Source organism: Procambarus clarkii, chromosome 4 (assembly GCF_040958095.1).
Source record: "Procambarus clarkii isolate CNS0578487 chromosome 4, FALCON_Pclarkii_2.0, whole genome shotgun sequence".
Classification (NCBI taxonomy): domain Eukaryota; kingdom Metazoa; phylum Arthropoda; class Malacostraca; order Decapoda; family Cambaridae; genus Procambarus; species Procambarus clarkii.
Genome location: NC_091153.1, coordinates 8,712,854 through 8,784,942, shown reverse-complemented (window position 1 = coordinate 8,784,942; position 72,089 = coordinate 8,712,854). Strand labels below are relative to the sequence as shown.

General features: G+C 38.4%; 1 protein-coding gene and 1 long non-coding RNA gene across 2 annotated transcripts; both read left to right on the top strand.

Annotated features, from left to right (window-relative positions):
* Nucleotides 1–3,333: 3,333 nt before the first annotated feature.
* Nucleotides 3,334–11,434, top strand: LOC123748765 (uncharacterized). The gene is made up of 2 exons (XR_006771811.2): nucleotides 3,334–3,413; nucleotides 11,215–11,434. It is a non-coding gene; the product is annotated as an uncharacterized lncRNA (long non-coding RNA).
* A 12,416-nt stretch (nucleotides 11,435–23,850) lies between these two features.
* On the top strand, nucleotides 23,851–44,932 carry LOC138370590 (uncharacterized protein DKFZp434B061-like). Its single transcript, XM_069335031.1, has 6 exons — nucleotides 23,851–24,044; nucleotides 25,716–25,789; nucleotides 26,783–26,952; nucleotides 33,079–33,229; nucleotides 34,939–35,174; nucleotides 44,489–44,932. Exons 1-6 carry the CDS (start codon nucleotides 23,851–23,853, stop codon nucleotides 44,930–44,932), a joined length of 1,269 nt encoding a protein of 422 aa, XP_069191132.1.
* Nucleotides 44,933–72,089: the final 27,157 nt, after the last annotated feature.

Below are 72,089 nucleotides of genomic sequence, written 5' to 3'. Positions count from 1 at the left end.
ATCACATGGAACCTATTTCAAATGGCACTACCAGACTTGACACTCTCCATAGTTCTAACAGGGAAAATCTACAATTAACTAAGCACGAATACATCGAGAAGTTGTTTACACAATGAGATATATTTATATATTTGTTAATAAAATAGAGCCTTTCTTGAGTAAATAGAACGAAAAGTGAAATTAAGGATGAGAAAGAAACATGTTAACTTGAATATAATGCCAAGGATATTATATTCAAGTTATAAGAATATAATGTCAAGGATATTATATTCTTATGTCCTTGATTTCTTTTATCTCTCTAAAACACAACACAAACATTTCTTTTCCTCGTCCCAGACGTGTTCTGTCACTGTTGCAGGTGGCCAGAGAAAAAAATTCAATTATCTGACTAATTAAGAATTGATGCTCAACCCCGAATGAGATTATTTCTTTGAAGAACGAGGTGCTCTTAATCAGTCCAATGAAAAGATTAATTAATCTTAGGAAAGGTTTAAATAATTACTCATATAGTAGAGGTAATTAGACAAATATTCGTACTTTTTCATGGAGGATTAAATAAGTTACAGATTCCAGTGTCTCATTAAGCGGTTGCATCAGTTGAAAAAATCCTATGAATATTAATAATGTTGAAAAGTTACAATATATTATATTTTTGTTATAAAAAAAGTTGTTAATACCATTAAAAATCTGGTGTTCTGCCTTCTCTTGCATAATGTTATAATCAACCGATGGAATGGTTGCTGCTTGGATATTATCAATACAAAATTGTGCTTCACACAGTTCACCATAGCCCTTCTCATCCTCCATGGCCATTCTCATCCTCCATAGCCCTTCTCATTCCCATAGACCTTCTTCTGTTACAAGCATTACTAGTATTAGTACCTCGTGACGTCATAGTGATATAAATTGATAAAAGTGTACCGTCTTACTATCATTTAATCACTGTGTTCTCTACTTTTTCCAACCTTTCATATTTCTTGGGTCTTGCATTTCTGAAAGGGAAAACTTTTCTGTTGTTCCGCAGATTTTCTGGCTGCAGTTTTCAACCTGATCTAGAGGTACAGTTCACTGAGGTTATTCTGCCATTGCAATGTCTGGTCGTTCATCTCTGTATTGTATTCTACCAGCCTCGAGGTCTTCAAACCGGTCGAACATCATACTATATTACCCAAACATCCATAATGTAATCAAACATCATGACATCATGCTCTATTAACCCCCTCCACAAGGTGGTCGAACATCATATTCTATTACCCTAACACCCACAAGATAACCCAATATCATATTGCGAAAGCCTCACATCCAAATAATAGCCAAGTGTTGCATAGACAGTAGTCACGTGTTCCAAAGAAACGTTAATAGTTCATCGTTTCAAGGCGCGCTTCGTTAAAGAAAATCTCCAATAATTGTTTACTGATAGTGACTGGGCAGTAAATAGTTATAGCAGAGATAATACATAAGCTACAAGAACATGGAGCCACATCACGTGAAGCAAACTGAATCGTTACGAGCTCTGCGATATTCCCGAACGGTGACGGGAACAGACATCGCTACCTTAATCTATATCTGGATTAAGTTTTGAAATATTATTCACATTCAAGAAAATAATGAAGAATTGCTCCACTGCCTTAATCACATATGTATATTATTTGAATAGACATAAAAATACATTCATGACATTATTCAATAAATTCTTAGGGCTAGTTTGAAGAAAATTTAACTGTTGATGACTGTAATATTTTGCCACTCTTCGACCTAACTGGGAGGGTCCAGTAATTAGTTTTAAATCAAGAAAAAGCAACAGACAAATAGAAATTTTAACAAATAAAAATAATTATTAAAATTCCTGAGATTTTTCTTTAAAAAGTAACCATCTTTTATTTCGTTGAAAACATTAGAAGCACTTCACAAATCATTTACTAACAAAAAATTAAGCGAATATTTAATAAAATATAGTTGTAGTTAGTATTAAATCTGTTTTATAAAATTAATGTCACCTATTTCAGCATTAAAAAAGTGGCAAAAATTCGTAATTTCCTATGAATCAAAAATTAAGAATCTTCAGATTACGTAAAAATTCCACCCATTTTAAATTGACACAGCAAAATTTTCATCAAATCTCCCACCGATTGCTACTGAATATAGAATGAATAAAGACTGGAAGAATGGAATCAACAAGTGCTCAGGCAGGGAGACCTCCGGGCTGGAGGCGTGTGAGAAAGAGATCCTTAAGGATTACTGAAGGACCATGCAGCGTGGCTCCGTCTGCACCAACAGTCGACAGCCGACACACACACACACGCAGCTTATCCCTGGCCGCTGCCTAACTCAACCTGTACTCTGGTACGTGTCTTCCCTAGAGTACTTTGTCAGGATGATACACTCTGTGTGTGTGTGTGTGTGTGTGTGTGTGTGTGTGTGTGTGTGTGTGTGTGTGTGTGTGTGTGTGTGTGTGTGTGTGTGTGTGTGTGTGTGTGTGTGTGTTTGTTGTCTTGAGTCTGGACGATAACTGGTCAGTGTGTGTTGTGTTGTCTGGTGTCAGGACGATAACTTGACTGTGTGTGTGTGTTATCTTGTCATATGTCAAGATGATAAGTTGTCTGTGTATGTTACCTTGTCATGTGTAAAGACGACAACGTGTCTGTTTATTGTCTTCTCTCGAATAAATGTGTCAGAAAGATAACTTAGTCTCTGTGCGTTATCTTGTCTCGTATACTATAAAAACATGATAACTTCCTGTTACTTGTAGATCACAATAAACGAACGAACTTGAATATAACTCATAAAATTTACTGTGTTTCGCATCATGGGCGACCTAGTTAATACTGTTTTGGAAACTGGATTGTTGATTTAGGGAACAAATTGAAAGTTAATGTAACGAAAGATGTGTTAACGCTGAAATAATTCAAGCTTAGGATATGTATCCCTTAACATATGCATATATGTATATATTAGATATACATATATGGTAAAAAAAAATTAAATTAGATCCATCAAGCATGAGCGTCCTCTGATAATATTCTTATGTTCTGGTCGAAGATTTTACCTCAACAAATATAGTAAAAATCCTTAACGATTGGAATATTATTTTGCAATAATTATTATCCGTAATTCATTGACATTTATTATTTATGTATCCGAAGATTTCAGGAGAGCAGGAGAACAATTTTAATCACATAAATTTGTTTAAATAGTAAGTAAAATCTTTGTTGTTAATTAAAAAAATACAAACATGCTTGATAAAGAATAATAATAATTAGTTTAATTTAAAAGATTTTATTGAAACATGTATTTTATTTTATTTTTATAGTGTTTTCTTTAATCTGACAGAACAATGAGTTCCAGACCTATCGACGGCAGAGTAGAGCCGAGGGCGTTGGGGGCGGCATCCATCAGAGAAATCCAAGAGTCTAGTGAGTACAGGAACTAAGGACATTGTTGCAGTATTGTGCCAATTGGCTCTCAGACCCTGGTCGATCCTGTTAACTTATGTTCCTGAAGGAGGTGGGAGAAGAACTCATCCAGCACACCAGCTGGATGAGTTCACTCCAAATCTATGTGGGTAAACTCATATTCACCCCATAAATGTGGGATGAATATGAGTTTATGTGAATATTAACCTATTCACCCCAAATATATGAATATCTGCTGGGGTAAAGTAAATATCACTATCTTGAACAACTGCGGTAAGTTGATATTAGGTTTTGGACAGTGAACAGTGTGAGAGCTGCAGTGTTACTCTATGTTCGTTATAGAATCTTTCAGAGATAATCTATCAGTAAAGATATTAAATAATCCACACCAACCTACATGGGGGCTTCATTTTAAAAAGGTAAAACAAAATTAAACAAAATTTCTAAACAATGAACATACCAAATATTTATAAAGGAAATTTTAAGTTAAAACCAACATGGGAAACCCTTCATTGTACAACACAAGACTCTACAAAAGCCACACACGGCCCGGGTGTAGATACAGGGTACGTGTGAGAGGAGCATTTACATGCAAAAACCCCTAAGACTTAACCACAGACACTTTGCAACACCCTGACCAGACATCTTGCTGTCTCTTCAAGACAACGTTATTCCGCTCACCTGGAGCCGTAGTGAGGGAAGCTCGGTACTAACCATCTGGAGCCCTGAAGATTTGGTCGTGGGCGAGTCCACAGTAGCTACGCAGACCAAGCTATGCAGATTTCAGTCTGTCTGGAATATATTTCAGCCAGCTGTTGAAGACGACTAGACTGAAGCAGCAAGATAATCAAGAGTTGGATTTTCAAGATTTTTTCTATTACAGGTTGACAGCTTCATACTTTGCCAACAACGTAGCGAAGCTATGGCTGAATGGGCTATTAAACAAACCATTTTTTGATACAGAAAATGTATGAATCCACATATACGTACATAAAATCAAACATATTCTCAATACACAAACCCCAAGGGGTACAGTAGCAGTAGTCCTGTGGTCTACGTTATCGCGTCACACGCGAGGGGACCCGAGTTAAATTTTCTGGCAAGACGAAAACGATTGAGCAGCGTTTCCTCTCGCCTGAGGCCTCTGTTGACCTAGAACGAAGCATGTTCCAGGGAATTAGATATATACTGTGAACTGTATCCTCTGGATGAGTGTGTGAGTGTGTGTGTGTGTGTGTGTGTTTGTGTGTGTGTGTGTGTGTGTGAGTGTGAGTGTGTACTCACCTAGTTGTGTCTGCGTGTGTGTTTGTGTGTGTGTGTGTGTGTGTGAGTGTGAGTGTGTACTCACCTAGTTGTGTCTGCAGGATCGAGCATTGACGTGTGTTATTGGGATATTGGTGTGTGTGTGTGTGTGTGTGTGTGTGTGTGTGTGTGTGTGTGTGTGTGTGTGTGTGTGTGTGTGTGTGTGTGTGTGTGTGTGTGTGTGATGTATAATAAATGTTACAAATAAAATAGGTTTTGAGTCATTACACAGGATAACTGACTGTTGGAAAGGCGAGCATTAGACGCCGTCAAGTCTGTCGTTCATGCACAAATGGATGAATAATATTTTGTGAATAAAATCATACATATAAACTCACACAAATACTATGGCTCAAGTTATTAAGTATAGCAAAAGAAAATCCAGCCGAGTTTTGCTGAATATATAATTATGCAAAGGAGGAGAATATTGAAGAATTTCTGAGAAGATAGACTGAAGTCAAAATATATGCTCAGTAAAAGCAGTAAATAGAGAGAAAAACGAATGAAAAACTAAATTCCTGTAAACCAGCCAGCAATATATAGAGCCAGGAAAAAGTTATGAGAATGGGGACATTAAAATGCAAGTAAATAACACCATATGAGCTTCCACCCTAGACAGTATCTCACATTACATAGAAAACACTAACTCTTTTCCAGCGAAAGTACTCGTTACGGTGCACTGGAAATACTAATTGTCGTCACAGTAAAAAGAAAATTGTTCACGTCACACTAAGTTTCTAGTTTAATTTACAGTTAAAATTTTACCTGATGTCGCTAAAAATACTCAGAGCGTGCAAATATTAATTAACGTCAAACAAGATCGCGAAACAATTTAGTCTCAACATTTTCTCCACGTTATATAACGTTAATGTGATATCAATGTGCACACCTGTTATGTCCATTTGTATTATGTAATCATCCCTTATCCTCTTCTTTATTCCTCCTCTTCTTTACTCCTCCTCTTTCCAGATAATGTAAATTAAGCTCTCTTAGTGAGTCTTCATAAAAAAGTTCCAAATATCCAGGAACAACTTTGTCATCTTTCTCTACATACCTTTATGAAAATTTGGGATATTGGTAAAAAATTATAACTGATTAGAGGTTTAATTATAAACGCACAATTATTTATCGTAGTATTCCATGTTCATTATTTAGACCGTTTAAACAATGATTTCTTAATAAGAATTTTAACTAATCATGACTCCTTGATCATTTTTTAATCAGGTTTGGTATATTTAACGTTAGGCTAACGTCTTGTGGCATTACCCAAAATTTATGGAATTTAACCTCTACATTTAACAGCATTAATCAGAAACTGAAAATCATTCGTCACCTTCAAATGTCTATCTAAACGTCCTTCTCTGAATATATAATTTAAATCATACTGAAGTTACTACATCAAATTTGCTAATGTTGTTGTTAATAAATGGCTTTTATATATATATATATATATATATATATATATATATATATATATATATATATATATATATATATATATATATATATATATATATATATATATATATATATTAGTATATTTTGGTAGCAGTCTTTCCTGTAGACATATATTATTAAATATGACCGAAAAAGTAAGATTAATAATTCTAACACGAATTTTCTCAATCTTTCGTACATTAAGCTTCACTGTTGGAGGTAAATCAAAAATCACTTCTCCAAAATTCATTTTTATTTCTAGTCTGACGCGACACGGGCGCGTTTCGTAAAACTTATTACATTTTCAAAGACTTCACAAATACACAACTGATTAGAACTTGCGTTTCCCTCATTTTATATCTACATTTGAGTGAGGTGGGAAGGGTGATGTGGCATTACATTTGGGTGAGGTGGGAAGGATGATGTGGCATTAACACAAGACAGAACACTAGAGGATATTAATAGGGTATTAAAAGTATCAACACAAGACAGAACAGAAACAATGGGTATTGAATAGAAGTGTTTGTAGAAAGCCTATTGGTCCATATTTCTTGATGCTTCTATATTGGAGCGGAGTCTTGAGGTGGGTAGAATATAGTTGTGCAATAATTGGCTGTTTATTGCTGGTGTTGACTTCTTGATGTGTAGTGCCTCGCAAACGTCAAGCCGCCTGCTATCGCTGTATCTATCGATGATTTCTGTGTTGTTTACTAGGATTTCTCTGGCGATGGTTTGGTTATGGGAAGAGATTATATGTTCCTTAATGGAGCCCTGTTGTTTATGCATCGTTAAACGCCTAGAAAGAGATGTTGTTGTCTTGCCTATATACTGGGTTTTTTGGAGCTTACAGTCCCCAAGTGGGCATTTGAAGGCATAGACGACGTTAGTCTCTTTTAAAGCGTTCTGTTTCGTGTCTGGAGAGTTTCTCATGAGTAGGCTGGCCGTTTTTCTGGTTTTATAGTAAATCGTCAGTTGTATCCTCTGATTTTTGTCTGTAGGGATAACGTTTCTATTAACAATATCTTTCAGGACCCTTTCCTCTGTTTTATGAGCTGTGGAAAAGAAGTTCCTGTAAAATAGTCTAATAGGGGGTATAGGTGTTGTGTTAGTTGTCTCTTCGGAGGTTGCATGGCTTTTCACTTTCCTTCTTATGATGTCTTCGATGAAACCATTGGAGAAGCCGTTATTGACTAGGACCTGCCTTACCCTACAGAGTTCTTCGTCGACTTGCTTCCATTCTGAGCTGTGGCTGAGAGCACGGTCAACGTATGCGTTAACAACACTCCTCTTGTACCTGTCAGGGCAGTCGCTGTTGGCATTTAGGCACATTCCTATGCCTATGAAACAAACATAGGAATGTGCCTAAATGCCAACAGCGACTGCCCTGACAGGTACAAGAGGAGTGTTGTTAACGCATACGTCGACCGTGCTCTCAGCCACAGCTCAGAATGGAAGCAAGTCGACGAAGAACTCTGTAGGGTAAGGCAGGTCCTAGTCAATAACGGCTTCTCCAATGGTTTCATCGAAGACATCATAAGAAGGAAAGTGAAAAGCCATGCAACCTCCGAAGAGACAACTAACACAACACCTATACCCCCTATTAGACTATTTTACAGGAACTTCTTTTCCACAGCTCATAAAACAGAGGAAAGGGTCCTGAAAGATATTGTTAATAGAAACGTTATCCCTACAGACAAAAATCAGAGGATACAACTGACGATTTACTATAAAACCAGAAAAACGGCCAGCCTACTCATGAGAAACTCTCCAGACACGAAACAGAACGCTTTAAAAGAGACTAACGTCGTCTATGCCTTCAAATGCCCACTTGGGGACTGTAAGCTCCAAAAAACCCAGTATATAGGCAAGACAACAACATCTCTTTCTAGGCGTTTAACGATGCATAAACAACAGGGCTCCATTAAGGAACATATAATCTCTTCCCATAACCAAACCATCGCCAGAGAAATCCTAGTAAACAACACAGAAATCATCGATAGATACAGCGATAGCAGGCGGCTTGACGTTTGCGAGGCACTACACATCAAGAAGTCAACACCAGCAATCAACAGCCAATTATTGCACAACTATATTCTACCCACCTCAAGACTCCGCTCCAATATAGAAGCATCAAGAAATATGGACCAATAGGCTTTCTACAAACACTTCTATTCAATACCCATTGTTTCTGTTCTGTCTTGTGTTGATACTTTTAATACCCTATTAATATCCTCTAGTGTTCTGTCTTGTGTTAATGCCACATCATCCTTCCCACCTCACTCAAATGTAGATATAAAATGAGGGAAACGCAAGTTCTAATCAGTTGTGTATTTGTGAAGTCTTTGAAAATGTAATAAGTTTTACGAAACGCGCCCGTGTCGCGTCAGACTAGAAATAAAAATGAATTTTGGAGAAGTGATTTTTGATTTACCTCCAACAGTGAAGCGTAATGTACGAAAGATTGAGAAAATTCGTGTTAGAATTATTAATCTTACTTTTTCGGTCATATTTAATAATATATATATATATATATATATATATATATATATATATATATATATATATATATATATATATATATATATATATATATATATATCGTTTATATATATATATATATCGTTTATATATACTAAAAATACCTGAGTTCTCAGGACAATTGCTAGCGAAGCTACACGTGTATCAGTTCCCTGACCAGACGTTATTTACTTTGAAACTTAATGCTGTTGAGAAACCTCCTCCATGTGTCCTAAAAATAAAATATAAACAAAAAACATTTCCTGGCTGACTTATGATCTTGACTCTGGTAATGTTTTGCTAAGGACTCGGTCATCCTCGTCTTATATTATCAGGTTGTAATGTTCTCAGATGTTCAATATCTTGTGCTTGTGATAGGCCTTGCTGTTGCAGAGATTGACTTCACTATAAACTGCACATACAGTGCTCTCCATATGTTGCAGGAAGACTGATGTGTGATCATGGTTTCTCTCGTCATATAGGGGTCAAACTTTCTCTTTTAATGTTAAAGAAGACTTCCTCTGTTATTGTTGAGTCAGACTTTCTAATTAATAATAAAGAAGCAGATCATCTTTAAGCTTATAATTTTCAAGCAGATAATTTTTATGCAGGTCGTCTGAAAACAGATAATTTTTTTGCAGATCATCTGATTATTGTTTCAGATGTGTCATCACTGAACCAGATGATTCAATCGGCTGACTGGAAAGTTTCGAGGCTTGTGAAATGCTCATTGACAGGTTTTGGTAATCAGAATAAAAGAGCCGAGCTGGAAAATTTATGGAATATATTACGAACCAGGCGGGCTTAAAGTAGTGATATTTTGATAGTTTATGATACTCTCTAGTTGTGAAGGATTTAGCAGCTGTTAAATTTTGTTGTCAAATCAAAGCTTGTAACGTTGCAGTAATTTTGATATATGTAGAGAAGTGAATAATTTCCTAAATAACCTGTTAGGGCAGAGAATTAGAGATCGTTGTCAACACCTCACTGCTTGTTCTTCCCACGTGAGCAAACATGAGAAGAGGAGAGAGGAAAGAGGAGAGAGAGGAGAGAGGAGAGAGAGAGAGAGAGGGGAGGAGAGAGAGAGAGAGAGAGAGAGGGGGGGGGGGGGGGTGCGGAATGGTATTTGCTGCTAATGACCTTGTAAACTCTAAAATATTTTCCACCTTGTTTAACGTATCAAGGCGTGCTTCAGATGCCATTACTAAAGTGCACATTAGTAACCTGATGTGTTTTCTCCTCTGGGAATAGTAATTTAGGATTTAATAAAAGTTAGATGAAATGGAAGTTTTGTTAGTGTTCATTGTTACTATTGGTACTTCGGATTTGTTATTAAAACGCTTGTCATATTTAACAAAACAAAACAATATTTGGCCACATATTCATGCTTTCTTTTCCTTTTTTTGTTATTAACTGGGGGACTCAATATACATGCTTCACAATATACATGCTTCCTAAATACATGCTTCACAATATACATGCTTCACAATATACATGCTTCACAATATTCATGCTTCACAATATACATGCTTCACAATATACATGCTTCCTAAATACATGCTTCACAATATACATGCTTCACAATATACATGCTTCACAATATTCATGCTTCACAATATACATGCTTCACAATATACATGCTTCACAATATACATGCTTCACAATATACATGCTTCACAATATACATGCTTCACAATATACATGCTTCACAATATTCATGCTTCACAATATACATGCTTCACAATATACATGCTTCACAATATACATGCTTCACAATATACATGCTTCAATGCACTCTGTACTGTTGTATCATTAATATCCCCCATACCCTGTCTCTGAAAAACTACCAGGCGGAAAAAAATCAATGAGTTACTCACTGCAGTAAGCAACTGAGAATCGTCCATTAAAAAGTAAGTCAAATATTAGCGTCAGTCTCTTATAACAAGTTGTGCAAAAAAAACGTGGTTGTGTTCTTGTAATATTTTACTGATATGACTCTGAGCTATATATAGATCTGCCTCTCCGGGTGTTATTGTGTGTTACATTATTTATGGGAGTAATTGTGTTCTCTCTGGTAATAACTCTGATTCCACCATCAGTATTTCCTATTTCTTCTTCGTTAGTGTTTTAATTTTGAGACTTTCAGATGAGCTATTGTTTACATTTCTACGGCACTGTTTTTTCGACAATTTTTGATAAACGTTGGTCTTATTGTAACAGGACGGAAATCTGAATCTGAAATGGTAACATTTCATGTGTGAATATATTTATAATTCCTCTCATTCGCTCGTCTGGAAAGATGATATGCAACTCAATGTCAAGACTGACACATGTAGCCGACCCAAGCTGCTCTTCCTGGGAGATGGGGGAGATGATAATTGGTTGAGAGACGCACGTAAGAGCATATTTTTTACTCAAACTGGAGCTGGGAGTTTACAGTGAAAACACAAGTAAAAAGGTTCTTCTTCTTCTTTTTCTTATTCGTCTTCATCTCAAGATGGAGATGGAAGCTTGTGGGTAAACATAAGCAGATACCTCTTTACAGGTGCAGGAGATGTGTGGCATGTGGGAGGAAGCAAGCAGGACGTAAGAGTGGACTTCCTTTTTCAGGCAGGAATGAGGGAGACAAAAAACATACTGAGAAAGATTTCTTACTAATCGAGCAGGAGTGAGACATTAAGAGACGCACATAAGGCCTCCAACTCTACCAGGAATGTGGGAGATCAGGTATTAAATAAAGATTCAAATTTGATATTTTTACTGAATTCTACTTTTGTTTAAATTTATCATTATTCCATGTAACAGGCAAGAGAGCAAGAAGTATAAATATATAGTTGACATATAGAGAGAAAGTATATGAATATATGAACACACACATAAACATAGGAAAAAGACAGATAAACAGGTAAGGAAGCAATTGGAGAGAAGTTAAGGGTGATAGAGCTAAAACGCCGCAACTACACAGTCGCAGACAGACAATCAAAGGGAAAATTAAATTACATATAGAGAAAAAACACAAAGAAACCTAGACAGCATAACATAAGTAAAATAGTGTAACAAAAAGTAACAAAGAATAACTTAGACAAACACAGCGACATAAAGAAACGTGGAGTAACACAAAAACAGAGACAGAGTAACGCAGAAAGATCTAATAAAAAGAAAACGAGCAACACAGACAGACATAAACAAAGCCTGAGTGAGAGAGACAGACGGGGCCAAAAAAAAGAGTAACAAAGAAATCTTCAGAAACCCAAAGATAAACAAAACCGGAGAGATTTAACCCCAAAGATAGAAATAAAAACACTAGCAGTATAAGTGATACATATTATCCACTATATATTGCCTTGTTAATTGTTCGTGTATATATCAGGAACTGGAGCTCAGTATATTAGATGTTTATTGAATATTTTTCATTAATAAGAGGTGAAATGTGAAGCAAAACACAAACATGATTCTCCTCTTCTTTCTCCTTCTCCTCCTCTTCTTCTTCTTCTCTTACTCTTACCATATTTACACCCCGTCATCTTCCATGTTTCCTTGCCTTAAAGTCCTCTTCTGCCTCACCACCTCCCTCTTCCCCCTTCACCATCCCTGCCAGTCTCAACACCTCCCTCACCTATATATAAACTCCCCCTAAACTATAACCAAGACATGATTAGTACTGCCTTTATATAAAGTGTCGCCTGGCTTCCTATACTTCGCTGGATCATACTTCAAATGTACGTTATATTAATTCCAATTATTATTATTATTATTATTATTATTATTATTATTATTATTATTATTATTATTATTATTATTATTATTATTATTATTGTTAAATGTAAGGAAATCACTAACGTGATTTATCAATGAAATAATTGCAGTAATGCTGGAGAATTGAACCACGGACTTGGTATAGTTAATGGCGTTCTCCATCACGTTCCAGCATCAAACACACAAGGAAATCACTCTGACGTGATATATGAACGAGAATTTCGTGGTCCAGAGGTAAAGTGCGCTGTGTGGGAGTACTAGAGGCTAGGGTCTGAGTCCTCCGTGATGGTTCAAATGATTTTCTCATCTCTAGTATAATTTTTACACTGTAGGAAAGTCCATGTGTGACAGTAGAGAGTAAGTGCAATGTAATTGTCAGCTCTGCTCCTCACCCTTAAGCCCTTTCATCACTTTCATTGTCCATAATGATTTGTATTCCTCGAAACCACTTCTTCAATGACACCCTAATTGCTATCAACCCTCTTCTTCGTCTTATTCTATGTAATCTCGTCTTGCCCCCTTCAACCTCTTCTAGTACACGAAAATAGTCTATGGCAGGAGTTTCAGTCTGCTTCCCCCTCTCGCTTCCTTCCTTACCTAGTGCACATCACTTTCTCATTCTTCCTATTAACAAAGTCTGTTTCTCTTTCTCTCGATCATCTCCTAATCTACCTCTCTTCCTCTCCCTTATATACTAAAGGAGATGGAATTTCCAACAGGCGCCGGGAGAATTAGTTAAATATTTAAGGATGGTGATGTAATTATCAGGAGAGAGCATTAATTATTAGGAGAAAGCACTATGTTTTATGTTCTTATGTTCTTATGTTTAGATTTAGGAAAGACTTGGGTAAATACTGGTTCAGTAACAAGGTTGGACATGTATATGAGTGGGATTGGGTGGTTATAAATAGGAGCTGCCTCGTATGGGCTAATAGGCCTTCTGCAATTGCCTTTGTTCTTAGGTTCTTATGTTCACTAATTATAAAGAGAAAGCAATACGAGTATACAGCGCTTCAGTGGTATGTAAGGACGGAATGACATATCGGTTTACTATTCAGTATTTCCCACCAGCGCACCCTGGGTTTGACAGAAATAGGGTTGGACGTACCGCTGTAATTTACCATCATGGAGTAAGTATTGAAGAACTCATAACTGAGAGAATGCTGCTTAAATTATGTAGCCAAGAGAAGACATTCTCACACAACTACACACACACACACACACACACATACACACATACCCCTGCCGGGGTTTGATCCCAGTGAGTAGCATAAACAAATGGGCAGACTTTCTTTTACCCTGGAGCATCTGTTCACCTAGCAGTAAATAGGTACCTGAGAGTTAGACAGCTGCTTTGGGCTGCTTCCTCGGGAGTGTGTGTGTGTGTGTGTGTGTGTGTGTGTGTGTGTGTGTGTGTGTGTGTGTGTGTGTGTGTGTGTGTGTGTGTGTGTGTGTGTGTGTGTGTGCGTGTGTGCAAGCGTGTATTAAAGAGAAATATATGTAGCAGATATGAAAGAGGAAAAATAGATTGGTTAGAAAGGCGGGGTCCAAGAGCTAAATAGCTCGATTCTGCAGACGCAAATAGTAAATACAAATAGTAAATACACACACACACACCACAGTATAAGGTGGAAGAGGAGCAGTGAATAACAATAAAAAAAAGGAAAAGAAAAAGTGACAATTACAGTGACAGAAGTTTTGAGTGATGGGGAGAATACCTGCGAGGGAAGATAATGTTATCCACTTGCCTCTTCCTTCTTCTTCTCCTTCATCTCTTCCCTTTTCTATCTTTAACATTATTACACTTCGTCTTCTTCCTCTGAGTAATTTTCATCTTTTGTAATCCATTTTTTCTTTCTGTTCATCATTATTTGCCTGTTTCTTCTACACTTTCTCTCTCTCTCTCTCTCTCTCACTCTCTCTCTCTCTCTCTCTCTCTCTCTCTCTCTCTCTCTCTCTCTCTCTCTCTCTCTCTCTCTCTCTCTCTCTCTCTCTCTCTCTCTCTCTCTCTCTCCTGTTCGCAAGCACTTCTCTTCTCATTTCAGTTTTTCTTTCATATATCCCAGCTCTTTCTTCTATCTAATTATTCTTATCTTTCCTGCTTCTTCCTTCTCTGTTACATATTCAATGCCCTTCTGATTTTTCTCTTCAGCCATAGTCTGTTATCTCCACCGACCGATCCTACATTTTTGCATTATCGTCATGCCCCCTATTCCTCATTCCTCCTTCTCTACCATTTTACTATTATATCCCAAGTACCATCTGGCTCTTCAGTACCCTCTGGCTCTTTTGGCTCTTCAGTACTCTATGGCTCTTTTGGCTCTTCAGTACCCTATGGCTCTTTACTGTCTGCCGGCTTCTCTTCATTATATCAAACAAGCCACAGCCCATCTCCTGACCATGTTCTACTGCTCCCTCGCTCCCACCTGACTTCTCTTCCACTTCCATATGCAACCTTTACAGGGACTCAATCTTCTTTTCTACACTTTCAGTGCCTTCCACCAAGAACTTTAAACACCTGCTAAACCCGTTTATCCATGCACAAAGTTATCACTTGCTCCACTAAGAAAACTTGTACTATCTTTTAACCCACTATGCCACCAATTTTAAAAAGTTTTCCTTATTGCTTGACTCCCATTCATCACTTATCCTCAGCCACTATTCTTCACCGTTATATATACATCATCTGTTTCTATTACACCCATTCTTTACAAGTTTCTTTTCCCCTTCAGTTGTTCCACATCCTCTTTTCTTCTTCTCCCTCTTCTCTTTCAAAGAATTAACCACCCAGCAAAAACCCCTTTCCAATAAATGCCACCATCTGTATCTATTTCCTCCTCTCTCCAACTCCTATCCTACCAAGCCGTCCGTCCCTCCTAGCCACCTCTCCCCCCACGCTACCCTTTCCCCTAGGCATCTCTCCTGCTAGCCATCCCATCTCTAAACCACCCATCCCCTTCTCCCCTACCTTCTCTTCCGTGATCTCCCCTTCCCACTAAGTGAGCTCCCTTCCCTCTACCATCTCCCCGAGGGAGGTCCTCTTGAACCTCCAGAGCTCGACTTTACAGAGAAAACGAAAATCAATAAGAAACAAAGGAATGCAGATAAAGACGTTTGTTTTAAACGGAGGAAACTGTGAAAAATATATGAATGTCTTAGGGAAGTGAAACTGGAGGGTGGTGTATGCAGCAAGGAATGATACGATATACAACCCAAAGAGGTGGAAAAATACACCATTATGACGGTCCGAGTGGACTTATTTGTATGTATTCTATAAATTGGTGAATAAATATTTTCAAGGTCACTTATAGAGAATATGTGTACATAAACGAAACACTTGCAGCCCCATTTCAATTGTCTTGCACACGAGGTAGTCCTGGAATATATGTGGAGTCTACGGTTGATGCTAGATGGTATGGAAGGAGACAATTTTGGGTGGAGGAGTCGAGGATGAATAGCCAATAGTGGGTGGAGGAGCCCAGAGGTGTAGAGGGGACGAGAGTGAGTGGAGGAGCCGAGTGTGGGTGGAGGTAACGAGGCTGATGCAGGAGACATAGGTGGGTGGTGGAGCTGAGAGGTGGAACAACAAAGTCGAACTAGCGACTGTGTATGGTGACTATTCCACCACCTCCGAAGGGAGTCAAGATACGTCCTTCCACAGAAACAACTAAGAACGTTTATCAAACAATTAACAAAGCAAACTAAAAAAAACAGTCACATAACGTACACATTACTTTTGCACTGTATTTAAGAGTTTTAAGAGTAATACAAAATTATCATATTAACCTTAGTTGAGGTAAAATGTATCGGTTCTAGACCCGAGATGGAGTTACGCCCCTTCCAACTCTGAAGGAAGATACCCTCAACTCAATATCAAAGTTGCAGTTTTTTCGCAAGTCTGACCTTGATTAACATGTAATCTAAGCCATCTGCAATGTACCTTACTCTGACAGTCATTGCTTAACTCCATTCACTTTACCAGATCCTCTTAAAGTGTGCCATCAATCAAATCAAGGAACGTTAATAATAATCAAGAAGACCTAAATGTTAACTGTGATGAGACTGATGAGGATCATTACAAAATGATATAGCAATTTTAAGGTCCTTCACTTTCCCCTCTACGACCCTAGTGAGATGAGGTCTGCCATAAAGAGTGGGGGCTTCGTTAGGGAAGGATTTAGGTGTGGCAAGAGGCTAAATCATGCGGTATCTTGTAGGCAATACGGGGGAAGGGGGGGGGGGGATGTCATATGAAAAAGAACTTAATGGAAGAGACAAGTAATTGGAAAAATATACACAACGAGGTAAATGACATCATCAAGAGAAACCTCGTCTCAGCTCAGTGCCCAGCGGAGAGAAAACCACGTATCCTAGGAGACCAAAACACGGATTTCCCCGCACTTCGCCCTGATGGCATCACCATATACTCATGGAAGGAGGGTAGACAGTTGGTGTGGGACTACACATGTGTATCCACCCTGGCTGACACCTATATACACCTCGGAGCTGATCAAGCAGGTGAGGCGGCCAACCACAGGGAAATAGCAAAATCAGCCAAATACAGGCGATTGGAAGATCAATACACCTTTGTTCCCATAGCGTCTGAGACGCATGGACCCTGGCGCAAGAGTGCCTTGGGATTTCTCAAGGAATTGGGCTCCAAGATCATTGACGTCACCAGATACTCAAGAGCTGCCAGTTTTTTGTTTCAGCGCCTCTGCGTGGCGATCCAGAGGGGAAACGCCTACTGTATCCTCGGTTCCTGTCCGGAAGCAGAGGAGCATCAAGAGATCCATAACATTTAAGCACTCACTCTTTGTATCAACCAAAGTATACCCTGTAACCTTTAAATATATAATAAAGCAAAACAAAATCAAAAGGAAGGGGGTGGTAGGAGAAAAGCACACAGAAACTGTACTGGAGGGAACCTAAACATTCCCTCTAATGAGTTATGTGTGGTTTCCTCCGAGGCTAAGGGTCCCCCTTCTTCCAGCCAGAGGTGGTACTCCCTTCCCTTTTTTCTAATATATTTATATATATATATATATATATATATATATATATATATATATATATATATATATATATATATATATATATATATATATATATATATATGTCGTACCTAGTAGCCAGAACGCACTTCTCAGCCTACTATGCAAGGCCCGATTTGCCTAATAAGCCAAGTTTTCATGAATTAATGTTTTTTCGACTACCTAACCTACCTAACCTAACCTAACCTAACTTTTTCGGCTACCTAACCGAACCTAACCTATAACGATAGGTTAGGTTAGGTTAGGTAGGGTTGGTTAGGTTCGGTCATATATCTACATTAATTTTAACACCAATAAAAACAAATTGACCTCATACATAATGAAATGGGTAGCTTTATCATTTCATAAGTAAAAAATTTAAGAAAATATATTAATTCAGGAAAAATTGGCTTATTAGGCAAATCGGGCCTTGCATAGTAGGCTGAGAAGTGCGTTCTGGCTACTAGGTACGACATATACATATATACATATATTATAGGGGTACCACCTCAGGTGCAATTGTAGGGACCCACAGCCTCGAGGAAAAAAATAAAGAGTATTCAGAGAAAGCCTTGTGGATTCTCACTGAACACTTTTATCTTTTCTTCTCCTGCCACCCATATTCTTTTTTATTAATTTAGTTTTATTATATTTTATTGCATGGCTACAGTTTACAGAGAACACACACACATATATAACAATATAATAATCAGTGGTCGAAGACCTCGTCCAGCTCTTCGGGGGTCGGGTGCGTGCCCAGGATATAGGACGCATTTCCCCTCTGAACTGCGACACTGAGACGCTGGAACAGGAAACTGACCGCTCTTGAGTCTTTAGTTTTTCTTAACGAGTTCTTCACCCACCTCCTTTAGGAACTTAAGTTCACATTCACGTCAGACGCCCAGAGTCTCAGAGCCTATCGGCACGAACCTGTAACAACGTTTTAGGTCTCTGTTCTTATTAGTTTTCTGGGTCTTCCTGAAGGTGGCTGCCCCGCCTCCCTCAATTGTGCTCTAAGGTAGATAGGTATCAGCAAGTGTAGACACACACGATTAGTCTCATACGACCTGTTTACCTTCCCTCCATGACGTCAGGGTGACTCCATCGAGGCGTTTTTGACTGTTGTCAGGTCTGCACAACTGAGGTTCCCTTTGTGCTGGACACCCAGCTGTAGCCTCGGAGAAGAAAATAAAGAGTATTCCGAGAAGGCCTTGTGGATTTTCAATCAACACATTCATATTTACTTCCCCTACTACCTATATTTTTTGTGTGAACACTTTCAATGAAAACTTTCATATTTCCTTCTCCTACTACCTTTATTTTTTGTGTACATAGGTAGATAGATAGATAGATAGACAGATAGATCACAGTCTATCACAATCTCCCTCACACACTCTTGCACACATGCAACTTTTTTCCATTGCTCAAAACATTCAAAGTTTCAACACTTCTCTTAGGAGAGTTGCCTCTATATAACTTCGTCATCCCATATTTCATAGTTTCCCTCACACCAAAATCCTCGATATTATCCTGAATTATTTTTTAAACACGTTCATGCTTTCAGGATTATTCCAATCTCTCACACGAGTCTTTCCTGAGGCACGACATTATCTGTCGTTCTTCCACTCACTGTGATTTGCTGCCAAGGCATCAGGTCCAAATGTTCCTTGAGTTTTCTTCATATTGTGATTATATTCCTTGTGCGGTGTCTGCATCCTCTCCCGACTAGCCACTAGCGTTTTCATGTCTGGTGTTGTGTTCCACGTTATTGTGTCCTGTTAATATTTCCCATTTTTTAACGAGATGCGTGTATGATAATGTTGAAGTGGAACTAATATTACGAGATGATTTACCGTTTTCTTGATGTTGGGAAACCTTACGAGGACGGACTGATTCATGAACTGGCCGGGTTAAGTGGTGCTTATCCTGACTGACCGAACAATGCACTCAGAATCCACCACAACAAGCCACCAGGGAAAGTAAGACTGATTTCTTAATTTCCGTGAAAGACTCAGTAAGTAAAGCAGGAATCAATACCGTCGCATTAATAAACTTGACATGGTCGGTCTCGCCCGTTTTGACACGGCCGGACTGTGTTGTTCTGACACAAAAACAAAGTTACCTCTCCACGGCCTTAAACCATTAAGCTGGATAATATATAGGTTTCCTGCTCGACAGATACATAAGTGGCGAAGTTACAAGCAGATTTGGAGTTATTTTTACTTTCATGCAGCAGATTTGCCATAAGAGACACAGCTAGGTACTAGAATATCCTGTTTAGTACCAACAAAGCACACAGGCCCCATCACCTTGATAAAGCAGCTATCATTGGGGGTCAACACTCCAAGCACAAAGCTCTCAACACTTCAAGATCATTATACTCAACTCTCCAAAACCAAATGGGAACAAAAAAGAAAAGAATATCTAAGTTTTCTCCAAGAAAGGCAAAATATTATGACTTGGTGAATTCTCTGGAAAGAGAAAAGACACTGAACAATCCTAAAGTCATTTCCATTCTTGCAACTTTATGTTAGTGGTTGTGGTGAAGACTGTGAGAGCCAGTGATGCTGTATCCGCCCTGCGACTCTCACCAGGGACCTGGTGAGCTTCAACAATTTCTCGGCTCACGAAAGATTTCAACAACATTATATATATTTATACCTTTCTCTCATAACACATTAGTGAGTGTGTGTGTGTGTTTATTTACTATATATATATGTATATATATATATATATATATATATATATATATATATATATATATATATATATATATATATATATATATATATATATATATATATATATATTGGCTGCAGTCTCTCTTGTAAACATATGTTGTTAAATATGACTGAAAAAGTAAGATTAATCATTCTAACACGAATTTTCTCAATATTTCTTATGTTTCTTTTCACTGTCGATGGTAATTGAAAAATCAATTTGCGATATTATTGACATTCTAATCAATAATAGAATAATAATATAATCAATAATAGAATACCAGCATCTCTGGATATTATTACCAGCAGATTATTATTACCAATATTATGGTAAAAATAATTTCGTCAAATTAATAATAATGTGTTCCACATTACCAGCGATGCTGTGGAGCATTAGGGCACGACGGGGGAGAAGTTATTGTGGGAAGAAGACTTTTGTGGTGGAGGAGAATCTTGTAGGGGTTACAGAATCGAGCATCAATTAAAAGTCGAGCAGGGGTGGTAAAGTCAGCTCAGGTGTGGAAAGAGAGGTATGGAGGAAAAATTGAGGAGTTATAAAAGATTACTCAACATTGGGTAAATCGATGGGATTCGAGGATATTATGGCAATATTTTTCTTAAATATTTGGCTAATAATATACATTAAATGCTAAATACAATGAATTAAGATAATGTGTTGCAGGCGATGAGTCACAATAACGTACCTGAAGAATGTTGACCAGACCACACACTAGAAAGTGAAGGGACGACGACGTTTCCAAGTCGATCAATCGACTTGAGAATGGTCCAGGACGGACCGAAACGTCGTCGTCCCTTCACCTTCTAGTGTGTGGTCTGGTCAACAAAGATAATGAGTTACCTTTTAAATATTTTCTCAAACTCGAAGGTAACGACTTCTAAAACATTAAGCAGATATTACATAATGAGTTTTCATATTGAACTTTACACTAGGGATTACTAGATAATTGTTTAGGTTTATTTTGCACTACAGTCATGGCCAAACATCTACAATAGTAAGCTACATACATACAACTTCTTCTCTTCTACAGGGTCAATGTTACAGATCTGGGACCAGATTCACGAAGCATTTACGCAAGTACTTACGAACGTGTACATCTTTCCTCAATCTTTGAAGGGGTTTGGTTATATTTATTAAACTGTTTACAAGCATGAAAACTTGCCAATCAACTGTTGTTATTGTTATAAACAGCCTCCTGGTGCTTCGGAACTCATTAACTGTTTAATAATTGTAAACAAAGCCGTCAAAAGATTGAGAAAAGATGTACAGGTTCGTAAGTGCTTGCGTAAATACTTCGTGAATCTTGCCCCTGTTCCCGTACGTATTGTGCAGTGGTTTATTGAGCACTCATCAATAGAAAGTGATTAAATTGCTTTCACTATACATCATTAAATATCCTATAATATGAGCAAGTTCCAAATCTTCCCATCCATCATACCTTTTACCCGAATCATGTATTAATTAGTAAATTTTCTGAACTCAGTAAATTAGATTTTTTCATTCACTAAAAAGAGTTAAGGAAGCTATTAATCAGTTTCATACTTTCTATAATGATATGTTTATGATTCTCCTCTGATGTTTTTCCCTTTGTTTTGTTTACAAATAATTGTACTGTTATATATAATTATACAAATAATTATATTGTTTATTAAATAACTATATGCCATCTCCATGCATACGATGGCATCCTTTTCTCTCCATCTCTTTCATGTCAATAAACATGCAAATTTCCTCTATCCTCAATCCTTATAGCATTTTACACTCAAACAAATTCTTTAAAATTGTCCCCCTGTGCTGTGCAAGCTATAGCTGCCATCCGGCACAAACATACACACATCACTGCATTTTTCACTTGAACTCCCTTCTCTCGCTTTTATGGCCGAATTCCCTATAAATTCTTGTTTAAAATCTATGTTCACATGTAACTCGGGTTAAGGTCTTCTTTAACTCCTAGAACACTGGGTCCCAGCACTATGTTCCTCCTCTGTTCTCCTGGGTCCTAGTAGTGTGTTCTTCTGTTCTCTTGTCTCAGCACCATGTTCCTCCCCTGTAATTTGTTTCACTGCTCGTTTATAGCAGCAGTGGATAAGGTAATGGCCTCGTTAGTAACTAGTGAGGAAGAGTTTGTAGCTACCAACGCTCACTTAGCTTATATTATTTGTTTACAAACAACAAATTCACATAACCATCTTCATTGGATTCAGTTAACTGTTGCAGTTTGACTTTTTTTTATCATCACCATTTATACTATATTTTGATGTTTTGTTACTTCTTAATTATTGATACAGTTGTATGGGTCATATTCAGTATCCTCTTGTTAATATTTAGTCAGGATGGATCTTCACATCTACATGTAGACTAACTTTTAACTAGAACTAGGTGGTGCAGCGTTGGCTTCGTGTTTTGCAGGTTGGCGTTCGATCTCCGATGATTGAAATGGTTGTGGGCACTATTTTTGTCCTCCGTCCAAACCCAGCTCCTTATCCTTACATTCCTCCAAAGTGCTACATAGTCGTTCTGGCTTAGTGCCTCCTCTTGTTGACCAGACCACACACTAGAAAGTGAAGGGACGACGACGTTTCGGTCCGTCCCGGACCATTCTCAAGTCGACTCTCAAGTTCAACATTCTTTAGCCACGTTATTGTGACTCATCGCCTGCCTCCTCTTGATAAATTCCTAACCTGTTTTATAACTGTGTTTGCCTTCTTCCTTCACAATCTTCCCTCCTGCGAGTCTTTTCATTTTCCGCTCTAAATCCTTCTCAGATAACGTTTCTTTCACTTGATTCATCGTTCATTAACTTACTCACTCACTGTCAGTGGCCTCCTGCTCTCCTCTCAACACCTTTCTCTTTCCGTCTCCGTAAGTCTCTCTCAAAATTCGTCTGCTTCTGTATTCTCCCTTTCCATCCACCTTCCATCTCCAACAGCACCATTCTCCACTCTTCCATATCCTTCTTTTCACAAATTTTTTTTCTCATCCCTCCTCAAACAGCTTTCCCCTATTCCATCTCTCTTCTTCGAGCAAAAGTCGAAATTTTCTATTCCGCTTTTCTCGGTTCAATTCTCACCTCTCCGCTTCCACCTCTTTCTCTCCCTCTCTCTCTCTCTCTCTCTTCCCCTTTTATCCATCACCATGGTCACTCCTCTCTAGCGTGACCAACGCCCTCACCATCTCCTGTACCAATACACAACGATGATTGCTGGCTCCCACGGGCCCTGTATGGCCAAGACTCGTTATGGCACGTTGTTCCTCAATTTCAACTGTCAACACTTTACTATTGTCTCAAGTAACTACTTGGCAGTGATAAGAAACTGCAGTAGGATAAGATCATTTTCTGGATAAAGAATTAAGTTAGTGTAAGTATATATCATATGGAAGAGATTTGAGGACAGGATTAGTGCTCGGATATGATATGAGGATGGGATGAAAGGAATGGTGATCAACCTTTAGGGCCATCGGGGATCGAACGCAGACTTGCATGAAGGGATATTAACTCTGTACCATCAAGTTTATGTTGCAAATCTACTACAATAATCTTCAATGTGTTTAGGAAATTGCCACGCTCTGCAGTCCTACTTGTTATTCAGCATTTCAACTTTATTCCCTGTTCTGTTGCACTCCTTCTGCACTGCTGAGTGCATTTTTATACGATGTACCTAGAACCCTTCGCTCAATATACTTCATCTTTAAGTATATCGATCCTGGTTTTAAGTGGAGAGGGGGAACGTTATTGTGTGGGGCCATGCTTGAATAAGTCTGCTAATACTACAGCAAGAGAACACTTGGAGAAATGTCCAGCAAAGTCCCAGGCTCGCGTCAAACTGATCAGACCACATCAGAAAAAGTTAGTTCATTTTGTTACCAATAAGACGTGGCTATGAATAATTTGTGTGGTCATCACTGAGTACCCTCCAGTTCCAAGTCATTCAGGTTGTCGACAGTTTGATGTGATGACCCCAGCCTCGTTAATTCTTGCTGTTTCTTCCTGTATGGTAATATCTTGAGTTAAAATTAAGTATCGTCTTTTACTGACCCTATTTCGCTACCTCTCACACTGAAGTTATGCAACCTTACATTCATATAGCTGCATTTGCATATATAAATCCCATTAAAGCTTACTGGCTATATTTCCACTAATTCTAAATAACACATCTTTGATAAATTTCTGCCTTTGTGTATGGATAAAAGCATCTTGACCTATCCATACACTAGAAAATGAAGGGACGACGACGTTTCGGTCCGTCCTGTACCATTCTCAAGTCGATTGTCGACTTGTCGACAATCGACTTGAAAATGGTCCAGGATGGACCGAAACGTCGTCGTCCCTTCATTTCCTAGTGTGTGGATTGTTCAACATACTTCAGCCACGTTATTGTGACTTATCGCCTGCATAAAGGTATTTTTTTCTTATTATAATAACATGGGAAACTCTAGCATGACAAATAGACTAATGGAGTAACATGAGGCGCTCCAACACTGAGAGCGGGGAGGAGTGTTGGCCACAAAGGTAATAAGCCCGTTCCATCCCCAACTACATGGACCTCTGGTCACTAACGCCCTGTGAAATTAAATCATTTAGGATAGCAGCCCGGGCCGCAGTACTCGGCTCCCTCATCTCCGAGGTAATTTTTGATGACACGAGTAGCGGTCATCGCTAGATCTGTGTCTGAGAATAGCGGTCATCGCTAGCTCTGTGTCTGAGATTAGCTGTTATCGCTAGCTCTGTGTCTGAGGGTATCGGTCATCGCTAGATCTGTGTTTGAGAGCAGCAGTCATCGCTAGCTCTGTGACTGAAAGTAGCGGTCATCGCTAGATCTGTGTCTGAGAGTAGCGATCATCGCTAGCTCTGTGACTGAGAGTAGCGGTCATCGCTAGCTCTGTCTGAGAGTAGCAGTCATCGCTAGACCTGTGTCTGAGAGTAGCGGTCATCGCTAGCTCTGTGTCTGAGAGTAGCGGTCATCGCTAGCTCTGTGTCTGAAAGTAGCGGTCATCGCTAGCTCTGTTTCTGAAAGTAGCGGGTACAAATTGCATGACGTTATCTCTTCAAGGTTTTTTCTAAGAGATGGTATTGATCTAGTTCCCCGCCTCTGCACTCTCTGCAATTAATTAACTTCCGCTAATTAGTTTTGGGACCAGATTTCTTTGCTGCATCCAAGAAGCAGTCTTATATCGTGTTAAGATTCAGCTAAACTTACAGGTAAGTCTTCGGTGTAGAGAAGATTTCTACAGGAACCAAAATTATCCAAACAATTAACGCCATTATTTTCACTATATCCAATGAAGATAAACAGTAGGATGGTATACACCTTAGGAAGCACGTTTGTAAGGCGACAAAAACATTCTCACCTTGCAAGAAGATGTAGGCATCATAAAGATTGAAATTACATATATTTTGGTCTATCCTCTACGTACCATTTAGTGTTTTCTCGAGAACTGAAGCAGTTGCCTTTTAACCCAAAGATTCTCCATACAATGTGCCATTCTTTGATGGTATCAGGAGTATCATTGCTTGTAGGCCATCTGTTAACTTTCAGAGCAAGAAAAGTGAACTTACCAAAAGCAAATTGGTGCTAAGTCTATGGAATGTGGGTAATGTTATAGTGGAGGGCTTAATCTCCCTCCAGCAGGTTTTCTGCTTCAATTTAATTAATTTGTGAGGATTTGTTGTGCTGTTATTTGAGGGTTCTAATTGCTTCTTCCTTCCACAGGAAACCGCGTTGAGTCACAACATCATTCATAGCTGTGAATATCCCCTAAGGTTATGTTAATATTGTGATTCTCCCACGTACTCAGTAGGTGATCCTCTTTGCATTGAATGTGCCATGGGGTTTTGACTTGTTCTACCATTATACGCCCAACCAATATGCGAAACTGCACCCATTTGAGGGAGGAAAGACCACGTCAGGCGTGAGAGGCTGTGCCAGAATTTGATGAAAAACTGTTCCCAGATTTACCTATGAGTGTTGACGGGTGTTGGTTTGTCGTGGAGCTTAGTTCATAAGCACCAGGACTAACCAATCCTCATGGACGATCAATGGTGAGGTGGTCATAGTACCGTGTACGTTTGGGGTTAATTCGGGGTATCATGGGTTCGAATCCTTGTCTGGTCATTTAGAGTGCTTAGGGATATATATATAATATATATTATATATATATATATATATATATATATAAATATATATATATATATATATATATATATATATATATATATATATATATATATATATATATATATATATATATATATATATGATTATAGTATCGTCGTCTAGGAAAACAGCAATATCAGAAAATCGGAATTCATATTGGAAAACAATGTTAAAATTATTGGTATTCCAGGAATGGAATAAAATATTTGAAATCAGTCAAATGTTGAATTTTTCCAATTTCTCAGATCTATAAGACGACGTTGTTATGGGAAACTTACTGCTTGCCTCTTACTTTGATCCTGCTGCTCACTCTCTGTTTGTTCCTGCTGCTGCTGCTGCTGCTCCCATCATATTTGTTACTGCTTCACTTTCCGCGTGTTCCTCCTGCCTGCTAGTGTTCCTGCTATTGCTTGCCTACTTGTTCCTACAGCTGACGGCCTGCTTGTTCCTCCTGCTGTGTATATGCTTGCTTCTCCTGCTGTGTGTATCCATGCTTCTCCTGCTGTGTACATCCTTTCTTCTCCTGCTGTGTATATCCTTGCTTCTCCTGCTGCGTACATGCTTTCTACTCCTCCTGTGTATATCCTTGCTTCACCTGCTGTGTGTACATCCTTGCTTCACCTGCTGTGTACATCCTTGCTTCACCTGCTGTGTACCTGCTTCATTCTGCTGCAGAGTGTCTGTTCCTTCTGTATTACAACTTGACACGAGAGTTCTGTTTTGCCCAAACAACGACTCAACTACTTTGTTTAATAAGTGCCAGTAATATTGTTATTTATGTCGAGTCCTTCGTTTAGTCTGTGTGTCTTTACTTACAAATACATCTGCAGGGAAAGACCAATTACTCTTTGGTCTTTGTTACACCTGATTGTAGTTTTTTTAGACTCGCGCCTCGTAATTTCACTGTTTTTGCCATCATGTGGAGATAAGATTAAAGCCAGTATAACTAAGTCTCTTCTTGCATTCATTGAATATACATTAGGAATATTCAATGAATATTCATTGAATTTACATTCCTGTACATCGGGAGGTATACCCAACACTTCGGTACAAGTATACCGAGTGTTGATCTTGGTCTAGCAGTATGTTTTGGACTAAAGCATATATTCTGGTTGTTCAGTCAACCATTGTAGTAGTCTAAATATCTCTTGAGAGATTGACAGGCTTTATTTATTTACTGCTTTGTCCTCAAATGAGCTGAATAGTCATCACAAAAAAATTCAGCTTCAGAGTAGTAAGCCATTAGACTGCACTAAGACGTGAAGTAGTAGAGACAGCCACCTTACACAGCTTAAAAATGTAAATATGACGCAGCCCAATAGGCCTTGTAATCTATGAACTAGATGTTAAAGAGTTGAAACGCACGACCCAGAAGCCGAGGCTCAGTCCCCCGTAAATACAAGTAGATAACTAGAGCAAGACGAGTACAAGCTCACATTCACAAGGACAAATGTGCACAGAGAATTAGGCTGAAAACCTTGCATATAAACAGACTGTCAACAGGACAGATACCGAGAAGCCTAAATATGCTCTTCAGATCATCCTAAATGAGCATATATTGACTTTTCTCGCCTTGAGCCAAAAGCCTTTTTTTCCCGTAAAGTTTTAACGCTGCATATTAAACCCAAAATATTCGTTGATGATGAAAGAATGTGAACGATTTGACACCATCTTTTTTTATGAGAAAATTTGAAACTATTTTGTATAGTTCTTTAATCGGCAGTGGAAAGAAAGTTTTTGGCCCAAACAATTTTTCTCATGAAATTAGTTGAATAAATTTATTAGGTAAACACGTATTCTATTTTCTCTTTGATTTTTGCGCAAAACTGCACATAGTAATATTACACTAAATTATATTTACACTAAATAGTATTTACACTAATTAATATTTACACTAAATAATATTTACACTAAATAACATTTACACTTAATAATAGTTACACTAAATAATATTTACACTAAATAATAGTATTAAATTATCTAATTTGGGGGAATGAGTCTAATTTGGGGGAATGAGCGCCCATTGAAATTTTCCTACTGTTATAAATTTCCTTTTAATAAGCTTTGTTCTAAAGTGTTACAGCGTGTATAGCTATATCACTTGCACACATCGTCTACACACACACAAAGTCAACATGTTCTCAATATCCCCATAAATATAGCACTACAAAAATTACATATAAGAACAAAAATACAGAGAATTGAACAAAAAATAAAGGTAAGGAGGAGGGGCAGTGAAGGTGGGCGGCCGAAGAGCCCGGTCCACAGACTTTACTACCCAGGCTGGAGAAATTTACCGACCAGCAGAGGAAAAAATGGTATATTTTACGCTGCTGGGTGGACAGCAAGACTGGCGAGCTGCCGTCCACTGAATATAGTGGCCAGTAAGTTTATAATACAATTTTGTTTTGTTTTGGGGTCGATATATGTGGATTTTCATCATTATTCCTCGACCACTATAATAGTGGAGGATCAGTCTCACTCTTTTATTCATCGTCAATTCGTTCATTATATCAGTCATTCTCTATCACACTTAATCAGAGTCCGATATGGATCAAGTATTTTGAATAATGAATATCTTTATTGATTATATAATTTTCACTAATCTTAATATTTTGTCAATAATAGTCGTCTGCTTAGTAAACATATTTTCCCTTTAACTTCTAATAAGCAGCATTTGCTATTAAAAAGTGCAATTAAGCATTAAAAGCCTAATATGTGCCCTTCATGATGTGAAATCAGCCAAGTAATAATGTTTTAATCATTCATGTGATGTTAATGACAAAAATCATAGGATGATCTATGCTCACTTATCGGTGTATATATATACATTGTGGGTGTACTTCAGAGGAGGCTTGGTCACAGACCAAGCCTCCTCTGGTCACAGACCAGCCTCCTTGGTCACAGACCAAGCCACGGGGTCCTTGAACAGCCCAGAATCACCGCAAGGTATGGTAGTCCAGTTGACCAATCCACACACTAGAAAATGAAGGGACGACGACGTTTCGATCCATCCTGGACCATTCTCATGTCGATTGTGAGACTTGAGAATGGTCCAGGACGGACCGAAACGTCGTCGTCCCTTCATTTTCTAGTGTGTGGATTGACCAACATACTTCAGCCACGTTATTGTGACTCATCGCATGCATATGGTAGTCCAGAACTATGTTCAGGACTAAAGTATACTTACTTGTTTCAGTAAGCTATTGTGATGGCATCAGTATCCCGTCAGAGATTGTTTAAATATCAACACAATAACAAGCACCACAAAATTAACGATTACTATAATCAGGAAGTTCATTATGATTAAAAGTTATATTTTTGGTGTGTAATTAACATAAAAGGTATATGGGTAAAAATGTTTTAAGAGGTATTGGCTGAACACGAAAATGTATATATATTTAATTCATAATAAAATGTTCGGTATATATGTGTTTTACCGTCATTTTTTTTATTTGCTTTTAGGCAGTTTTTTTTATTCATATTGCTGGATAGAGATGAAGGTAAGTGGCTTTGGTAATAAAGTTGGTCACTAATGTGCTTTTGGAGCTGACTGTAGGGAGGAAAATGTTGGTGAAGTTTTTTTAGTGTTCTGAGCAGCATGGCCAGCATGGTGTAGTGTTCTGAGCAGCATGGCCAGCATGGTGTAGTGTTCTGAGCAGCATGGACAGCATGGTGTAGTGTTCTGAGCAGCATGGACAGCATGGTGTAGTGTTCTGAGCAGCATGGCCAGCATGGTGTAGTGTTCTGAGCAGCATGGCCAGCATGGTGTAATATTCTCAGCAAAATTCTTCAGTATGTTACAATTCCTGTAGTAAGAATATCAGTAGAAACATTGATAAGGATTCGAAGCTGCACCCTGGGTACTCCTGAACACCAGACTTCCCATCTACCTCACTGCTCCTACTGAGAGAGAAAGAGAGAGAGAGTGAGATATATATATATATATATATGTTTCATTGAATATGACCGCATATTCTGTATTTATTATTTTCTGGTTTAGGGCTTCTATCCCTCTAACTATTTTCTTAGCATCAGGGCTTAATTGGAATAGGAGTTCTCCAAAACTCATTTTCGTACTTTTAAGGTGAAGAAAAGAAGTGATTTACTGTAGAGTGTATTACACTTATTTGTATAATTTGCACGACGTTTCGAACCTCCATGGTTCATTCTCAAGTGAACAATCTTACAATACTAGTTGATTTTATACCCGCATTAGGTCAGGTGATAATACAATGAAGGTGAAAAACATGGGGGGATACATAAGGGATAAACATAGGGGCTGCAGAAGGCTTATTGGCCCATACGAGGCATCTCCTATCCAAACACAAAGATTAATCCAGTGTAATTGGCGAGTTTGGATAGGAGATGCCTCGTATGGGCCAATAAGCCTTCTGCAGCCCCTATGTTTATCCCTTATGTATCCCCCCATGTTTTTCACCTTCATTGTATTATCACCTGACCTAATGCGGGTATAAAATCAACTAGTATTGTAAGATTGTTCACTTGAGAATGAACCATGGAGGTTCGAAACGTCGTGCAAATTATACAAATAAGTGTAATACACTCTACAGTAAATCACTTCTTTTCTTCACCTTAAAAGTACGAAAATGAGTTTTGGAGAACTCCTATTCCAATTAAGCCCTGATGCTAAGAAAATAGTTAGAGGGATAGAAGCCCTAAACCAGAAAATAATAAATACAGAATATGCGGTCATATTCAATGAAACATGTTTGAAAGAAAACCTGCTGCCAGTATATACCAATATATATATATATATATATATATATATATATATATATATATATATATATATATATATATATATATATATGTGTATATATATATATATATATATATATATATATATATATATATATATATATATATATAGAGAGAGAGAGAGAGAGAGAGAGAGAGAGAGAAAGAGATGTGCTACAATAGTGCTTCAATAAAATAGTGAGAGAACGATATCGCAAACAGAGAGAATGAGACATACAACATCCCCTCTCACAACATGCTATCCTCTCACAACATGCTATCCTCTCACAACATGCTATCCTCTCACAACATGCTATCCTCTCACAACATGCAATAATAGATCCCACAGCAAATTTCGTGTTGGCCTGGAAAGACATGTGGGTCGTAAACTCTGCCCCATCATTGTTCTGCTCAAAGGCAACGATCAGCTCACAAAACCTTCACCTCTGGAGTCAACGATTATTGGAAGAATCCAAGCACCAGCTGCCTCATAAATTTGCTATACTTTTTACTGTGCAGAAACTCGTTCTCGCGGGCGTTTGACCGCGGTCAAATGGTTCTGTTGGGGGTGTTGTCGTAATTCGCAGTGATTCAAATGGTCGACTGCTTGTATCAGGGACGGACACTGACGGCCAATTCTCTTTCCCCCTAACCAAGTAATTATTACAATTATAGTCTCCGGATCATAATTATAGCTCTTTGTTCCTGAGTTCTACAGCTATATTTACATAACACTTAAAGAATCTGTATAAAAGTTAATATTTTTAATTTATTAAAATAAATATTTTCGTTAAAACTGTTTTGCCAATGGGCTGACCCGTGGCTACAGACTTCATTCGGAAATTAATTAAGAAATTACTATGTTCGAAGTTGATTTATATATATTTTTCACTCAACTGATTTGTTGGAATCATTTTTAAACAATTGGTTTTGCCAAAGTTAATATTTGAAAGATTCTTTCAAACCTTGGAAATTTACCAGCACTTGCGACTATTAAATAAATATTTTAAAGATAATAAAGCCTTGAATTTATTTACATTTTGACATGCACCGTGTTATTCATTCTTTGTCCTGGCTCTTTGAGTGGCCCTAACTACATGTCATCCATCCATTCATCTCTTCATCCATACATTCATCTATACATACATTCATTCCTTCACCCATCAATCCATTCATCTATACATACATTCATCCCTTCACCCATCTATCCATTCATCTATCCATACATCCCTTCACTCATCCATCTATTCATTCCATCATTTAACCATTCTTCCACCCATCCATCGATCCATCCATCATAAGAACATAAGAATAAACATAACTGCCGAAGGCCTTTGGTCCATACGATGCAGCTTCTATTTATAATCACCCAATATCATTCATATATATGTCAACCTACGCTTGAAACAATCAAGGAATCCTACTTCTATTACGTAATGCGGTAATTTCTTTCACAAATCAATAACCCTGTTGACCAGACCACACACTAGAAGGTGAAGGGACGACGACGTTTCGGTCCGTCCTGGACCATTCTCAAGTCGATTGTGAATCGACAATCGACTTGGGAATGGTCCAGGACGGACCGAAACGTCGTCGTCCTTTCACCGTCTAGTGTGTTGTTTGGTCAACATTCTTCAGCCACGTTATTGTATCTCACCGTCAACAATCCTGTTACCGAACCAGTATTAACCCAAGTCTTTCCTAAATCTAAACGTATCCAATATATACCCATTGTTTCGTGTTCTGTCTTGTGTTGATACTTTTAATACCCTATTAATATCCCCCTTTGTTATGTCCATTCATCCACTTGTACACCTCTATCATGTCACAATCGATTCATCAAACCACAGATCTATTAATCCATTCACTTACACTTCAAAATATTGCGAGATGCACTTCACCGGCAGTGTATCTCTAGCTCTAACATCTTAAACCATTGACAATGCAATACGTTCAATCCGGCAGCAGGACCGGCGTCGTCCCGGCCCCCACATTCCTCCACGGTCACCACCGGACTCCGGCTGCCAAATTCTCACCCCAATATCCAAGCTCTTTAGCATGCAGACCACCGCCCCGGGGCGGTGCTCCGTGGAACGTTCAAACCTGCTGCCTGAAAGTGAGAGGAAAATTCGTTGTGAGAAAGATATATATATAATAGTTTACGTTATTACACACACACAAAAAAAAACAGTGTTTTTCTTTTTCTGTTGGGAAGTGGATAAAGTTGTTCATGCAGCAGTGGAGTTCATACGTCTCCATACAGGCCCAGAAACGGCCCGGGTACAGGCCCAGAAGGGGCCCGGGTACAGTCCCAGAAAGGGCCCGGGTACAGGCCCAGAAGGGGCCCAGGTACAGGCCCAGAAGGGGCCCGGGTACAGGCCCAGAAGGGGCCCGGGTACAGGCCCAGAAAGGGCCCGGGTACAGGCCTAGAAATGGCCCGGGTACAGTCCCAGAAAGGGCCCGGGTACAGGCCCAGAAAGGGCCCGGGCACAGGCCCAGAAAGGGCCCGGGTACAGGCCCAGAAAGGGCCCGGGTACAGGCCCAGAAGGGGCCCGGGTACAGGTCCAGAAGGGGCCCGGGTACAGGCCCAGAAGGGGCCCGGGTACAGGCCCAGAAGGGGCCCGGGTACAGGCCCAGAAGGGCCCTGGGTACAGGCCCAGAAAGGGCCCGGGTACAGGCCCAGAAGGGGCCCGGGTACAGGCCCAGAAAGGGCCCGGGTACAGGCCCAGAAATGGCCCGGGTACAGGCCCAGAAAGGGCCTGGGTACAGGCCCAGAAAGGGCCCGAGTACAGGCCCAGAAGGGGCCCGGGTACAGGTCCAGAAGGGGCCCGGGTACAGGCCCAGAAGGGGCCCGGGTACAGGCCCAGAAGGGAAAATGTAAATCTACGGGAAGACTCATTGCTAATATATCTTTGAATATAACTACAATGGAGCTTAATAACTATTAACCACCTGAGCGTTTAAATATTCAGAAAAAATAATAAGTTGGAGAAAGTATAAAGAGAAATGTATTCTTTCAGATACCTTTTAAGTGATTATATTTCAAGAGATATGAAATCACATCCATCGCAAGATACTGAATGTTTAAGGAAATTCCTGGCCGTCTCCACCAGGAATAACCCACAGTGACTGCTGATATTAAGTCAAATATTTAACGCAGTCCCACATCACCACTGACAAAAAGCCTATAACCAAATAAGCTCCTTCTCGCTTCAGAACCTAGACAGACAGATATAATCTACCCTCTTTGGATAGATCAGTAGTAGACTTTTTTAATGTCAGCTCTCCATTTCACATCCTTAAACCAAATACCCCTCTGTCTCTCCTAATTCCTGAATTGACAATGACCTTTTAATTTACTATAAACTGCTAGGTGATAGGTTTGGGTAAGCAAGAAGGATGAAGGCGTCTTGGAATCAATCTTGATCCTTTTTGGGGGGTTTGGACACTTCAGTTCTAATACACTTGCCTCTCGGTGTTCTAAGATTTAATTTTACAGTTAGTAAATGTGTCGCCATCTTGGCATGCAAAGATTTGATGGGAAATTATTTTAAATAATCGAGTGTGAAAACTGTAAGAGTGTGTTAAATCACACCAAAATATCCGCACCATTTTCAAGGTTGTGAAAAGGTTTCAAATCCAACTTTCATCTATATGGAAAGGAACTGACTCGCTGGAATATAAATATAAAGTTGTTGTACGCTCACCCCAAGTTCTATATTCATGAAAGCACTCTTTTCTACCTTTATTGTTCCTTTTTATTTATATTTTTTCACCAGAATATAGTTTAGTTATAGTCAACGTGAGCTACATCTCTGCACATAGTTGTCCACACAGCTGAGACCACACTTGGCCAAGCTGTGGTAACAGCTGTGATCACTCTAGACCAAGCTGTGGTAACAGCTGTGATCACAGGTGACCAAGCTGTGGTAACAGCTGTGATCACACTTGACCAAGCTGTAGTAACAGCTGTGATCACAGGTGACCAAGCTGTGGTAACAGCTGTGATCACACTTGACCAAGCTGTAGTAACAGCTGAGATCACACTTGACCAAGCTGTGGTAACAGCTGTGGGTTACACTTGGCCAAGTTGTAGTCACAGCTGTAGATAAACTTGACCAAGCTGCCAAACTTGGTCTCACGACCAATATGTTTTTCAGATCTTGTTCAGGGCGTCACCTTAGTTTATTGAGAGATTTAAAAAGTGATTCCAGGTACTTTCCCCTTAATGATCTTTACCATTGGTCTTGGTGTTAATTTTGAGTTGTTTGTTATATGTTATGGTGTTATTTTCCAACTGATGCTGACTAGGTCAGCACGGGGAAGTTGTGGTGATGGTAAACTTGTTGAATAGGGTGTTCCAAAAATGTATACACACTTTGACTAATTATAAAATGAGAAATTCCCCACCAAATTCATAAGGAGAGGTCTTTTTCAGTACCAAAATATTGAAACATTTTCACAAGAAACCTTATTAAATCTGCTTTAATACCTGACAAAGACATTATAAATTAACTAAGGCTTTTTGAAAAGGTAGAGCGAAACTCATTTACGATATAATAGGCAATGAATGCCTTAATCCATGTCATTCTAAGCCACTCTTTATACTGATATTTAATATTTTATGATGAGATGTGACGAAAATATTTTCATATTATATTTATTTATTTGTAACGGAATATGTGAAGGTTTCATGAATTGATTCTTTGACTCTCCTTCCAGACACCATCGATTTTAAATGTAAAAGTTCTTTAATATTAGAGTTAATTTCACGCTTGGGTGAAAGTTAATTCATATTTGGTTTATCCACTTTTATTGGTCATTAATATCGTATTGTATGTCTGTTTCTAAATGTGTTCATGCTAGGGAGAAAATACTTTGATATTTTCTAACATTTGCCTCTAGATTTTAAGCAAAGTCTGCATAAAGCCTAAGACACGAAATTATGTCTAACCACTGCGAAGTTAAATCAGTTTCTTTAGCAACTGGCCATTAAAGATGTAAAAATATTTTAACAGGATGCCTGGAGCAGTCATGAGAATATAATGAACCAAATACAAAATCACACACCACTGTACACTCCTAACAACATGAATTTACTACTTTACTCGGTATTTACGAAACCGTTTATGAGCCCTAATGCACTACGAGATCGTCTCAAACAATAATAACCTTGGGTTTAAGACGGCCGCGGAGCGATTCGAATCATTAAATTCTTCAGGAAATAACTATCAAATCGCCATTGTGAAGATAAAATGAACATGTAGGTACACTATGAATCCAATTCAAGAGCCCTATAAGGTATCGTATACATCCACAAGCAGATTGAAAATATCACACAATACGAGCGGGTTAAATTTTACAATTCGAAAGCGAAAATGTAAAAGTTTAATAGACCAGAAAAAATACGGTATCATCACTGTTTCTGGTAATGGGTCTCATAGCATCCTTCGCCTCCAAGATGTTGATATCACTTTTGTAATTCTGCGGGTGGGAGGGGGGGGGGGGGGGGGAATTTTTAGTGATTAACAAGATCCTGAGGTAGACTTTTAGAAACATAAATATCAGCTATTCTCTCTTACACTGTACATGAAAACTTTTGATAATAAAACGTATGCATCCCGTTTTCTGCCGTCTTGTAATATTCTACGATATTGTGACCTTATTGGCTGGCTCAAAGGCATCTCTGCTAGTATTCCCGGGTAATACTTGTGTGTCCTGCTGGGGTGTCGTATATCTTGTGTATATTGTTTTAGGTATATCACTTCCTGCCAAGTATTGCGTCTTGGTGTTATGTGGTGAGTTAATACCCCTGAGGCTCAGCCTTGTATTCTCCCCGGGTTTTTTATCCATGGTTATTATTTCTCTCGTGTGTGAGAGAAATATATATATATATATATATATATATATATATATATATATATATATATATATATATATATATATATATATATATATATATATATATATATATATATATATATATATATATATTTGTGTGTGTGTTTGTACTCACCTAGTTGTGTTTGCGGGGGTTGAGCTCTGGCTCTTTGGTCCCGCCTCTCAACCGTCAATCAACAGGTGTACAGATTCCTGAGCCTATTGGGCTCTATCATATCTACACTTGAAACTGTGTATGGAGTCAGCCTCCACCACATCACTTCCTAATGCATTCCATTTGTCAACCACTCTGACACTAAAAGAGTTCTTTCTAATATCTCTGTGGCTCATTTGTGTGTGTGTGTGTGTGTGTGTGTGTGTGTGTGTAAAATTTAATAAAAAGTGTAATTAATGATGCAGTGTTTATCCATTTCAACCTTTAAGTATGTTCATTGTGGCTCTTCTGATACTTCTAAACGCTATTGTAAGATGACCAAACCACACACCAGAACATGAGGAGACGACGACGACGTTTCGGTCCGTCCTGGATCATTATGAAGTCGATTGTCTATTGTAAGACACAAGGGTTATCTTCTTTTATCAAAGGAGGAGCCAGCAGCCACTACATTGCTGTATATATTCTGCATTTAACCCACAGCGTACATCTTAAAATTGTCTTAATATCTGAGCTACATTAGTGAGACCTTTTAATTATATAAATATTTAAACCTTTTAATTTTTGGGGAGAAGAAAACTGAGCCATTTAATTTCACAGCCTTGTTTGAAAGCCAACTTTCATGTATGATAAATATGTGACCATATTTTGTTTACAACCGTCTCGTTAATATCATAAAATTATTATTAACAATCTCACGCTCTTTTTTGCTAAGCTTTCTTGATTGAGTTGAAAAGACCGCATCTTTTTTATACAAGGAAAACTGTGTAAAGTATCGCTCAGGCGTGAGTGGAATATAGGTGACTGGCAAGATATTGGTGGAAGTGAGTTTACTAGTCACGCTCGACACGCTGAGGTTGGGGGTAAGAAACTGCTGAAGGAGGGATCATCGTGTCTGGTATGGGGTCTCCTGCGTGAGCCTGCATCATCGCCTGCATCCAGTGTCCTGCAGGAGGCTGCCTGAACCATTTCCCGTCGGCTAGTTTTCTGTCGCAGGTGTCTGAAAAGTGACGTTCCTGCTCGTTGATTTTTCTTGTGTTTCTGAACCTGTCGTGGCTGCTGCTTACAGATAAGAACTTGTACATTTTGAGACTTTCAACTCATAAAAATTACTTGAACGGAATTTATAACACAAGCTATAGAATTAATGAGAGAATCTTAAATGTCAGTAACTTTACTGTATCGGTAGATATTGGTTATGAATGAGGTTCTAATACTTGATTTGGAATTCATTTAAATTTTGATCTGCATTTAAAATTGCCTGTCAGGTAAGCATAAAATGACGTATATATATTTCATTACATGGTGCTGGATTTATTAAAAGGATTATATGTTCTATCCGACACTCTATTGTTTAAATAATAAACAATATAAAGATCATATTTATTGATCTTAGTCATTGATCATCAGTTCATGATGATCACAAATCATGTTCATAAAACAAGTTGTATGATTATAACATTACAGTACTCCCTGTATGTTTACTGCTAACGATACTCAATGTACCGTAATTGATGTTATCAGAGTATGATTATTGATGTCACCAATGTATGATTTTTATGATATCAATGTATGATTATTGATGTTATCAATATATGATTATTGATGTTATCAATGTATGATTATTGATGTTATCAATATATATGATTATTGATAATAATCAATGTATAATGATGTTATTCAATGAACATTTATTGATGATACTAATGTATGATTACTGATGATCAATGTACGTTATGTATCAATAATGTATCAATGTATGATTATTAATTATCAACAATGTATGAATATTGATAACGATAGTGCTTGAATAACTATTCATGACGTTAACAATGTATAACTATTGACAACAATAATAAATGTATGACTATTGAGAACGAATACTTAATTGATGAGTATAGATAATCATACACTGATTATAACCATCTGTTCGCTTACGGAGATTAATATCATCGTTGATAACAAATTATGTATGACGGAAAATAATCCTTCGTAATCGAAACTCATTCTCGAATTTTCACTGATGATTAAATTTTCTTCATATTTTATCGTGTATTATACTCAACGATACGTGTATAATGAGTGTTTTTATCGACATGCATACACACTGTTCATACACTGTGATAATAATTGGTGATAATACTTCTAGTTACTCATTATCTTAACTCATAAATTGAGTATCTTTAATGTCAGATTCATGTCAAATTACACTTGCTGTGTAATATAATTTCACTGAAGGAGACTTATACCTCAAGATACCTCAGTGTGGCTCAAGGGAAGATGTATAAGTCACTGTTGGATACCAATTTGGCACGGCTGAAGTACTTCCTTCTTGACAGGAGCCATAAACTGATCGGTACGACCACGGTTTAGTTTACAGGACAAGCACAGTAAACAGGGTTTACAGTAAACACAGCTACTGTGTTCCAGTCACTGATGAACATTGAAGCCTGCAGATTATATTTTATCAGTTTATATCAAAAGTTCATCAATCTAAGAACTCTACACAGACCGTCTTCAATAATTCAAATTTTACTAAATCAACTTTTCAGACGCGTTGCGTGAACAACGCTCTCCAGTCGTTATAGAGGATTGGTAGCAGGTCGCAGACGGACGATCGAGCCGTTCATCTTGTGAACACTGATTGGCCAGTATAAAGAAACTAGTTTAAATCTTGCCGTTTCTGTCTGAGCCCATGATCCGTCTTCTGAATGAGCCCAAGATCCATCTTTTGGATGCTCTGGATGTACGATGTCCTTACAGAAGATTGGCCGGATGTTTGTTTTGAGATCCGGCTCTTGTGTGCTGTTGTGGAGGTTATGTGACTGCTTTTGTCCTTGTCTTTTGTCCTTATGAAATTGGTCATCAACATGTACATTTGTGTTGTACAATCCGCATTCGAATCCTTTTTTCTGTGATTTCAAATATAGAATATCATATTATTTCGTTTAGAAAATTTAAAGGTATTTTAGCCAATTCCTTTGTGAATTTGTGTGTATTTGTTTATATAATACTAAGCGTGTATGTGTACTTAATTTTACATATGTATGCATAACAATTATAGGGAGTATAAGTAAACGTTTGTGTATACGGCATATACCGTGTAAACATACTGATACAAACCACAATTACTATTAGGTTAAGGATTATTAACGTGTAATAATGCAGAATATTAAAAATATGCATAATCTCTCGTAAATAGTGAAGAGCTCTGCACGACTAGTGTTTACACTGGTAATTAAAACAACAGTAGCAGCATATAGCCCAGATTCCGACTTTTTTTCCATCCACTCCTATGGGAGAGGACTGAAAGCCTTCGTCACTCGGAAACCTTCTCATGTAGATGATTGATTGAAAAGATTAAGCCACCCAAGAGGTGGCACAGGCATGAATAACCGGGAGCCGGTCGGCCGAGCGGATAGCACACTGGACTTCTGATCCTGTGGTCCTGAGTTCGATCCCAGGCGCCGGCGAGAAACAATGGGCAGAGTTACTTTCACCCTATGCCCCTGTTACCTAGCAGTAAAATAGGTACCTGGGTGTTAGTCAGCTGTCACGGGCTGCTTCCTGGGGCTGGAGGCCTGGTCGAGGACCGGGCCGCGGGGACACTAAAAAAAGACCCGAAATCATCTCAAGATAACCTCAAGATAGCCCGTAACTCATGCAGATGGTGGACAGTCGTGACGACTCTGCTTGACTTTAGACTTGTTTAGTTCGCAAATTAAGTCATTTTCAAATCGAAATTTATATTGGCGTTTTAAATTGACACTAAAGCCACGAGATCCAGTCACTTATTACTTATTATTAATTACTGATATTTTGTGTTTTAACCATTTTCATACTGTTTTATTCATGTTATTTTTTTTAGAGTTTTATTATTAGTATCCCTGTGATCATCAGACTAACAAAGAGATTTAATTTGCACAATGGTAAATACGGAAATATATTTAATTCATTTTCACAAACTAATGATAATTGTTTGATAATATAACCGTAACCATATTACGGTTATATTTTCTGAAAATATATCTAAATAAATAAATAAAAATATATAAATATATATATATATATATATATATATATATATATATATATATATATATATATATATATATATAAATATATATATATATGTCGTACCTAGTAGCCAGAACTCACTTCTCACCCTACTATGCAAGGCCCGATTTGCCTAATAAGCCAAGTTTTCATGAATTAATTGTTTTTCGACTACCTAACTTACCTAACCTAACCTAACCTAACTTTTTCGGCTACCTAACCTAACCTAACCTATAAAGATAGGTTAGGTTAGGTTAGGTAGGGTTGGTTAGGTTCGGTCATATATCTACTTTAATTTTATTACCAATAAAAAAAAATTACCTCATACATAATGAAATGGGTAGCTTTATCATTTCATAAGAAAAAAAATTTAGAAAATATATTAATTCAGGAAAACTTGGCTTATTAGGCAAATCGGGCCATGCATAGTAGGCCGAGAAGTGCGTTCTGGCTTCTAGGTACGACATATATATATATATATATATAATTTCCTATATCGTCGGGTGTTTGTGTTCTGCCCTTGATCTCCCTTCTGGACGTTGCAACAATCAAGCAGGATAAGTTATAATGTTCATGAGGAAAACTGTGTTGAAGCTTAGGCCCCTCGGACTCAACAGAGCCGTTGGACATTCCATGCAAGTGGACGATTATAGTGTTTCTTTCCTGTTACCGACGCTTCCAACGGAACCTCGCGTTGTTTGATTTTAAAAGCAACATTTATGCAATTCTGTCAAAGAAATATCAGCCATTATAAATAAATATTCGACTTCATGGGAGAAATATGATCAATTATTGAGAGAGAGAGAGAGAGAGAGAGAGAGAGAGAGAGAGAGAGAGAGAGAGAGAGAGAGAGAGAGAGAGAGAGAGAGAGAGAGAGAGAGAGAGAGAAAGAGAGAGAGAGAGAGAGAGAGAGAGAGAGAGAGAGAGAGAGAGAGAGAGAGAGAGAGAGAGAGAGAGAGAGAGAGAGAGAGAGAGAGAGAGAGAGACAGAGAGAGAGAGAGAGAGAGAGAGAGAGAGAGAGAGAGAGAGAGAGAGAGAGAGAGAGAGAGAGAGAGAGAGAGAGAGAGAGAGAGAGAGACAGAGAGACAGAGAGTCCTTTCTCTGCCATGATCAATATCCCGTGAAATGAAGCACTGAGACCAGAAGCGCAAACTGGTCTCATGTGCTTACGTGGGTTATTGGGTACGGCTGAGGTTGTGTTTATGAGGGCCAGTTGTGGTGGGGTTGTAGGGGGCAGATGAGATAATGTGGTTGGAGGGTTGCTGATGGGTTGTTAGGGGTGTCTAATGAGGTAGGTTGTGGAGGAAAGGCTGAGATATAAGTGCGGTGGCTAGGGGGGGGGGGTGTGGTGTAGTTGAAGTCTGTGGTGATAAAGGGTGGGTGAAAGCTTGGGTAAAGTACGGGGCTCACCATAGCCCGTGCTACTTGGAATGTTTTGTTCTGAGGAGCTGAATCTAAAACAGCAACAATTGGGGTAAAACAGTAAAATCAGGAGATACACGGCAATGAAAAGCATGAAGGAATAGGAACAAAAAACGAACACCGTGAATAACTTGGGGAATGAGAATTTAAATGCAGGAAAAGTGGTTGTAATATAATGCTCAGAAGCAAGACGATATCCACCGAGAAGAAGCTATGTGCTCCTACCCAAGAGCTTCAGGTCAAGGACGGTGTAATATGTCATCTTGTTAGCTGGAAAGATCGATATGTTTTCTTTCTGGTAATACCGGAAATTATCAGAAATTCAACGTTGAAAGAAGAGAGCTCATCTACGATTGCCAGATATCGAGACGTTTACAAGATATCTGTGAATGCCTAGTCATCGTTCTGCTTTTCAGGTTTGCTATCATGAGTTATAAAGCAAGAAGAGACTATATCCCACATAACTTGGATCAACAAAGACTTCATAAGGATCTAGGATGGAATGAAACGACATCAATTTCTAGTTTCTATGTGAAATCAAAGTTATTAATAATATATCTAAAATCGAGGATTGAAATAAAGCTGAAATGAATCCCTGATATTCATTGATTCGTCAACCATTCCCTGAAATTCATAAGTCGCTAAGACGGACTTGAAGAAGAGTAAAATGATTTATATTTCAGTGGCCCATTTGTCGACGTATTCCAATTTTCCACCGCGGCCTGACAGAAACCAACAAATTGGTAGCTGACGCAATGTTGACTAATTTCAATACAGTGTTTTGGTTACTAAAGGTATAAATGTCAGATATTGGAAGGGAATATGTATAATTTATTTTTAAATAAGTATTTAATATTTACACCACAATTCTAAAGGTAAATACCCTATATCACCCATATTTAAATTGTATGAATGCGAATCAATTGAACAATTATATTTAATATATCTACCTTCTCAGAGATCCCATTAATATGGATGAACAGCTACCTAATGTTAAATTACAGCTTAACAACGCAGATCGTCACTCAATTAACACTAAAAACTGTTTTTATGCACTTAACTTTTGTCACACTTCCCCATAGTCCTGTTTGAGATATATTCTGTGAGGAATATACTTGAGGAAATAGTCACTAAAGGAAGGAATTGGAACTAGTGTATACCTCGAAGGGCATAGTGTATACCTAGTTTACATTGTGTATTCCTAGTGTATACCTAGGAGGTGTTTAGACATGGTAATGTTGTGACACACATGTGAAACTTTTATGACCAATGAATGATACGAATGAGAGTGCAGAAGGTCTATTGGCTTAGGCAGCTCCAATTTATATCCAAAACAATTTCAGGAACAGATGTGCAGTACAATTTATGGGCTGGACAAGCAGTAATTGATGCTACAGGAGAATGGTCCAGGACGGACCGAAGCGTCGTCGTCCCTTCACATTCTAATGTGTGGTCTGGTCATCCTACAGGAGCTAGATAACAGACAGAAAATATTAGTGACCCCAGCAGCTAAATACCAGCAACAGTTTAAGATGCGTTAGTTAAACGTTACCTGCAGGTGTAACAGGGGACAGTAACACAATATACGAATAGATCTAAATCATTATTAGACTCGTTATTTGCATTACCAAAAAAGGTGATCTCTGCTCAAAGCTACAGTAATTAAAACACAGCCAACCACCGGCTTTAGCCTTAATATTTTAGTAATTATAGTGGACAGCAATTATGTAAATTTATGCAGTCATTATCTCGTCATTATTTATTCAGTGATACAAATAGTTGTTGTTATTTTTGTTTTCATTAAGCACTTTTGGCTTCTAATTTTGTGGCTTCGTTTGGCAGCTGTTGCTTGCAATTTCTGCCACCGACAGCCTGGCCTCCACACCTGCCACCGGCAGCCTGGCCTCCACACCTGCCACCGGCAGCCAGGCCTCCACACCTGCCACCGACAGCCAGGGCTCCACACCTGCCACCGGCAGCCAGGCCTCCACACCTGCCACCGGCAGCCAGGCCTCCACACCTGCCACCGGCAGCCTGGCCTCCACACCGGCCACCGGCAGCCTGGCCTCCACACCGGCCACCGACAGCCTGGCCTCCACACCTGCCACCGGCAGCCTGGCCTCCACACCTGCCACCGGCAGCCAGGCCTCCACACCGGCCACCGACAGCCAGGCCTCCACACCTGCCACCGACAGCCTGGCCTCCACACCTGCCACCGGCAGCCTCCAGTTTGGTGACCAACACTCCTGGGAGCACACGTTAAGGCAGCTTAGCTGTGAAGTGTGACACCTTCTCTGGCCCCAGTCACTATAGCGTGAGCTGCGACCCCTCTGACACCTACAGTTTAGGTTTAATATATATATAAAGAGAGAGAGAGAGAGAGAGAGAGAGAGAGAGAGAGAGAGAGAGAGAGAGAGAGAGAGAGAGAGAGAGAGAGAGAGAGAGAGAGAGAGAGAGAGAGAGAGAGAGAGAGAGAGAGAGAGAGAGAGAGAGAGAGAGAGAGAGAGAGAGAGAGAGAGAGAGAGAGAGAGAGAGAGAGAGAGAGAGAGAGAGAGAGAGAGAGAGAGAGAGAGAGAGAGAGAGAGAGAAAGAGAGAGAAAGAGAGAGAGAAAGAGAGATTCTCCAAGTCTGCGGTATTTTACTAATGCTTGAGTATACTGTATGCACTCTCTAATAACCATTTTATTACACACTTAAAGTCTGTATGATAAAGGTAACGTCATAATAATCTGTTGAATGAAGCACACCTCCCTTGAGCAACCAAAGATAAGTTATCAACTCGAATAACAAACCACTGGAGGTCTGGATGAAACTTTCTGGAATCTAATACTCCAAAGTAAAGACCTCAGACAATCCAATACTCCAGGGGAAACTCCCAGGCAAGAAAATAGGAGAAACAAATCTCAGGCAAGCAAAGAATTATAGGGAGGAACCTTAGACAATTCAATACTCACAATAGGACAGCCTCGGGCAATCCAATACCCTGAGGGGAAAATCTCAGGCAAGCCAATAACTGGAGGAACAAGCCTTAGACGAGCCAATAACTAGAGGGAGGAGACAAAACACAGATCCAGTGTGAGGTGGGGAAGTGGGTGTTGATCTTGGTTATGCTGTATGGCCGGCCAGATGCCAGGAAATTGACACAATCAACTAACAATGAATCCTGATCCACGAGCTTAACAAGGCAGCAGAGGGAACGGACGGGAGGAAAGTGTGTGTGGGTGAAGTTACAGAGTAAATGGGAACAGGATACATGTGGGTGCATGAGAAGACCAAACTGGGCATCGTGATAGAGAGTCAGCAGTAAAATATATCCTGTTACTAGACTTAACGTGATTGAGTCAATTTCTTCTCTGAATGACGTTGAGTGCTGAAAGGAGTAGTCATGTTTACGTTATTTCAAATATTTTTTTTTATTTGAAGCTTTTCTCATATAAACACAGTTTGATACATCATTTGGTTTATATCATTAATCACTGTTAGCCAAAAATATTTATTTATCCAGTTGCAGATCTCAACTGGATAAATACTTAAGGATGTGGAAGGATAAATATTTTGAGATATGGATGTGGAAACGAATTTAAAAGACGTCTGGCTCCTGCAGCTGTTTTTACCAGCACATGAGAGTTAAAGAGAGGATAGTGTCTCTCTCCCTCCCTCCCTCCCACCCCATCCCCAACCCCTATTCAGGACGTAAAAGACATGATATGTCATCGTGTTTATAAAATATATATTACTGCATGTATTAACGTAAATTTAGTAATGTTAGGACAGGATAGCATGGATCACTACATGATAACTGTTTGTTTATGCTGATATATATATATAATAATTTATAATATAACTTTTTGTAGCAAAACTTGATTGAGTATGCGAGAGTAAAATGTTGAAGCAAAGTCCATATACGCTCTTGTCAATTATTACAGAAAAAATACATTATTGCATTACAAAATCAACTAATCTCATGGTGTATATAATCTGACAAAGTTTTAAATTGTGAACTTTAGCGTGAACGACAAACTAATAATACAAAAATATTAAGAATTATGTTCTAGTTTGCTAGTGATATCAGCTTATTCGGGCACTCGTAGGAACGATTGAGCACTGACCCCGAACGGGCCCCTAAGCCATAGTTGGGGGCTCTGGTTGTAAAGCGATTGGCTAAACGTGTTCCAATGAAAAGGTAACACTAATAAAATAAATTTAGAAACTTTTTAACTAAAACACGTAAGATAAAGGGATCTGAAAAATTGCGTTACGTTGCAGCTTGCCACTAAAACATGGCCCGTTAAAGCAGGATATAAACGATAACAAGATCCAAAGAAAAAATGGAATATAAGCCATCAGAGGCATTGTTGGCGTAGTGGTTATTGTAATGGCCAAGTAATCAAGGAGTCGCTAGTTCGATTTCCTCTGAGAAGGAAGTCATAAAATGAACACAGCTTCACAGATGTCGGAGACATTTTATCATGTCTCACAAGGACGATGGTGCTCTGTTTAGCTCCAGGAATGGTGTTTGTGGAAATTGATACTTACTGGGTAAGCAATTCATAAAAAGTCTCCGGTAATAATATTGATGAAGTTTTGTTCTCCCTTTGAGAAAGTATAGAGAAACTGTAAAGAATGCCTTTGAGAAAGTGTAGAGAAACTTTAGATCCTCATAATAAAGTCAATATAACTTATTTTTAGTTAGACCAACCCACAGAACAATAGTGGGGCAAACATTACTGTTTGGCCATTTAACAATGTTTAACATCGTTTTAGCGATATTTAACGTATGGATCAAAGCGCAAAAATGTTGGAACGAAGGTCACATATTATCACATCAAAATATCAGCATTTCTAGAAGTAATTTTCTCTATGCCGGTTTAGAAGCTACTCCTGCATTACCACACCAGTACACAAGTGTTAGAAGAAACACTCCTGCATTACCACACCAGTAAAGAAGGGTTAGAAAAACATTCAAGAATTATCACGTCAATTCACTAATTTCCGAACACTCCTCCATAGCATAATCAGTATATAAAGGTCTGAGAAAACATACTTGTGCTACCATAACAACACGGGTTTGGATACAAACCTTCCTCAATCCTTGTATATACCTCCGTCACCTCTGGTCTTATCCGGCTTTAAACGAAGCAGCCACTTTCCCTAATTCACCATTCTCAAATTCCCAATTGCACAAATCGTCCATTGCCCAACAATACGGCACAGGTATGTAAATTTATGTACTCATTGCTGTCTTAACGTAAGGGCACAATGGAGAGTTGACCAGGAGACCCAGTTTCTAGGGGTGCCATGCTGGCATATTGTTTAATAGGGATCTCTTAGCTGAATGGATAATTACGCGTCCTCTCAAATGAGGACTAGGGATTATGTAGAGATTATCCAGGGATTCAATTCTCCTTTCAATTAAAATAAGAAAAACAGTATTCTTCATGAGATTACTTATGTATATTTATGTATGACAAATATTTCAACGTGTTGAATTACCTACACTTTTATAAGATTGGTTTGTGGCAGTTTAACTTTGGCTTTGTTCAGGACAAAATTAAATTTGCTGGTTGGTCAGTAAGTTAATGAGGTGACCTTAATAACACTCCCACAGTTGACAGGCATTAAACCCTATACTGATCCAATACCAAAAAGGTTTTAAATGTTCCAGATAATTCCTCTATTAAGTCAGCCAATAATTAGACAACAGTAATTAAATTAAGAGTTACAAGCAAATGGGCAACATTACATTAATTGCTCAACAAACATTCTGCACGTGAAGCTTTCAATAATTACCTGAGCTGATGTGTCGGTTAAGTCAGCCTGAGGGTAGAGGGGAAAGTGAGGGAAGAGGGAAGAATTAATGTAAGATGTAGGGAAAGAGGGGAGAGGTGGAAATGGAATGAAGAGGCGATGGAGGAAGAAATCGATGTGCTGTGTGTGTAGAGGGAATAAATGAGTGAGAGCAAGGAGAGTGAAAGTGAAAAAGAGTCAAAATTGAAGTTGATTGGTGAGGGTAAGAGGGAGGTTAGGAAGTAGTGGATAAGTGAGAGAGGAGAGGAGAGGTAAGGAAGAGAGAATAAGTGAGGGAAGTGAGGGAGGAGAGAGAAGGAAAGGAGGAGAGGAGACGTGAGAGGGCGGGTGTGATGGGGAAATAAATAAATAGAACTAAATCATGTAAAAGTGTTTATAAAAGGAAATAACAAATTTTGAAATTTACTTTGTTAAATATAATTAATTTGTTTTGTTACATGGAATACATTCGATAGGTCTATAATAACCCTACAACCAAGCTAACTCCAATTGTACTTAACAACAATTAAAGCTCAACAAACCTAACCAAGCTTATCCTAATCTTACCAATCTTAGCTTAACTTAATCTTGCCTAGCCTACATAATCAAAGCCTAAATTAACCATACCTAATCAATATTATTTTGAACTTTTGAACCTATCCTAACCAATCTTAACCTAACCCACAACTAATTAAGCTAACCAAATTTAGCCTAACCTATCTCAACATATTAAATCTAGCGAAGATTAATCTAACCAAACCTAACCTAACCAGATTTAACCAACACAAACTTAAACAAATCAATCCAAAAGCAAATCGAACCAAACCAACCAATATGTATGAAATAATATTTCCATATTCTCCATAATATTACATGAAGTAATGTTACAATATGTAATATTACTTCACTGATTCCGAACGTTCATATTTTCTTACACCAATTCTGTGATTTGTTCGAACCTACGTACATTCCATTTATTTCACTAAGTCAGAGAAGGACACATTAATAATATCGTACTTACGTTAATATATTTAATTAGTGTCCTAAGGAAATATTTATTGAAATCTACTGAATATTATTATAATAAACTTAATTATTTCATGTTTTAGAACACTTGAACGAAAATATTGTTTTTAACTCGCCGAAAAGTTGTGGGCTCCAATTTTTTTACATTAATATTTTATGATTAGCATGACGAATTGGTTGACCAGACCACACACTAGAAAGTGAAGGGACGACGACGTTTCGGTCCGTCCTAGACCATTTTCAAGTCGATTGTCTTGAGAATGGTCCAGGATTCTGGACCATTCTTGAGAATGGTCCAGAATCGATTTGAGAATGGTTCAGGATGAACCGAAACGTCGTCGTCCCTTCACTTTCTAGTGTGTGGTCTGGTCAACATACTTCACCCACGTTAATGTGACTCATTGTCTGCATGGAGAATTAGTATCTATAACACACAGAAGATTTGATTTCTTTTAATGAAAACTCTGTTTAAACCGAAAAGTTGTCTATTTAGCAGCTGCTCTCTAACTCATTACAACCTCTGTTGTCAGCGAGGAATATCTAACTATTGTATCTATTATCAGCTAAGAATGTCTCACAATAGCCTCTAAACTAGCTCGATCCTGTTTTGTGATTTATTTTAACGCAGATGCATTGAATATTGTGATTAAATTAAGCTTCTTATGATAATAAAAAAAATTATTTTTAAGGAATATCTACTTTTTCTTATGAAAACAAATAAAATGGCACACTTTGCATTCCAATAAATAGTATTTTTTCTTCAAAAGATTCGAAAATTGTTCGTAAAATGCATTTTATTTCTCCTAATTATAATACTTGGTGTGTGTTGAGAGAACATTCTTAATATATGAGGAAACTTAAGTCTTTTTACCACATGCAAAAAGGGACTAAATCTTTTTAATGAACGAACTTAGTTATAAAGTCGTCTTTCTTCAACAATTTAAACCGGGTATCATTTTTTTTTCCGACGGCGGAGCTCTTCTGCCTTAATTGGTGTTGCTGCTTCACCTAGTTTCGTCTATATCTTCCCCCTAGCAAAGTCTTTACCTAGCAGAGTCTTTACCTAGTAGGGTCTTTACCTAGTAGGGTCTTTACCTAGTAGGGTCTTTACCTAGTAAGGTCTTTATCTAGGAGGGTCTTTACCTAGGAGGGTTTTTACCTAGGAGGGTCTTTACCTAGCAGGGTCTTTACCTAGCAGGGTCTTTACCTTGCAGGGTTTTTACCTAGCAGGGTCTTTACCTAGTAGGGTCTTTACCTAGCAGGGTCTTTACCTAGTACGGTCTTTACCTAGTAGGGGTCTTTACCTATTAGGGTCTTTACTTAGTAGGTTCTTTACATAGCAGGGTCTTAACCTAGCAGGGTCTTTATCTAGAAAGGTCTTTACCTAGTAGGGGTCTTTACCTAGTAGGGGTCTTTACCTATTAGGGTCTTTACCTAGTAAGGTCTTTACCTATTAGGGTCTTTACCTATTAGGGTCTTTACCTAGCAGGGTCTTTACCTAGTAGGGTCTTTACCTAGCAGAGTCTTTACCTAGTAGGGTCTTTACCTTGCAGGATCTTTACCTAGCAGGGTCTTTACCTAGTAGGGTCTTTACCTAGTAAGGTCTTTACCTAGCAGGGTCTTTACCTAGTAAGGTCTTTACCTAGCAGGGTCTTTACCTAGCAGGGTCTTTCCTAGTAAGGTTTTTACCTAGCAGGGTCTTTACCTAGCAGGGTCTTTACCTAGCAGGGTCTTTACCTAGTAGGGTCTTTACCTAGCAGGGTCTTTACCTAGTAGGGTCTTTACCTAGAAAGGTCTTTAACTAGGAGGGTCTTTACGTAGCAGGGTCTTTACCTAGTAGGGTCATTACCTAGCAGGGCCTTTACCTAGTAGGGTCTTTACCTAGCAGGGTCTTTACCTAGCAGGGTCCTTACCTAGTAGGGTCTTTACCTAGTAGGGTCTTTACCTAGCAGGGTCTTTACCTAGCAGGGTCTTTACCTAGTAGGGTCTTTCCTAGTAAGGTCTTTACTTAGTAGGGGTCTTTACCTATTAGGGTCTTTACCTAGTAGGGTCTTTACCTAGCAGGGTCTTTACCTAGTAGGGTCTTTACGTAGCAGGGTCTTTACCTAGTAAGGTCTTTTCCTAGCAGGGTCTTTACCTAGCAGGGTCTTTACCTAGCAGGGTCTTTACCGAGCAGGGGTGTTTACCTTCACATATGAGGGCCTTCATCTTTGCCTAGCTGTTTGTTTATCTTATCTAACAGGGTCTTTATTTTAACCTAGCATGATCTTTATATTAACTTATCAGGGCCTGAATCTTCACCTAAAAGGGTGTCACCTAGCACTGTATTTTCCTTGATACGGGCTTTTTTCAATCCTATTTTTAGTTTTGCTTCCCGTTTCTTTCCAGTGTGAAAATTTCAACAACAGAACATTAAAAACCGATGTTTTAATGAAGAAGACAATTTTGATATATTATTGTTAAATTTTCAAAAGCTTTTATAACTTTTATAAGTAGGTAAAAATTGTTTTCAAAGTTTTAGAGTACTCATGAATTCTTGTGTTTCGTAAATCTTTTGTATACGGAAGAAAGAACAATAAATATAACCTATGATGTCATTTATCTCTTAAAATCCTTCACACACCATTGACTCAAGAAAAATGCTGTGAGTTATTAGTATGGGAACTGGGTGGCTTGATCACTGTATGTGTGTGTATGTGTGTGTATGTGTGTGTATGTGTGTGTGTGTGTGTGTGTGTGTGTGTGTGTGTGTGTGTGTGAGTGTGAGTGTGTGTGTGTGTGTGTGTGTGTGTGTGTGTGTGTGTGTGTGAGTGTGTGTGTGTGTGTGTGTGTGTGTGTGTGTGTGTGTGTGTGTGTGAGTGTGAGTGTGTGTGTGTGTGTGTGTGTGTGTGTGTGTGTGTGTGTGTGTGTGTGTGTGTGTGTGTGTGTGTGTGTGTGTGTGTGTGTGTGTGTGTGTGTGTGTGTGTGTGTGTGTGTGTGTGTGTGTGTGTGTGTGTGTGTGTGTGTGTGTGTGTGTGTGTGTGTGTGTGTGTGTGTGTGTGTGTGTGTGTGTGTGTGTATGTGTGTGTGTGTGTGTGTGTGTGTGTGTGTGTGTGTGTGTGTGTGTGTGTGTGAGTGTGTGTGTGTGTGTGTGTGTGTGTGTGTGTGTGTGTGTGTGTGTGTGTGTGTGAGTGTGTGTGTGTGTGTGTGTGTGTGTGTGTGTGTGTGTGTGTGTGTGTGTGTGTGTGTGTGTGTTTACTAGTTGTGTTTTTACGGGGGTTGAGCTTTGCCCTTTCGGCCCGCCTCTCAACTGTCAATCAACTGTTTACTAATTCCTTTTTTTTTCCACACCACACACACACACACCCCAGGAAGCAGCCCGTGACAGCTGACTAACTCCCAGGTACCTATTTACTGCTAGGTAACAGGGGCATTCAGGGTGAAAGAAACTTTGCCCATTTGTTTCTGCCTCGTTCGGGAATCGAACCCGCGCCACAGAATTACGAATCCTGCGCGCTATCCACCAGGCTACGAGGCTCCACTCGTGTGTGTGTGTGTGTGTGTGTGTGTGTGTGTGTGTGTGTGTGTGTGTGTGTGTGTGTGTGTGTGTGTGTGTGTGTGTGTGTGTGTGTGTGCATGTTCATCCCTTTATTTTTCTGTAGAATTATCTAAATTAATGTATCCTTGTCACTGGGTCTCAGTGCCCTATGAAAATCTTCAAGTTAGTTACACACACCCTTAACCGTCTTTGCTTCCTCACTACAACTTTATTGTTCAGCGACTCATATAAGATTTACAAACGAAAACTCAAGGTGTATTTTTGCGCGAATAATTACCAAGAGTTATCTGTTTTTAATATACAGTATTTCTAATGTAATTCTTAAAGGCATTGACTTTAATAAAATTGTGTTATTACTTTTAAATTATGCACAATGGTTATGAGTCCCGTTTGTATATTTCTCCCTTTATGGAAACAAAAAAGTAGTTGAAATTAAAACAAGAGCTTTGTTTTACCATTGCTTGTTTACAAATATCACGAATATGTGTAAATAAAGGTGGCCGTTACTAGTAAATGTATATATATAAAATATATATAAAATATACAGTGCATATATACATAATTATACGTCTAAATCTATTTGAAAATTAAACTGGAATCCATGTTAAAATGAAGTGCGCATAATGTTTTGTTTCTTTTTGCGGATTTATAGATGTATATACTTTTATATACAAACCTTGCATTCAGATATACTTAAGTGTGCGACATGAATTCATATATATATATATATATATATATATATATATATATATATATATATATATATATATATATATATATATATATATATATATATATATATATATATATATATATATATATATATATATATATATCTGTGTGTGTGTGTGTTGGTTTTATGAACATATATGTGTATGTATGTATTTTTGTATCTTTGAAATTGCATGTGAAAGTAAAATTAAATAAATTGGTTGTAATAAAGTTGAGGATATTGTCAATGTTTTACGAAATAGGCCTCCCTGTTTCAAGCTCGAATTCGAGTAGAATATCATTCGACGAGTTTTCTAACACCAGGTCCCACCTGGTTTACTACCTGTCGCATAACGCCCGAGGTAATCCTCCATGGTTCTGGCATGACAGGTGTGGAGTGCCACAGGTCAACAAACACTCCACAAGGCTTTGTTAGACAAACACAAAACACTAGCCAGAAGCGAGACATTCGTCTCGCTTCAGATAAAATATACAGACCCGAACACAGGAGAGAATGGCTCTGAATGCATCTGCCAAACATGAATAGAATTCCGAAAAAAGAAGGATATGCTATAAATACTGACGCCTGCCAGGAGAGATGAGAGACATCTCCTCGAGGAGGAGCTGTGAACCTCTCTAGCGCGGCCATGCGTTACCCTTCTCTATAGCACAGCTTCACAAACCTTTTTTTTTCACACTTTGGTTGACTGCTTCAGATCTTGTCTGTCTGGACCTGAGCATTTTATTTTTATAACCCAGAGATCAGGAGGTGACACATGTATATCCTTACTGATTTCAGTAAATATATATATATATATATATATATATATATATATATATATATATATATATATATATATATATATATATATATATATATATAATTGTATATAATATATATAATATATATATATGTGTGTGGGTGTGTGTGTGCGTACATAAATCCCTATATATAAATAGATAAGTGCTGTCTGTCCACTGTTAAAGGCTATATGTTTAGGGATAGAATTACCTAATTTTCCAAGTCGTTGCTGCTGGGAACGTGACAAACGTGGTCTGGTCGGGATTGACCTCAAAGAAAAGAGTGCCAAGTAGCACTGTCAAAGTAGCCCCATTGGTAAATCTAGCTATACCATCATGAATCGAATTTTTTTTTTTTTAACTATAATTTTTTGCCATATAAAACTGTATGCACTGATCATGCCAAGCTTTAAACAACTAATCAATATACCTAAAATAAAGTTTGATCATTTTAATTATCCCAACCCAAGACTTTTGAATTTTGTGTTAATGTTTAGTTATCATAGTTTATACATAGACTCTGTGTGAAGTGACCATAGTGTATTATTGGTGATAATGTAGAAAAGGGAGGGGAGAGAGAGAGAGAGAGAGAGAGAGAGAGAGAGAGAGAGAGAGAGAGAGAGAGAGAGAGAGAGAGAGAGAGAGAGAGAGAGAGAGAGAGAGAGAGAGAGAGAGAGAGAGAGAGAGAGAGACAGAGAGAGACAGAGAGAGACAGAGAGAGACAGAGAGAGACAGAGAGAGACAGAGAGAGAGTAACCTTGAGGTTATCTTGAGATGATTTCGGGGATTTTTTTAGTGTCCCCGCGGCCCGATCCTCGACCAGGCCTCCACCCCCAGGAAGCAGCCCGTGACAGCTGGCTAACACCCAGGTACCTATTTAACTGCTAGGTAACAGGGGCATAGGGTGAAAGAAACTCTGCCTAATGTTTCTCGCCGGCGCCTGGGATCGAACCCAGGATCACAGGATCACAAGTCCAGCGTGCTGTTCGCTCGGCCGACCGGAGAGAGAGGATAATTATGAGAAGAAAGTACTACGCAATTAAGACAACATATCAAAGAGAGAAAAAGAGAGGAGGGGAAGAGAGAAGGAAAACAAGTGAGATAGGGGAGAAACAAACAGACGGAGAGACCCGGGCACCGCCAGAGACCTCTTCAAGTAAATGTATAAATATCCTTCAACAAATGTAATCGTTCCCAATCAAAACAAAATGCTTCTCCTACTACTATATTAAAACTAATCAAACAGTTTCACTCCAAATATAATTGTACTGCTTCACTCTTCACGCGGCTTATCCCTCTCACAACAGTTTTAGAGATAAGGAAAACATCAGGTTTTTCAAAGCTCATATCGGTTATCATTTTTGTAATGGAAATCAGAGCGGAAAAAACAAAACAAATTCAGTTTGCTGTTTTTTTCCAGTATTATTTGCAATTGACCTCACCTGAGGCGGGTTTGGCTTGCAATAACTGGATTTCCGTGTTTTTCTAGATTTGTATTTGTTTATGTATTTCTAAAATCATCAAGCGGATGTTTTACTTAACTGATGAATGTGTTTATTGATGCGATAATTTTCTTCTGGATGTTAAATATTTTTTGTGTTGAAATATTTTTTACGCAACTAAAAAAAAAATATACATACACATATACATATAAATATATATATTTATATATATATATATATATATATATATATATATATATATATATATATATATATATATATATATATATATATATATATATATTTATATGTATATATATATATATTTATATGTATATATATATATATATATATATATATATATATATATATATATTTATATATATATATATATATATATATATATATATATATATATATATATATATATATATATATATATATATATTTATATATGTCGTACCTAGTAGCCAGAATGCACTTCTCAGCCTACTATGCAAGGCCCGATTTGCCTAATAAGCCAAATTTTCATGAATTAATATATTTTCTCAAATTTTTTTCTTATGAAATGATAAAGCTACCCATTTCTTTATGTATGAGGTCAATATTTTTGTATTGGAGTTAAAATTAACGTAAATATATGACCGAACCTAACCAACCCTACCTAACCTAACCTAACCTATCTTTATAGGTTAGGTTCGGTTAGGTAGCCGAAAAAGGTAGGTTAGGTTAGGTTAGGTAGGTTAGGTTGTCGAAAAAACATTAATTCATGAAAACTTGACTTATTAAGCAAATCGGGCCTTGCATAGTAGGCTGAGAAGTGCGTTCTGGCTACTTGGTACGACATATATATATATATATATATTATATATATATATATATATGTCGTACCTAGTAGCCAGAACGCACTTCTCGGCCTACTATGCAAGGCCCAATTTGCCTAATAAGCCAAGTTTTCCTTAATTAATATATTTTCTCTAAATTTTTTCTTGTGAAATAATAAAGCTACCCATTTCATTATGTATGAGGTCAATTTTTTTTTATTGGAGTTAAAATTAACGTAGTATGTAAAATATATGACCGAACCTAACCAACCCTACCTAACCTAACCTAACCTATCTTTATTGGTTAGGTTAGGTTAGGTAGCCGAAAAAGTTAGGTTAGGTTAGGTTAGGTAGGTTAGGTAGTCGAAAAACAATAAATTCATGAAAACTTGGCTTATTAGGCAAATCGAGTTTTGCATAGTAGGCAGAGAAGTGCGTTCTGGCTACTAGGTACGACATACATATATATATATATATATATATATATATATATATATATATATATATATATATATATATATATATATATATATATATATATATACATATATATATATATATATATATATATATATATATATATATATATATATATATATATATATATAAATTTATATGTAAATACTCACCTACAGATGAGGTGTTGAACTTCGGCTCTTTGGTCCCGCCTCCCAACTGTCAATAAATCAACTGTTACTAACTACAAAGTATTTTTTTCACACACACTCACACCCAGGAAGCAGCCCGTAACAGCTGTATAACTCCCAGGTACCTATTTAATGCTAGGTAACAGGGGCATCAGGGTGAAAGAAATTCTGCCCATTTGTATCTCCCGGCGCCGAGAATCGATCCAGAGCCACAGGATTACGAGTCCCGCGCAACTGTCCAATCAGCTACCAGACCCCTTTCGGTGTGTGTGTGTGTGTGTATACAGGTGTATGTTTGTGTCTGTGTATGTGACTCCTGTTAGCAGGCTTGGAGGTCTCTCTACCACAGCTTACCATAAGCCTTGACATATCAGTTTTCCATGAAACACGATCTGCCAATCGGCTTACCACTTGATTCCCAATTACTGCTGAGTGAATATTGGTGAACAGTAAGGGATTGGAGACACATCGTTTCTTCCTTCCCCTGGGTTCGAATCCATGTCAATATCGCTCACGAACTGAGGGCTGAACGTGCCACCACGACACAAAAAGAGAGGGTGAATGAAACACCTTTTCCACTCAACCTTCTCCTTTCCTATAATAGAAATTCGTGATTCTAATGGCTCATTGCATATATGTATCTAGGCGTCACGCGATTGTGTGACGTTAAGACAATCCTCGATGCTGGGAAGGTTTTCACGCGGTGAAAAGGAAGATCAGATTTTCGTAAGTCAGAAGCCTTTTGTTATGCTAGACAGATTACGTGTTTTTGTACTCGTGAAATATATGTTTGGGTCTTGTCTTCGTTCTGGCAAATATGTTTGGATCTGTAGTTCGTACGAGGATGACTGAGAAAGGAGGATTTACACATATAGTGAATTAATAACAAAATTTGTAGTTTTTTTACAAAAATAAAGCATGACAAGATGCGCATATCATACTGAGGAAAATATATATTTACGCACTGCTCTGATATTTTAAATTTTCACTCATCAAACGAATGTTTGAAGAACACTGGAAGATTATATGTTCCTTAATGGAGCCCTGTTGCTTATGCATTGTAACAATTCATAAGCAACAAGGCTCCATTAAGGAACATATAATCTCTTCCCACAACCAGACCATCACCAGAGAAGTCTTAACAAACAACATAGAAATCATCGATAGATACAGCGATAGCAGGCGGCTCGACATCTGCGAGGCACTACACATTAAGAAGTCAACACCAGCAATCAACAGCCAATTAATGCACAACTATATTCTACCCACTTCAAGACTCCGCACCAATATAGAAGCATCAAGAAATATAGGCCAATAGGCCCTTTGCAGTTACTTTCATTCTATACCCATTGCATCGTGTTCTGTCTTGTGTTGAAAGTTTGCTCTGTCTTGTGTTGAAAGTTTTGTTCACCTCATCCAAAACTGTTGTAACATATCACCTCACCCAAATGCGAGTATATAAGACGAAAGCTGTTTAAACGATAGCATAGTAAAACTCTGTTTAGTGTTTGCAGGTTATAGTTGTGTGTGTGTAAACTAAAGTCTTTGAAAATGTAATAAGTTATTACGAAACGCGTTCAAGTGTCGCGTCAGACTAGAAATAAAAATGAATTTTAGAGAATTGATTTTTCAATTGCCATCGACAGTAAAAAGAAACGTAAGAAAGATCGAGAAAATTCGTGTTAGAATTATTAATCATACTTTTTCGGTCATATTTAATAATATATATATATATATATATATATATATATATATATATATATATATATATATATATATATATATATATATATATATATATATATATAAATACTTTGCTGTATATAATAGTGTTGGCTTTAAGGCCGTCAACCCTCGCCCTCTGAGCTCAACATTTAAACAAAATTTTCCCAACACTGACAATTTCATCATCATAGTCGTTGGTTTTATGCTACTGTATTTTATTCACCTCTTAATTTACTGAGATAAAAATTACCCAGTTAGTTATATACATACAAGATTGAACTGAAACGAGTGTATTGGAATTTAAAATGATATACTACTGTTTAATTTAAAAAAAAATAATCGCATTTTCCAAACATATTTGGTAAAAACAATAATAAAGTGCATTTTCACAGTTCACAGTATGCTACCGAAATGTTCATTGGTGTAGACTAAACTACTGGCACTGTATAAATTGCCCTGTTTAACGTGTTCTTTGCTCCCGAATGGATAATGAGCACCTGTCTTAGATATAAATTTTAGATATAAAACACTTTATATCTAACTTTATATCTTTATAAAAACATAGATAAAAAAAAACACTTAGATATAAATTCTTTTACACTGTAGACAGAACTGTCCAACACTGCCTTGAGAGCAAAGGTTGCCACGTCTGCGTTACTAGTCATTTGTACCACTTTGGCTCATAATTCTGTTCTCAAGTTAAGTACTTCAGTGGAGTAATGATGTATTTAGGTTAAGTCAGGTGTCTAAGTTCGTTAAAAAGAACAAATTTCTCACTATAAGTGTTAATTGAAGGATTATATCAAAGCTCAAACACAAGTAATCGAAATGTTAAAATTAACGAGAATTTGCATATGTCCACAAACACACTCAATGTATTTCAATTGTCTCATATTTTTCATCCTTATATGAATAATGAAATGCTATTTCCCACACTACTGTATATAGGAAATATATCTAATTCTATATGTATACCATATAAAATATATATATATTTATTTAGAAAGGATCCTTATCTTCAGATGATTTCGGGGCTGTGCATCCCCGCGGCCCGGTCCTCGACCAGGCCTCCTTTTTGTTAACCCCCCCCTCCCCAAGGAAGCAGCCCGTAGCAGCTGTTTAACTCCCAGGTATCTATTTACTGCTAGGTAACAGGGGCATTAAGGTGAAAGAAACATATAGTCCATTTGTCTCAGTCTCCACCGGGGATTGAACCCGGAACCTCAGGACTACGAATCTGAAGCGCTGTCCACCCAGCTGTCAGGCGCTCTTAGCCTGAGTGGAGAGAATAAAGGTCACTGGAAAAGGCCTTGTCGGAACCCACGTATGCTTTTACACCTTGTTTTTCCTACAACCTCTTATTAAGTAACTATTTTATGTAAACGACTTATCAAGAGATTTGTTTATTTACTTTATTTTCTTCTGCAATTATTTCACTAAACAAAGCAGAACTACACCATAACAGAACACCATCGTGGATCGACAACCCAGAAGGGAACACAGCACCTCCACTGCACTGTTTAGTCTTGAAGATGAGTATCCTGTAGACTGTAGACACTCTGGATGACGGAGCCCCAAACACAGCTTCAAGTAATGGAAATTTCAAATACGCGAAATTTTAATCCCGACCGCACCCTAGGAGCTGCCTCATCTCCACGCACAATACTCAGCCCTGAAGATCAGCTGAAATATGCAGGAGAAGGTTTAGTGAGGCGCCGGGATGAACGGCTTATCTCTGGGGGTGAGGTGGAGTGATTCTCACTGTGGGAGAATCAGCTTTATCGCCACCGGGATCCCTCCGCGGACTTAATGAATTGCTGCTGGTTGGTGTTGGGGGAGAGGGAAGATGGGATTAATACCATCAAATTTTACCTCTCGCCTATAATGAGTAGCGAAATCAAAAGCAAATACAACTTCCCGGGAAGATTGCGAGCATTCGAGCAGGTGATGAAGAATTATTTGAAACACGAGTCATCGCTGAGATTCGTGTACCGTGGATAACATCATATAACTCATATATATATATATATTTATATATATATATATATATATATATATATATATATATATATATATATATATATAAGCCTATACTTGCATAAACCACAAGTGAAGATAAACAATCTTTGGACAACACCCACCAGTGGGACTCGAACCCAGAAAGCACAACTACCTTCCAGTAGCTGGCATAACTAGTATGCTTTAACCCACTACGCCATCAGACCTTACAAAAGAAGTAGATAGTTCGAGATATATATATATCTCAAACATCTCTACCTCCCGAAGGCACCAGATGAGTGAGGGGTCAGTCTGCAATTTTCGTCAAGCCACTGTCAATGTGAGAGAACTCGTGTCCAGCTTATAAGCCTATACTTGCATAAACCACAAGTGAAGATAAACAATCTTTGGACAACACCCACCAGTGGGACTCGAACCCAGAAAGCACAACTACCTTCCAGTAGCTGGCATAACTAGTATGCTTTAACCCACTACGCCATCAGACCTTACAAAAGAAGTAGATAGTTCGAGATATATATATATCTCAAACATCTCTACCTCCCGAAGGCACCAGATGAGTGAGGGGTCAGTCTGCAATTTTCGTCAAGCCACTGTCAATGTGAGAGAACTCGTGTCCAGCTTATAAGCCTATACTTGCATAAACCACAAGTGAAGATAAACAATCTTTGGACAACACCCACCAGTGGGACTCGAACCCAGAAAGCACAACTACCTTCCAGTAGCTGGCATAACTAGTATGCTTTAACCCACTACGCCATCAGACCTTACAAAAGAAGTAGATAGTTCGAGATATATATATATCTCAAACATCTCTACCTCCCGAAGGCACCAGATGAGTGAGGGGTCAGTCTGCAATTTTCGTCAAGCCACTGTCAATGTGAGAGAACTCGTGTCCAGCTTATAAGCCTATACTTGCATAAACCACAAGTGAAGATAAACAATCTTTGGACAACACCCACCAGTGGGACTCGAACCCAGAAAGCACAACTGCTTTTGTGGTCTGAGGTTAAACGCTCAGAAAGTCCATATATATATATATATATATATATATATATATATATATATATATATATATATATATATATATATATATATATATATATATATATATATATATACATATATATATATATATGGACTTTCTGAGCGTTTAACCTCAGACCACAAAAGCAGCAGTCCGCAGCTCTACCTACTGAGTCACCATCACCCGCAATAAGAATCCCAGTGACACATATCAGCTGCCCAACTGAAACTTTAGCCCTTTCCTGGGGTGCAACTTTGGCATGAAGATGTTAAGTCATCCACGTCACAGCCATATAAATGACTAGGACGTGGATCACCTATCACGTTATTCTCCATTCTTCACCCCATCCTCCCCTTGAGACCCTCTTTCCCATCCTATTCCTACCTCCCCCGATTCCTTCCTCTCTTCCTCCTCTCCTTCCCCCCTAATTCCTCCTTCTCTGCTTTGACTTCCCTCGTCCACATCATTTTGGTCTTTCTCTTCGTCCCTTCCCTCCCAACTCTCCCCTCCCAACTCTCCCCTCCCAACTCTCCCCTCCCAACTCTCCCCTCCCAACTCTCCCCTCCCAACTCTCCCCTCTCTCCTCTCCCATAGCCTTGAGACTGAGCCTCGTTGCGGCAGTAGGAAGTCGTTCATTATGGCAGAAAGAGTTATAGGCCTGGAAGAGTTACAGTCTTGTTGCAAACCCTCTTTTTATTTTCCTTTCTCCAGATTACATCAGGACATACAGTGAATAGAACACAGTTACATGCCCGAAACAATTGACCCAATCAACACACGCGAAATGAAAGTGGCGTTTCAGTCCATCACGGACCATCTATTACCTATACATATTGAGCTTTATTGATAGTCCTTAACGTCGTTATATTAGCCAAGTTTCATATATTTCGTTTAGGTTTATTTAGCAGAAAATACTCGTGAATAGCTTAATTTACTGTGGAAGAAAAATCACGTTAGTTCAACAAGAGCTGCATTGCTACACGCACCATCAATAATCCGGCTTTTCTCTGTTAAGGAAAGACAAGACTATAAACAGTGATATACAGTCATCATTTATCTCCAAGCATCTCCCACGGGAGTTTAGAGAAGCCCTGATTTAGAACATTGCAGGAACCTTGCCAAACCACTTAAAGCAGTAAACAAACTATTTCATAATATCACGTAGGATTGGAAAGCAAGAAAACTATGGAAAACTATGAAACAACAACAATGAAAAACTATGAAACAACAAGCTGAGATTTGCAATTACATCACATATAAACATAATACATTTTTGTACCACGTCTGAGGTGGACTTTCACCCCGGAAGCTCTCCCTATCCACCTTCATGATCTCATAAAGTTGCTTTGTTGGGGGCATTAAAGTTGTCCTGGACTTACCCTCGGACACAGGTCAGCTTGTTATGTGTCAGCAACGTAGTGGAAAGTCTTGGATATCACAGGCCAGTGTGTTATGTGTCAGTAGTGTGGTGCTTGACAACTGCTATCACTGGCTATGTGTCGGTAGTGTGGTGCTTGACAACTGCTATCATAGGCCAGTGTGTTGGTAGTTTTGACAGCCAAAATGGCTTCCTTCACATGTTATCACATAGCTCCTCAATCATAAAGTAAGATAATTAGACAGTAAAGTCATTTGCCTAAATAATAGTGGTATTTACTAAGTTAATCTATTCATTTATTAAAAAACTTAATCCCCGTAAAGATTTTCTTTAATGCGTGCTGGCAAATGTGATGCCTTAATTTACCATAAAAAGTCAAATAATTAATATGGTTTGAACAAATCCACAAGGGCCGTGGGGAGGGTTCGAACTATGTTTTTTGTGAATTTTGTGAATTATGTGAATTATGTTTTCTTTTCGTCTGACGGATGAGCATGAGCGAAAATAGCAAGTTCTATTTTACAAGGTAATTAAATAATTAAAAAAAAACTCGTTTCAACGCATTGTGCATAATTCTCAAATTAACCTCTCATTTACTCTAAATTTCTTAAGAACAATTTTTTGTAGTTACATCAAAGTTGGGTTTTACCATCCCGTGAAAGTACTTGTGGCAGTGAAAGATCTGTATAGTTGTAAATAAAGCTTTATAACACTGAGAAGAGCAGAAATGCCGTTGTTAAACGCTTGTCCTTGCACACTAACAAAGTTCCTCTTGTCCTAATTACGATAAAGCGAGAATATTCAAAGGAGAATCATTAGGATTCGATTATTTCCTATTCTTCTTGTCGACCGGCTATGCAAAGTTTGAAAAAGAGATTCAGAAAGAATATTAAAACTCTACGTGATACTACAGCCTCACAAAGTAAGGGGGTTGACAAGGGCTTAAAGGGAGGCACAGCCCACTCATACTATGGGAAACATGTTATATATACACAGATATTACCAGTGCTGAAAATAGCATTTTTTTCATTGCGAGAGATGCAATATATAACACGAATTTCAATAATTCAGGGTTTTGGTTGATTTTTTGCCCACGGTGGTAATAGGTGCAAATATACCAGCTCAGCGAAAAGGTTAAATATGACGACGAACAGGAAAAAAATAAATAATAACTTTTTTTGGATAATATAAATTTATCATTATCCTGATGAAACTTACCATTATTTGCATCAATTACTATGAATAGCATTTTCATTGTCATAAATCGCTTTTATCGTCAACATGCGTCATCATCACACCCACGTCATCACTATAAACCTCTAATAGTACCATAATGATCATTTGTCATCATTGTAAACGTAATCATTCATAATTATCATCAATTTCATCATCCTCATTTTCGTCACTATCATCATCATTTTTACAATGATTTTCATAGTGATCATGACACACTTAACCCTCTAATCATTATAACAAAACTCATGATGGTAAAGAATGCATCACTGGCAAAGGGGAGCAAAATAATATGCAAGCAGTGAGGAGATCACAAGATGCAGCCTCACCACCGCCTGGTGCATCAACCAGAGGAAATGGAGGAAGAGAGATACGGGATTGGGATGGTGGCCAGGGGTGAGTTACACAGCTGCTTGTGGTATATCACGGCCCAGGCACCGTTCTTTGGGATTTATTCCCACTTTTAATGCCTCTTATGGAAACATTTCGAAAGAATTATTTCCCGGTGTTTAACATATTCTAGGTACGCGGTTGTCAGCTGTTGCTTCCAGGTCTGTTATAAAAATAATTAATTTCGTATGTTTTAAGAGTGTTTAACCTACTTTATTGAGTGTGGTTCCTAGTAGTAGTAGTTGGCTTCCAACAGTCTCAGGAGACTATGGAGTTGCGCTCTGGTTGTCGGTCTGGAGTGGCCTCTCCAGGGCGCAAAGCCAGGGTAGGTTGATACGGGGGGGAAAAGCTGTTACCCATGCAGCAGGTCCCCACTCTCCATGGCGCCGAAAGTCTCCAATGGCAAGGCAAACGCCAATACAATTGGTTCCAGCGCCGTCGCAGGAATTGTGAGCTCCGGAGTTGACCTCGAAGTTGGTGAAAGAAGGCACAGGGACTCCTAACCCGGAGACTTCCGTGGTCGGGACCGGAGATGAACCACCCTCAATAAAGTAATCTAAATACTCTCAAAACATACGAAGTTAATTATTTTTATAACATTGCTTTTATATTCAGTAATGTAATTACTGAGTAGATTATTTTATTGCTATATATTCAGTAATGTTATTAATCCATTAGGCACAAAATTCAGAGAGCAACGTCAGTACAACGCCGAACTGAAGTCATCCACGTGATTCGACGATTAATTAACGATAACGTTGATTCATCTGCAAACTAACGACTCTCTTGGATATTGTATCCACTGAGCAATAGCTCTAAAGTATAGCATTACAATAAAATATAATAGGTGTCAGTTTTCACAAACCTTTCCTTCGTGTTCTTTTCTGTCATGAAATATTAACGTGAATTTAATGAAATTTTGGGAAAAAAATTTGAAAAATAGATTATGATTGTGACAACGACGTATTACTGAATGTAAATAGCGTATATATGTCTCTTGTTCAGAGATACATCATAAATATTTATAATCCTGCTTCATGAACTAGAGTGAATGTACTCTGACAAATAAAGGACATAGAAACAGCACTTCACTTGTCTTTTCATTTCATTCGACGTTTCGTCAGCAATGCAACATCTGCATAACACTATGCGATAATACTAAGAGGAAAACGAGAACATGTAACATTAAATCAGCTTATATAGAGGGGAGAATCCAATCAGTCCCCCTGGTGTAAGATTGGTTTCAGTCCTCTCCCATTGGATACAATATACAGGAGAAACGTTATTTCAACGAACGAGTCAACGTTAATCGAGAATATTTTGCCCACAGAGGGGAACTTTCCCTCAGGGCCAAAGACCATCAAACAGCTTCTATGTACAATGTAAAAAACTCACATGTGTTTAATGCTGAGGCAAGTTTGGTAATTAAGATTATTGCAGATGTATGTAACCTCAGTCTTCCATTACCATACACCAAGCTTTAATACATAACCATACTCCCAGCTTTAATACATAACCATACTCCCAGCTTTAATACATAACCATACTCCCAGCTTTAATACATAACATTGCTTTCAGCTGTGATATATAATCTAACACCCAGCTGTAATTCACTACCATTCTACCAACTGTAAGAAACTATCATATTGAATGTGGTAATTCGAATTTAAGACCATCTCTCATGGTCGCCAGGATGCTGATGATTCCCAACTAACTTCATGACCACTGAGCACCAACTCGGGGACACAATAGTGCTACACCACGACCTTTAGTAGCGAACCGTACGTGATAACAAGATGCAGACAAAAGACTCGTTCGTTGACATCAACAATAGTTACTTAGCAGCTACAACAACAGTTTCCTTGAACATCAACAACTATATTATCGAGCTGCTGCATATCTATACCCAACCAGATATATCCTGATTTTACCAAAATTGCTTAATTCCTAATAACACAGTAAAAGTAAATCTTGCTTGAACTGATATTCAATACAAGAAAGGGGCAATGTAATACTGGTTATGTATTAAAAATCAAGAACAGAGCATCAGTTATCACTGAAAATGACGACCATTTAAATGACTACTAAGTAAATAACGACCATGATCTATTAGTAACTAAATTTGCAGCTACATACGATATTCCACAACGAGCCTTACCCTAAGACAAACAATACCAATACAATCAGTTCTAAGCTGCACCTCTTCCAGTACCATCACTTGAGACATTCAAGATGAAAGCACTAAGATTTTGTCTGTGTAAAAACATCCCTAAATTACAGACTCTAGAGGCAGCGATACAGTACATAGTCATTATAAACTAGTCGACAGAATACAAATCAACTTTGAAAGCACTTGAAGAAAGTATTTTGGATGCTAACCTGAATGAATTGACACCTGGAAGATTACGAGGAGCTCCAGATTGACGCGTATGACAAAGAAAATGTTTTCACCAACCACATGCGGATATTGGATCTCAAACACTCACCGGCAGAACGTGACTGAGATAACAGAACTGCCAAAGTAACGATATCGAGAGCGTGTACAGCTGAGACCAAAAAAACACGGCCTGCAAAAAAGTCCAAAAGTCCTCCTCTTCCTCCTCTTCACAACAGTATCCTTTATGTTGGGCACAGACAAAAATCTGAAATTGGATTTCTGATTTCCACCAAAAGAAATATAATGACGCTCTTTTAGATATAAAATACGAACGTCTCTTGTCTAGACGACGCATTATCCATCAGGGACTAGTAAGATATCCATGAGTAAGAGGAGAATATGAGGCAGCAGCCTGGAATCTGCCACCTTTATGCTTGATTTAACTCAAAGTCAGTCTTGAAATAGGCATAAATCCAAACTGTTTTCGTTATAGCACGTCGCATTTTGACGTATACTTTACCTAAGGCCACAAATTTATGCTCACGAAAATGGTAGCGGCTGGCAAAGTTAACATAGCGTCCCGTTTTCCGTTCGTGGGTCCTCTGATTGGTTAGGTTAGGGCACGTTAGTACAAGTCTCTTGATTACTCTCAAGAACGGGCTGCATAATCAGCAACACCATTTGATTTTAGACTTTAAGTCCTCTTCCATGTAATCAACCTGGAGGAATTTGTCAGCGGCAGGTATGGGATCAAATCATTTGATGATTCTAGTCTCAACACGTCAATCACTCATGAGGCATCTGGTCTATAATGCTTCAGTCTCGGAAGTTATATGGTTGCTGTGGCAGTGATTGACAGCGAGTATAACTGCAGAACTTAACACATTTACATTGAAAGAAAATAAGTTAACAAAGGAACAATAGGCTTAATACGGTGCTTGAACATACTATTAGTAGACACATTCACATCACTCACGGCATACATTGGTGATGATAGCGGTCAGCTATCATGAGGACACGAGCGCTGGCACCAGGTGGACAGAGAAGAATGACACGTAGTAGGATGAGTCAGATGACAGATAGTTGGATGAGTCAGATGACACATAGTTGGATGAGTCCCGTGCTGCGCCCGAGGCCACTCAGTATCTGTGCTATTAGGTCGAAGGGAATCTTGTACACACACAGACATGTGTGTTGGTTGTATAAGCTGTAGAAGCTATGCTGATGGTTGTAGAAGCTGGTGACGTCCATCAACATTCTACAACATGATGCTATGTTGTTCTTCGATTCCTAGAGTTGATCAATCCCCTTTCGTAATATTTGTTCATAAATTGCAACGTGGAGAGTGATTACTGATATTGGTAATTCGATAGACTTGTGATTCAGTAGACTTGATCTTTAATTGGCTAGGAACTATACACTATCCTTAGGCTCGGGGGAATAAGTTACTTAAAAAAGGGAATGACCTTTCCATGATGGTTGACTAAATCGGAAAAAAAAATCTTGACTATCTATATGCTAAAAAAGGAACGAGAATTCAGGATCATCGGTCGGCTTCTTCCTTGAGACCATAAAGAAAGCAATACTGCGCCACTTGCTAATGTGGCCTCAGTCCCTCGCCTTGACTGTCCCTCCTCTTCACTATTTCTGTCCTTCACTGTCTCTCCATCTATCTTTAGGTTATCTTGAGATGATTTCGGGGTTTTTTAGTGTCCCCGCGGCCCGGTCCTCGACCAGGCCTCCACCCCCAGGAAGCAGCCCGTGACAGCTGACTAACACCCAGGTACCTATTTTACTGCTAGGTAACAGGGACATAGGGTGAAAGAAACTCTGCCCAATGTTTCTCGCCGGCGCCTGGGATCGAACCCAGGACCACAGGATCACAAGCCCAGCGTGCTGCCCGCTCGGCCGACCGGCTCCCACAATGTGGGGATCTAAGGCAAATAATCTAAGGCAAATAATTTCCTTTCCGTCGTAAGTGTTCATTGTTATTTTTTGTTAAACGTCCTGATTTGTCTGATATTTGCCGTTCACTCGTTGATAACTGTCCTCGTTCCTGACTGTCGAAGTCTCGCTCATTCTGTCCCGTCGTCGTGTCCAAACTGTGCCTCAACCTCTGTCATTTGTGGTGACTGTCTTCCGTTCTGACCGTCGCGGCTCCGTCCGCCTCTCGTCTCACCCTCTGGTCTTATCTTAACTGTTTCCCTGGTTTCCCTTCCAACGGTAATATCCTACTAAACTAGAGTAGCTGTCATCGTCGTGCGCGATAACTAGCTAAACAGCTACACTCTCGCTCGTGTATTTAAAACGTAGAGCTTCACGCGCTCTCAAGATGACCTGAGATGTGTCTAGGACTGATTATACGTATCTTTGCGTGTGTATATATGGTGCTTAAGTCAAGTATATATGGTTACGACGATGTTAGAGTGAGTCAGCCAGAGAAGACGGACGCGATACTGGGCGGGCAAGGTGGTAAAATTTTATGTTACGGCTGTTGGTTGCTTTGTATGTGGGGACGGTGCGGTGTAGGGAGTTGTTGCCTGTGGAGGTGTTGGTTGTGGTGGTGTGGTGGTGGTGGAGTGATGGTGGTGTGATGTGAAGTGTTGGGGGTGTGATGTGGAGTGTTGGTGGTGTCACTGTATGTTGTTAGTGATGGCGTAGTATGTTTTTTGGTGATAGTGTGGTATATTGTTGTTTGTGGTTTGTTCTTAGGGATGGTTTGAAGAGCTTCAGGTGTTGGGTGACGTTGGCGAAGGTCTGGTGAGTGGCAGCTACCGTGAGCAATAGTGATGATGAAAATCAGTCTATTACAAATTAAATTATTTTCACATATACTTCATCTTCTTTGAGCCATGTTTAAATAAGAGCTTATACTTCTCATTAGCAGCCGTCAGGTGAAGTCCAGACTTTTTTACATGAGTGCAGTTGAGGAAAAAGTTCATGTAAACATGAATATTAATCCTTAAAGAATAGTTAACAGCTTTGCTAACTCTGATGAAGAGGTTAAAATGAATCGATCACCTTTATTTATACAGAAGCTTCTATTCATCGACCTACACGACGGATGAGAAGTTCTGATATGGTCGACAAAAATGTGACCTTTACCAACACTAACCATAAGATATAGTTTCTCATTAACTACATGAGTGGTGTCACCACTAACTGCCTCGTGAAGAGCTCTCCCGACACCAGACGAAACACATTGAAGGAGACGATATCGTCAATGACTTCCTGCCCACTTGGGGACTGTCAGCTAGAACGCTATCAATAAAAATGCACGATAACAACCTCTCAATAAAGGTATCTAACGCTGCCTCAATCTATGACGAAGGTCCCATCATGTACAAACACATCCTGACCATCATACATGATATCTTGACAAAGAGCACTGAAATATTCGATAGATCCTTTTTTATTTATTATTATATACACATACAAGAGTTCTCAAATTCTTGTACAGCCACTAGCTAGCATAGAGTTTCGGGTCTTAATCCAAATTTTTCCCCGGAATACGACCCGTCAAATCGTTTAACAATCAAGTACTCATTCACTGCTGGGTGAACAGAGGCTACAGCTTGGGATTGGTGCCCAGTAAATCCTCCCCAGGGAGGATACGAACCCAGGCCAAAGCACTCGTGAAGCGCCGAGCGAGGGTTTTTACCACTGAGCCACGAAGATTGCCAATAGTCTCCTAATTAAGTCTCCTGCTAATCTGATACAACATCAGATTAGACACAGCCGAGACACTGGGAATCAAACCCTCTCCCCCAATTATAAATAACCAAATTACACTTAGATATGAAGTACCGTCTTGAAGACCAAGACCCAACTGCCAGATCCGACACCACACTGACTGCCCAATCCGACATGTACTGGGTAACCCGTCTAACTTGCCTCATCCCGTGACATGCCACAATTTATGTTCATTTGAATTCCCTTACACTCCACCTGAAGATGGTGTAGGTGGCCTTTCTTGAAGCAGTTCTTAAATGCAATGTATCAATTCTAAAAGATATATATATATATATATATATATATATATATATATATATATATATATATATATATATATATATATATATATATATATATATATATATATATATATATATATGACAATGTCAGACCACGGAGGACCTTCTGAAGATGTATTTAATATACGAAAGTACTTAAGGAAATTTCCGGTTTCATTTTTCCTCCGTGGTCTGACATTGTCACATTCTTAATCACGTGTTTATTTTCGTGATATACACACACACATATATATATATATATATATATATATATATATATATATATATATATATATATATATATATATATATATATATATATATATATATATATATATATATATATATATATATATATAAGTTTCTTGATGGGGAAAATATTCTCTTGCAATATACCGTTGTAGAAAGCTTGGTGTTGAAGGTGTGGCAAGTGTCGGTAATTCTCTGGAAGCGGCTTACCCAGCCTTAAATATATGATGAGAAGAGACAAGGTATCTCTTCCGCACTA

Excerpts from the sequence above, each read along its gene's own strand:
- LOC138370590 (XM_069335031.1), top strand. The coding sequence starts at position 23,851 with ATGTACCTAGAACCCTTCGCTCAATATACTTCATCTTTAAGTATATCG. Across the intron at positions 26,953-33,078 it reads ATATCCTTGCTTCACCTGCT|CAGGACCGGCGTCGTCCCGG; the intron begins GTGTGTACATCC and ends TCAATCCGGCAG. Across the intron at positions 35,175-44,488 it reads TCACACTTGACCAAGCTGTG|CTGTTGCTTGCAATTTCTGC; the intron begins GTAACAGCTGTG and ends TTCGTTTGGCAG.